General features: G+C 40.0%; 2 protein-coding genes and 1 long non-coding RNA gene across 3 annotated transcripts; 1 reads left to right on the forward strand and 2 right to left on the reverse strand.

Moving 5' to 3' along the window:
• The first annotated feature begins 589 nt into the window (after nucleotides 1–589).
• LOC133266894 (uncharacterized) lies at nucleotides 590–3,984 on the forward strand. Its single transcript, XR_009742559.1, has 2 exons — nucleotides 590–938; nucleotides 3,708–3,984. It is a non-coding gene; the product is annotated as an uncharacterized LOC133266894 (long non-coding RNA).
• A 3,339-nt stretch (nucleotides 3,985–7,323) lies between these two features.
• DSG2 (desmoglein 2) lies at nucleotides 7,324–30,382 on the reverse strand. The gene is made up of 15 exons (XM_061448600.1): nucleotides 30,123–30,382; nucleotides 23,436–23,471; nucleotides 22,414–22,548; nucleotides 21,010–21,168; nucleotides 20,612–20,756; nucleotides 19,239–19,399; nucleotides 18,292–18,426; nucleotides 17,961–18,146; nucleotides 16,745–17,004; nucleotides 15,597–15,739; nucleotides 14,737–14,964; nucleotides 13,655–13,885; nucleotides 12,514–12,642; nucleotides 11,094–11,434; nucleotides 7,324–9,009 (listed from the first exon to the last, which is right to left on the reverse strand). Exons 1-15 carry the CDS (start codon nucleotides 30,165–30,167, stop codon nucleotides 7,999–8,001), a joined length of 3,345 nt encoding a protein of 1,114 aa, XP_061304584.1. The 5' UTR covers nucleotides 30,168–30,382; the 3' UTR covers nucleotides 7,324–7,998.
• Nucleotides 30,383–45,206: 14,824 nt separating this feature from the next.
• On the reverse strand, nucleotides 45,207–66,487 carry LOC133266363 (desmoglein-1-like). Its single transcript, XM_061447560.1, has 16 exons — nucleotides 66,440–66,487; nucleotides 59,741–59,776; nucleotides 59,234–59,362; nucleotides 58,387–58,542; nucleotides 58,093–58,240; nucleotides 57,066–57,229; nucleotides 56,664–56,798; nucleotides 55,951–56,136; nucleotides 55,514–55,773; nucleotides 54,469–54,611; nucleotides 54,097–54,315; nucleotides 52,234–52,713; nucleotides 50,223–50,371; nucleotides 49,678–49,738; nucleotides 47,855–48,063; nucleotides 45,207–46,408 (listed from the first exon to the last, which is right to left on the reverse strand). Exons 1-16 carry the CDS (start codon nucleotides 66,485–66,487, stop codon nucleotides 45,452–45,454), a joined length of 3,480 nt encoding a protein of 1,159 aa, XP_061303544.1. The 3' UTR covers nucleotides 45,207–45,451.
• Nucleotides 66,488–72,089: the final 5,602 nt, after the last annotated feature.

Consider the following 72,089-nt stretch of genomic DNA (forward strand, 5'->3'; position numbering starts at 1 on the left):
ATTCTCTTCCAGAAACGATTTTAAGAACAGCTTCTCTCCTTCTTCCATGCCTCCACATACTGTGTCACATTGTCCTTTTCTGTTAATCCAAAACTTCAGATGATGCAATAAATAAGCTTCCAGGAGCCTAAAACCGTGTTTACAGCAGAACCTCACTGCCTGTAGCTTTCTACCTCAAATCATTTTCTTGCTCCTCACATGAGATCACATCACAAATGTTTCTGTTCTAGTCACGTGCTTCAGAAGTATTCTTTTTCTTTTTGTTTTGTCATAGGCCACAATATTCCTTCTCAGTGGAAAACCTGCATAGGATGTTTGAAAAGCATGGGACAGCACCATGTACTGCTCTTCCTTTTGGGTTTTGCACTGTGGCTGTAGTGTCCTGGCTGTGCCCATCCCAACCCTTTGTGCACACCCAGCCTACTCACTGGCACGACAATGTGAGAAGCAGAAATGGCCTTGACACTTATGCTTAGCGATGACCAAAACATCCCTCTGTTATCAACACTGTTTTGGTCACCAGGAAGAAAATTATACCAGAGAAACCCCGCAGAGTGGGATGCCAGACTGCGCTATGGGAAAAGGGTCACAATACAGTGGTGAGATCTTTGGTGAATTATACTCTGAAATCTCTCTTATAAATGGGTTAGTGGGGGCCTTGAATGTTCAGGGTTTTTTTTTTAGCAGAATGCTTGCTTAAATATCTTCTTTAAAAGACTTCCTTAATCCTTGAACAGTTAATTATGCTTCTATAACTGACCTGGATTAATTTATGAGTCCAATTTTACTTTGTTTGCTTTCCCAGCTGCTAATCCTGTGTTATGCTTACCATGTGCAAGATATTTATGTGTTGTCTTAATTTTAAACAAGTTTGCAGGAATTTTGTTGGATTTGACAGGAGGAGAACACAATGGGAAGGGGTGAGGATTTAAAGGCAGGTAAGATTTGGCTTTTTTTTTTAAAAAAAAGAAAAGAAAAGATTCTGAATGTCTTTCAAGTATTCTGAACTAATCTCATGGAGTAACATGAGCAGAGCGAGACAGGAAATTAAGCAGAGTTTGTAGTGGTGGTTGCCTTTCTTCAAGTTGTAAGAGAAGTTTTAATGGGAGAGAAGATCAGTTTCACCCTGTTTATCTGCCCTGTCTTTGGTAAGAGCATTCTAACAGCTTCAAAGATGCTGTAAGGTCACTTGTTAATTAATGCTTATTAATTCAAAGAACAGGGGTGTGAGAATGGTTCTCCACCCCTCTTTTAGGACATGTCCTTGGGATCTACTCTGGCTGCAGTCTGGGCTTTATCTGCCCCAGCTGACAGCCCTTTAGCCAAAGTGCTATAAACTCAGCTATTAATTCCACTAGCACCACCCATTAGGATGTTATTTAATGTGGGAAAGGTTATTTGTGCACAACCACACTTTTACACTTCTGACAGTCTAATTTGCTTGTTTGTTTTAAGAGATGCCTGAAACCCCTCACACAGAACTCTGCATGGATATGGTTTGGTTGGTCTGTGTTAGGGAAAAATATTTTATCCCAGTGAGGTAGAGTGTAGGAAGTAGGAATAGCTCCTCTGCAAGTTACCAGGACTATGGAAAAGTAAATATTTGTATGGGTCTGTATTTCAGCTCTCCTATATCTTACAGGAACAAAACAAATGTAGAACAGATGACAAGGAAGCTTTTCTTTAACAGGTCCTTTATTTTAACAGTACTTCTCTGGGGTCCCAATTCAAAAGGGGAGTGAGAGGCTGTCTTTCCTGCTATTGCAAAAGTCAAGCATGCTGGCTGCAGGACAAAAGTGTTCTGTGTACCATAGGATGATAAATGGTAAAACAGCGAGTGCCCTTGCACACAGAGCAAATCACCTGTCAACACTAGCTGTGTTGTTAGATGTGAGTTACATCAGGTGCAATGCATCATCTGGGAGACGTGATTTGGCTTCATCTAAAAGCTGATGCCGTAAGTACATAATTCCTTCTACTTGGAAGCTCTGCTTTTGGTTTTCTTCTCAAGGAAGGACGAAAGGAGTGACTGGTAATGCTTGCAGATTAAAAAAAAAAAAAAAGGAAAAAACTATTTGCCTTACATTAGAGAAGCAATGCTGGGAGTTCTTCATGAGGCGAAGGAAGCAAGGGAAGCAAGGAAGGCACCAGCTTGAACAGCATGGGTAGCAAGAGAAGTCAGCAAAGACAACCAGCTGTGCTGGAGGTCACCCAGGGGGGAATTGCAGTGCTGCCCCTGGTACTCAGCCTAGGGGCCTCCTGCTGCCCACTGCCACCAAGCCACTCCCAGCAGCTCAGTGTCTGCCACCATTCTATGTCCTACAGCTGCTCCTAGATGCCCCATCCCCAGCAGGAGAAGGGTAGTTGGCTCCTTCGGGAGCCTGGATTCAAGGCCTGAGGGATACCCATCAGTTGGTATCAGCACTGTCCTCTCAAGCTTCTGTCCTGCCCCAGGGTATAAACTTTAGCCATGCTCCAAAGATCTTGGCTAATGATTAGCCAGGGAATCAATGTAGTTTGTTGCTTAATCACTGGAAGGTGATATTTCATCTCTGAGCTTTATTTACTAGAGATAACAGATCTGAGAGAAATAATCTGATGAAACATTTGAATAGTAGGTCAGAAACCAGCTTAGAGCTGAAGCAGGAGGGCTATAAACACTCCCACCCCCAGTGCCCTGCAGAACAAACTGCCATGCAGTATTCCACAAGCATGTCCACAGCACCTTCTGGAGGCATTCCCACTGCTTGGCTGAAGACACTTTAGGTTGTATATTTCACTGAAAGGAGTTTCAAGGCGATTTGAAAACCAGTGCTCTAACTTTACACATATTCCAGCAACTAGGAGAAAATAAGGAAGTAGAGGGAACATCTGCACAGTATGAGTCCCTCTCACTTTGGGCTTCCCCACCTAATACACGGGAATGATGGAAGTCTTCTTCAGCAGTTGGCTGCTTAGTATTGAATAAAAATACAATTTTCAGCTATGCCTCCTACCCTCATGCCCCATTTCATTACAGCCTCAGTGGCTCCATGAATAGGGAGCTGTAAAAATGAGGGTCACCTCCCCAAGTTTCACACCCAGCAACAGGGAAACAGCCCTGCTCTGCCTCAAAATTATATCTGCAGCTTTGCCTACTTTGGTGGGTTTTCCAGCTGTGGAAATGAAGATGCGGTGCAGTGAAGAGGTTGTCATGGCCTACTATTGCTAACTACTGGTGCAACTATTTTGGCTGTATCCTCTTTGATTGCAAAACCCAAGACCCTCCAGCACTCGGTACTGCCCAGGCGGTTATCTGTTGTGGCAGGCAGGCAGCAGAAAGTCATGGACATGGCAATGCTCCATGTGGCAGCATCTGCAGTTAAGGTGCCCATTTTTGGAGCAGCTTTCAGCATCTATTCTGCATAGACTGTGTTGCCATCTATACCCCTCTTAGGGTATCAGTCCTGAGTCTGATTTTCAGCAGCCAGGGTGCTGAGCAGCAGGATGTGTCAGGGAACTCGATCACCTGCAGTGCTGGCTCCTGAGGGGAGGACACCCAGAAAACATGGGAGCTTCAGACTGCAACTACTTTGTGTGGTTCAAGGGTCACTACAGCTGTTTCTGGCAGACTCTCACTAGAGGGTTGGGGCATGGAGCATGGCTTTGCTGACAGTCATGGCCCTGCCCCGTATCAGTTTTTTATTCAGTGGTTGCCTTCTCTACAGGGAAAACAAAACATCCTGTTTCTCCTCATCCAGTGACCTCCCTAATCTACCATCCTTTTGCCTCAGGTGACTACTGTCCTGTTCTCAATATTGAGCCTCTCCTGGATCACACCAAGGATCCTTCTTGTCCAGTATCCCATCACCATCATCAGTCACCATAGGGGGATGCCTATGGAAGAGGGTCTTCACACCAGAACTCTCAGCTATCAGCCTTTCCCAGAGCTGAAAGCCACTTCTGTGTATTCAGTAACCCCAATAGCTTGCTTTTCCATGCACTTATGCCTTGAATCCATGCAAAGGCTATTATTTGCAGCAGCTTTTGCAACGTGTGCTTCAGCTTCAGAAGTGTGGACTGTGTGGCAGAAGACATTCCCACGTGGAGCATCCTGGGCTGGGAGAGCAGTGGGTTCAAACCCCTTGAGGAAAGGCCCAAAATCCTGAGTCCTTGGCCATGCTGTGCCCCTCTATGATCACACACAACACATTTCTGGCCCCACCACCAGCCTGCAGTCCAGGTTGGTGTGTGCAGGGCAGGGGTATGTGTGCTAGCCAGCTGTGGTCCCCCTGCCATCTCCATGCATGGCCCCTGGAAGAAAGCCCACACACACCCAGGAGCACAGGAGCCAACAAAACCAAGTCCCATCGTGGTCTGCCCTGCAGCTCAGGGTGAGCTGGCAGATTCTGCACGATGAGCTGAGCACCTACAGGACCTCAGCCATCTGGGGACTGAGCTTCCTAGCTTGTGTGTGAGGATGGGCTCAAAAACTACACCTGACTGGCACTCTGAGCATCCCTGGGGACCCTGTTCAGCCCAGCCTTGTGCCTTCACACATGAAAGGAGCTTGATTCCTCCCCCCTCCCAGTTTTTACCCAAATTGGTTCAGCTGGACAAATGTGTTTGAAAACGTGCACTGGTACAAGGCAGAGGCCAGCTTTCCTACCCACAAGGCAGGAAAAGCAAATGGCTGTCACTGTGTTTTGAGTTTACAAGGAGATCAAAGGCCACCAGGTGGGAGAAGAGGCCAGTAGAGGAGAGAGCCAGAGCCACTAGCTCCCTACAGCAACACATTGATGCATTTTTGGGATGCCTCAAAGCCATAAACACTTACCATCACTCTCCTGGGAAGAGCAGCTGATTTATTTAACATTAAAACCCCCTGATTTACAGCTGATAAACCCTGACAAGCTTTAAGCCTTTCATGATGGATGATAAACTTCTAGGAAAGAACAGACCCTGGAGGAGATGATCCCATCTTGCTAAGTCTAGCCTGGCTCCAAGTATACTTTGGGGCATGACAAAGGAAATGCTTTCTCATGGGGGCTTGCGCCAGTCACTCCACTTGCCCTGCTGCTGGGGATGGCCATGTCCTTAGTGCAGCAGGCTGGTTCCTACTTGTGGAGTCTGACGCACTTAATAAGGATTCACAGGAAACATAAATCACAGATGAGCAGTATGGTTACAGTCCCTGTCCTGATGGTACTTCAACATAACCATGCTCTGTTATTTTTAGATAAGAAAATGACAGACTTTATTTTTACTTTTGAAGTCAGAATGGGGTATCTCTCGCAAAGATAAGTGACTAGGGCTAGTCCTGGTCTCAGGGTTATCTACTGGTCAGATGCTAACCAGGCGTTTCCATTAGTTCGGGTCTGTACATTCTTCCCACCAGCCACCATCATTTACAAAAGAGAGCTCCATTAGAAGTGATTTATTTAATCTGATGGATGTTCTGCCAGCATTAGCACACACTGATAGCATTTGAAGTCTTGGTAGGAGACTGAGCCAAATAATGGAGATCCACTCTTAACAAATCTAGTCAAATACTCTTTACAGCCCTCTCAAATCCGATAAGAGTTTGCATATAAACAATATGCAGTGAACACCGGATTTGTCACACAGCCCTGACTCTCACATCTTCTTCTAGATGTTAACGCTGTGTTTTAACAACTGAAAACCTCAGACAATAGTTTATGCCATGTTTTTTGAATGTATAAACTGATTAGAAGAGGTTAAGTTAAAGCACAGTAAATCTGTGGATGGGATGCTGTTGTCTTGCATCAAGTTCTACCAGAATTTAATGTACTTAACCAGCAGGCAGAATTTACTATTTTCAGAATCTCCAAGTTAGTAGTACACCAACTTTCATTGCATCTGCATCTTCCAAATATTGCTTCAGACTGTTTGGGAAATCCCAGTCCTCATTCTATCTTTTTACCTTTTAGTTGCACTAGAAAAGTTGATGCTTTCTCCAGGGTAGCTGGCTTAAAGCTGAATGAAGACTAAAAAAAATTAAAAAATACAGCAGAGTTCTTTATTTTAAGACTGCATAAAACCATAAAAATATTCCATTAAAAATTCAGAGATAAGTTCACTCCCTGTAAAAGCAGGAAAAAGTGGTGACCGCTTAAAACTGCACGTTTGCTTAAAAATTAAATAAACATACTTTAAAAATGAAGTTTAAGAGATAAATAACCAACCGGTCCATGCAAGGGTAGTGTGATTTGCTTGGAAGTACTTATCCATTTAATGTAATGGTGTAATGGTCCACCTGCCAAGATGCACCCTGTTAAGTATAGCCACGGTTCCTACTTTGAATGTTTGTGTTTTTGAATCAACTTTTACAACTTTATCAGTAAAATCAAATACTCTGAAAGCACTTCCAGTCAAAGGCAAAACACATCAGTGAAAAACAACACTGCAGCTGCAGAAAAATTCCAGGAGAGATGGAGAAAGCCAGGAAGTTCTGCAGGTACAAGGGCTTTGCAGTACCATATGACCAGCTTGCTGATTTTACAGGTATAAGATAAACACAGTACCAATACCTGGTCTAAAGTACTTCCTACTCTGCAAAAACATGAGGAGTGTATGACAGTTTTTCCTTAACAAAATACACTTTAAAATGTTTCAGGCTGCATATCAATATTTACATGTGCATATATACATATACTGCCAAACAGTGCAGTACTGTCTTCAGTTTTTATCACATAAAGGACATGGAAACAAAAGTGATCTTAAGTGTTGCAGACATAGGGGGGCTTTATCTTGCCTTGTCAGAGCTAAGGAAAGCTGCCATTATATGGCACTACAGAGGTCACTTGAGCTCTGGTACTGGAGCCAGCAGAACCTCACACACGCACACACATCACACTGTATTTCTGTTCTTGTATCTGTGAGATCACAGACAGAATTCAAGTCACTTAGTTAACTCCACTTGTAAATCAGATCCTACACGTGTCTAAGAGCCATAAACTTTGATAGCAAAGCCACCAGGTGAATGTTTAGTTCTAAAGCTAATGTAAGGTTTGGCTGTTTCTCATACCTTGTTAATAGGCCAAAAGAACCAGTGAAAAACTAGACAATGCAAATGCTTACTTGTCATATCAGCCTAGAGCAAAGTAATGGAATTTTTACATCGAGGTACCAAAAAATTTGCATTCTCAGCTTTTTTACTACTTGCTCTTTTTAATCCCTGTGCTAATATGCAAGTACTGATTGCTTAAGGTACACTGATAACCCAAGGTTGTGACATCCAGGAAAGCAACTGAGGATGTACAGGCTTTGCTGGCCTGTGCTTCTAATGAAGGAGCGGCTTCTTAGCAGCTGTAGCTCAGGAGCTTCCCTGGCCCACAAGGTAATAGATGGCAAAATTCAATGAGAAACTGATGCCCCTTAGGGGTGACTTCAGCACATACAGAATCACAGAGCAGTCAGGGTTGGAAAGAACCGTAAGTTCATCTAGTTCTAACCCCCTGCTATGGGAACGGATGCCTCACACTAGACCATGTCATCCAAGGCTCTGTCCAACCTGGCCTTGAACACAGCTGCACATAGAGCATTTATCATTTCTTTGGGCAGCCAGTTCCAGTGCCTCACCACCCTCACAGTAAAGAACTTCCTTACACACTAAACGACAGTTCAGAAGCCTAGCTTGTGCTTTGCACGCTACTGTCCATCACTAGATTTTAGACTTCTGTTCTCCCCTAATTATGCAGCTGTGGTTATGTGTTATTGTTACACTGAGTAATAAAAAAAAATTACAAAAATAGCGAAGGGGAAAACAAATGTATTTCCCCCATCTTTCCGCTTCAAAAGCATTGCTGCCAATCTTGCATAACAGCAGGAGACTTCCTTACTAACTTCCTGGTCATAAACTTTATTCATATGAATTACTGCAAGTGAGTCTGTGTCATTCTGAAAGCGCCAGTAAATTCAGGTCTCAAGAAAACACCTGAGGCAAGACACGTGTGGACACAAGAGTGCCAGACACAGACGCCCCTGCAAGGGTCCAAGCTAGGAGCGAGTGTACTGCACTGTGCTGTACTTGGTGACCCTGGAAGACTTGCTCAGTATGGCGCTGGCAGAAGGGGGCCCTTCTGCATTGGAGCCCACCTGGTTAAGCGAGGAGTCTGTGATCAAGACGTGGTCTTGCCTTTCTGGGCCGGCACCTGCTGCCTGTTCGGCTCTGCTCTGCATCCCCGAGGCTGTTACCACCCTTTCATTCACGACCACACTGCAGCCCCCTTCCCCAGCAGGGAATGTGAGCGAGCCCTGCTCTGCAGCAGGCACGAGCACCCTCTCCCGCTCCCTCACCACAACATACTTTGAGTCAGGGAGATCCTGAACTGTCAGCGGTCCTGGCCCAGCACCCTCGGATTTCACCATCCTCTCTGTAACCGCCACATTACTTTCATGTGGCAAATTGGGGATTTCCACCATACCCTTCAAGCTTGACGCAGGTGCCAGCACTCTCTCTGTCACCACTATGTTCTCCTTAAACTGAGGGTCTAGAAAGACAGTGGTCGAGCGGGCAGGAGCCCCTACAGAATAGGACATTTCTGTCATGGTGAAATTGGTCTCAGAGTGGGCAGTGGGAAAGGGCTGGGCATCGTGCTGCTCAGAGCAGGATGCAAAGGTTGTTTCTGTGACCACCTCCTTGGACAGGGTGTCTTCTCCTGCATGCACTGGTGGGGCAGGCTGGAAGCAGCTGCCTGAAGCAAAGGCTTGTTCCAAGCTGGAAGCATTCTGCTGATCTAAGAACTGTGACTTTGAGTCATTAAGACTGAAACCTGACTCATTCCTGGAGCTACTGTCTTTCATGTTGATGTGTCTGCCTATGCATATTTCTGCTAGAGTCTTAAATTTGTCTCCTAAATCATCAAGGAAGTGGTCGTCAAGATCGCCCTCAATAAAGCTGCAGCAGCCGATGGAGCCATGGGGGGAGCCTGACTCTCCCTGGGAATAAACCAGGAGACAGTCATTTGCAGCTTGGGTTTCATCTTCATCCGCAAAAGAGACAGCTTTCTACAGACAGAAAACAAAAGCAAGCAGAAGTTGATTAATGTCAGCTCGAGACTTAATAAATTTGAAGATCAGGAATGCTTGGTCAAAGAGGTTACAAAAAAAGGAAATTTAACTGAACTCGCAGAACCCATCAACCAAGTAAAGGCAGTACCTAAAAGTGCTTTTGGCTTTTCTGAAGTTAGTCTGAACTTGACAGTACATTTGATGAGAAGAAAAATCTGAGATTAAATGGAAAACTTATGTTACTGTCACCATCTGCTGCTATTCTTACCAGGAACTGTGCCATTTGTGATACTGCTCCATCTTCACAAAGAGATGGCTTTTTTTTGGTTCAGTAAGTGAACTTCACCTCTAACTAGGTGTTTGTGGGAGAGTGCCAAAACCATGCCCAAGAGTATCTTAACATTTAAACGCACACATAATGAGTACATGCTGACATGCTATCACCTGCCATGGCCCTTTTCACTAGCATAATCTGCTAGGATCACACCCAAGGAGCTCAAAAGCAAACAAACCACAAAGTTAAATGGCTCGATAAGTATGGGAACATAAATTTTTAGGCTCTATGCAGGCCACGCTGGAATAATGAGGGCTTACAGGTTCACACTATAGCTCTCCCAGGGCCAGCTCAGCCTGACAGCAGCATTCACAATGGAGCTGCTGCCAGCACTAGCCCAAGTATTTGTGTACATGCTTGCACAGCTCTAGTTTCAGGAGTGAAGACAGACAAATCCCCTGGGCCTGCTGAACCAGGTCTACCTAATATGGTTGCTGGCTTGTGCTGAGAACCACTTTTCTGCCACATCTGAGGTTTTAGAGTGCACATTAGCTCAGGCATCTGTAAAATGTGGTATATACCTAGACCCAAATTGACTCTGTATGTTTCTCTGCATTCGATCCCGGAAGAAGACACATTACCCAAGATGCTCCTACAAAGATCAGCACACATCTGAAACTACCTGGTTTGGTTACTTGTCTGGGCTCCCCCTGAGAATCACAACCTGAGATATTTTAGTCTCCAGAAGTTTTAAAGACTGCAGTAGTATGACCTTTACTAAGCTCTGCTTCAGGACTTCAGCACGCAGCTATGCTTAAAGCATGCCTTAGTATCAGGAAACAGAAAGAGCAGAAGGAAAGTGGAACTGCTACTGTTGCATCTGTTCACCCAGAAAACCAATACCTAGAGCACTCAGGAGATATACAAGCGTCTTCAGCTCAAATCCTTCCTTGGCCTGAGGTGGTGATTCAAACCTACCTACCTCCCTGCAGAACCCCATCATAAGCCAGCTATGCTTATGGGTGTGAAGATGCTTTGTTTGTACAGGTGATGGACAATCTGTATGCTCCCTGGCACACGGAAATGAAACTTTCACTATAAGGGACTCACTGGCATAAAGACTAATGATGTGGTTATGCAAATAGGAATAGCTGCAGTGAGTACGAATAGCCTACTGGTGGTCAATGGTTAGGTCACCAGAAAAAAAAAACAGAAGAAAGGGGACTGCACCATGTGCCTCATATGCTTCTGATGAATGGCCCTTCACACAGGCTGTTGGGCAAAGAGACAAGTCCAGCATCACTTACTTCATCAGCTGCTTTGAAAATGCAGACCCACCCTCTCCTGTATGACATCTATGGTTTATCTTTCAAAAACCTGCCTCATGGTGAAGTTTGTAGCTGTGACTCATCATGAGTCACAGACGCCTCCCAACAGGCCCGTTTAACACACTTAAATCCCTGAGTTTTAGATCACGTAGTCTCTCTCATGGCTTCTTCCTGGGCAAGGGGCTGCTTGGTCATTGCTGAATACTCTGGATCCCATTCCCAAGTACCTCCCTCAGGAAGCTGTGAGAGACCTTATAAGCACCCAGTGCTACAAGACTGAGCATTATCATGCTCCAAGTCCCACACGTCAGCCTAATCCAAAAATCCTTAATGCCCCCAACTCCACATGCACACAATATTGGCCACTGTATCAGGACTGCTTATATATATATATATATACACAAATACCCACTTAATCTGTGTTTCACAATGGTAAGTGTAAATATCAAAATACTGTTATTTTTGGCTCATATGCTTACGTCATTGAAGTAGTCTCTTAAAAATTCTTCTTTCATGGCTCCTGTTGCTCCCACTGCAACTCCTCCTCCAGCCATCACCGTCTTGCCTTCTACACCTGCCATGCCTTCAGCCCCTCCAGCTGCCATGGCTCCATACTCAGCACCAGAAAGGAGATGTCTTTGCTCTTCCCATCTTTCCTTGGTAATAGTGGTGCAGTGCTCTCTTACATGAGAAGCAGAGCTGCCTCCTCCTGCTGCACTTCCCTCTCCACTCATTCCTGCTGCTGCTGTCGCTGCTGTTACTGCTCCGCCGGTTGCTCCTCTGGAGTTCCCCAGTCCAGTGGGTGGGATGAAGCTTAGCACTGGCTACATAAATAACACAAATTAGAATGCGACATGAAAGCTGTGCTGTCAAGTGAGCACATGGAACTCACCAAACCAGCAGCGGGGCTGGGTGGAACCTGGGAGGATGCAGTTTTATGACTTGTTTGAATTCGCACTTAATACATGTTGCTGCAAAGAGTAAAAGGCTTCCTGAACCAGGGTGCAGCTTCCACAACTGCGTTCCCAAGGAGGATCATGGAAGTATTTCTATAGATCATTGTTTTCTTGAAAGGGTTGGGAATGAAAGCAGGGAAAAAAACTCAAAACACTAAAAACGACTTGCAAAATTCCAGGGAGCTCAGCTTTTCCAAGAAAGACTCTGCCCAGCTTTCCTCAGACACAAACTGGGGGAATGTGAGCTGCCTGCTGCCTCTATGGTGCTGCCAGGCCCTTCTTTTCTACCAGTTTGGCTTCCCTGTTGTCTTTAACAAGAATTTGGTGTGAGCACTGACCCCAGGTCTTTTACCTTCCGTTTCTTTATTATTGTGCAGAAGCACGCCAGTGTCATGCCCTTTTTTTGAAAACAGGATTTTGTAGCATAAAAACAAAGGGCAAACTTCTCTCGGCGTTCCCTGTTCCCTCTAATGATCTGCACTTTTTTCTGCCTTTTTCTTTTTTTCTTTTTAATTGAGAATTTCCTCTGTTTAAGAAGGCAAATACATAGGGAAATAATTTAAAATGCAGCCCAAAACTTTAAACTGCTGCTTTACCATGCTCCCAAAGGAGTCCAGAACATTCCATGCTTCCAAATACAAATGCTTCACTCTTTACAGCATCGATGCTTTTCTCACACTCTTATCTCCTATTAGGATACCAACAAGATTTGCTTGGTTGCTTTCGCTTTACTATTTAAAAGCTATGGTGTTTTTTTTCTGCTGGTGGAATTCACTTTCCACCCACCCTTCACTGAGGCTCACAGGGTTAATTTTAATTAATGTTCATGTGTGGTTAAAATCTGCTGTACAGCTTTGAAACAGCAGCCCATTACGTGAAAGAGGTGCTAGGAGCTGAACTGAACACTTGGATAGAAATCAAAGAAAAATGCTATTAGGGATACATGCCTTCTCCTCGGGAGCTGCTCCTTCACTGTTCCACTGACGCAACATTGCCTCACTGTAGTCTGGAATTGCAGCAAATCCCTTTGCTCCTGAGCCACAGGGACACAGGAGCAGTAACAGTGGAACAACTATGGGGAAACAGAAGTTTGCCATTAACTATGTGATTACAGGATCAAAGCATACTAATAGCCAGTACCAAAGTTTGGCCAGCTCCCATACCTAAATGTAATGAGCTAGTGATCAGTATGAGGGCAGATAAAGACTGAAGACAGGTTATCAGATATTCAAGGTATTTCCTAGAAACATATGTCAGGCTGGTTTCCTAAAGGGTAAACTGACAATTAACCTGTCAGGGCCTCAATCCTGCAGATGATCACGCATGTGCACAGCTACACTTCTATAGATAATCTCATATACCAAGCCCTAAATATCACTGTACAACCTCAGCACTTCTAACTCCTCCTGTTCTTTTACTGCTAGATAACGACATGGTGTCATGTAAATTCCACCTCACCACTCCTATGACATGTCTGGAATGTTGCCTGGGAAACTCAAAACAATCCAGTTTCAAGAACAGAGCGTATTTGTGTGGCATGAACTTTGTTTTGCCACAGAGAGACTGCTACCAGTACAAGCAATATATTACTGCCATTTTAAATATATCATTGGTATACATGGCCATACCCTGACTACAAGCATTCTTCTCTTACTTTCAAGCTTCAATTTTGCCTCAAAGAGCAATGTCACATGCTGCCCAGAGCAAGGCACCAGACCGGGGTCTGCAGTGAGGAAGAGTAGAGAGAGTGCTGCGGTTTGAGTGGGAAGAGATAGGCTTCACATGGAGATGTGTAGGAACACTGACAGGACTCCTTACTGCTTCCCCAATTGTTATTTACAGCGCCACAGACAAACATTAAAGTTGTACATATTAATTTTAAAATGCCCAGCTTGTAATCCTTTGAGGGCGAAATGCTGATGTTACCAAAATTGGTTGGGCCTCTGCCATGACTTCACACAGACTATGAGTTTACACAGAGTAGATATCAAGATGATGAAACCCAGGGGCTGGACTGTTTCTTTCCTGATGCCTTGCAGACCATAATTACAGCGCTTGCGAGATAGTAAGAAAGGATTACTTACGCAGCAAAAGTAAAAATGCCAAGATGATCAGTGCAACCGCTCCTGGTCCCAGACCCACTGACTGAGCGCCAATAAACTTCTCCCTGCATACGCCGTCGTCCGCACATTTACAAACAGTCAGTTGCAGAGACTGTGTCTGAGCACAGCTCAACCCTTGGTAATCCTTTATTAGGATGGGAACTTTAGTTCTGCCCAGCTTCAGGTTTTGTGGTACCAGCTGTATGCTGGTGCCTGAGGAAGAAGGGGGAGTTAAAGAAGAAAAGACAAGAAATGAGTGGAGAAAAAGTTGATTCCTGTAAACTAAGGGAAATAAAACCTCCACAGCCTCCCAACAAACCCACTCTAGGTAAGTCCAGCTAATGCAATGGAATTAAGTTTGATCAGCTGCTGCTACAGCATATGTGCTCTTATCAACTAATTCATGCTGGCAACAAAGAAGCCGTCCTCACTTACAGTCTCAGAAAATTGTGAAGAGTTTCAGACCACCAGAGTATTTATCATGGAAGGCAGCCTTATTGCCTATATATGTCATGTCATCTGGATAGGTAGAGGCTGAATTCTCAAAAACACAGCTTCAGTCTTCAGGTTAATCTGTTGAGGCCACAGCCAGAAACCAGGGAGCCAACACACTACCTGCTCCTGTGGCCAAGTCATGTCAAGGACACAACTAAGCAAGAGATGCCCACATGAATGAAAATAATAATCAAAAGTTAGGGCAACTGCAGCCAGCAACACAACCCTATTGCCAAGCTTAACAAAAATCATCCTCAGTCACTGCATGATTTTTGTGGAATGGCTTGAGCCCAGCACTACTCCTGAAATCCTGGTTACCACATATGGGTCATCAAGCTAGGCAAAGATGGTCCAACTGAGGGAAGGCATCAAGCTCTGGAAGACATGACTGTGCTTTTACAGCCATTAGAAAGAAGGAAGCAGAACACCAAGTTATGTGTTTTCATGCCTGACTCTATATATAGGTCTTTTTGGTCTGGATCAGCCAAACTGTCAGTTTGACTGAAATTAACAAACTACAACAGTAGGACTCTAAAGAGCTAAAAGTAATTAAAAATATATTTGCTTACCATTGCCGAATCCAATTATCCAGTTATCTGCTGTCCCTTCTGGCTCATCAATGACAGTAAAGCTGAAGGGATCACTGTTTGGGTAACCATCCAAATCATTAGCTGTAACACCAACTGATTTTGCATCTGAACACACAGTTTGCACAGGGTTCACAATAACAGGGCAGTTATCATTCTCATCTTTAACTTGAATAACGACTGTGCCGGTGACTGTTTTCTTGGGAAGATCTAAGATTTTAAAATATGAAAAATTTATATTGATTTGAAAGTCCAAAAACTTCAACTGAGACAGCCTTCGTATTTTCACACAAACACTGCTTAAGTAAGTTGAAAGAGTTCTCCCTGGAGCTTATGTATTTCATTCCTAATATTAATAAACATATTGACAAAGTTTTTCTGAAGGCAAGCGAGTTTACTATTTTAACTTAAAAGAAAGTATTTCCTGTGCAGGGTTACACAGCAACATGCAGAGAATTCTGATTAGATACACAAGAAGTTCGGGGAATCCTTACTTAGCATTCAAGAAAACTCAGGACTCTGAAGTCTGCTCATTAGTACATAGAGATACCGGTAATTTCCACCTTGACAAGGGATGCTCCTATCAGACTTGGTCTCTGCAAAACTTGTTGCAAAAGTTCACCTCCATGTAGTCAAAGAAGAGAAACAGATACCTTGGGAACCCATTCCAAGGTTCATTCTGCTTCAGGGAGTTGCCCATGTCTCTCCTCCAAATATAGAGCACTAGGCACCTAACTTTTAGGTAATTAAAGATAGGGAGGTTACACACACTACAGTTGTAGAAAGGCAAACTAAAGCCTAAACAAACTGATTATCATGAAAACAAAACCCTCTCAACTTACCAGTAGTTACACCCAACATGGTGATAGTGTAGGTACCATTCACTACATGAGGCGATTCATAATCAAGTTCTTTAGCAAGCCGGATTTCACCTGTCACTGAGTCTACTGTGATCCAGTTTGCTGTATCTCTTCCCTTCATGTATCTGATTAAAATCACATATAAAGATGTACACATTTATAATGAGGATAACAACCATCAGTGTGAAAAGCAGCTTCACAGTACACTTACTCTTTGTTTACAGCAGAGACCAAATCCCTAGGTTTGAGGTCTGATGCTCCTGCCACTGAAATTGGTTTCAACTATAAACCTAAGGTTATAAACCTATCCTAAATGTTGAAACTTGCTTTTCTCTCTAGAGCCAGGATTTAGGTGTGGAGGCATTATAAAAAGTAGACTCAAGGAGCAAGAATGGAGCAGGGGAAGGGAGCTGCACTGCTGGTCATCATCCTCTCGCCCTTCATCCCTGCTCTCAGCAAAAGCTGAGCAGCAGCTGTCTGAGAGAGACTGTATTACAGTCATGGGGGAGAGGGGACCAGTGTTGGGTATGAACCTCTGCTGGTGTGCACCACTTGTAAAAGCCATGGTGGTGGGTCAACTACCACAGTTGAAGAGCTATGATTCAAAATCTAAGCACACACACACAGACTGGTGGACTTTACACCCTTTCTGTCTGATTGCTAGATGCTTCTGCTTATTTCTTCCTAATGTTTCTGCAGATGATGAAATCAGATGAGTAAATCTACTCTCAAAAGTAGATAGGCACAGCAAACAGCATGGAAGCACAGACAACTTCAGCCCAAACACTCATGTCCCACCATGTGCAAGAAAAAAAGTAGGATTTTCACATCAGCTATTTTCTGCATAACTGAATACTGAAGATGATTATAATACTGTTCTAGATGTGAATTACACATAATAGAAAACAACTGCCCTGGAGACATTGAAAGCCAGGCTGGATGTGGTTTTAGCTGAAGATGTCCCTGCTCATTACATAAGGGGTTGGACTAGGTGACATTTGAAGGTCCCTTCCAACCCAAACTGTTCTGATTCTATGACTGCCTTTGAAATTATCACAGTTCAATATACATGTTCTTACAGTAAGATATGTTTTCTGACACAGTTATGACGATTATAAAAAGATTCTTACATAATTTGCTTGCTTGGTTTTCCAGTGTCTTCATCATAGGCTTGATACTGTCCGATAACCTGTTTTATCTGCAGTTTCTCACTTGCTTCAATAATTTTTGTGCCACCAGGGAATACAGGGCCTTCCCGCACATTAATCACATTGATTTTGATTGGAATTGTTTGTGCTTTATAATTGTGTTTAATCGATTTGTGGAATTCTGCTTTGTTTGTAACAACAATGCCCAAGTTCAGGCTCTGCATGGTTTCATAATCCAGCTCCTAAAGCAGTAAGAAAACCAAAAAACAACACACTCTAAATCTGACAGAATGTGATATCTAGACAACATTCAGACATTTAATATTTAAATAATGCTATTTAAGTAATACTGATGGCTAACATGTTACTCTTAATAGATAATGCTTCAAAGTACTATAGTAGGAAGGTTACTCTTGTTTTTAATGGATAGCACCATAGGTATGTCTTTAGATTATTTTAATTTAAACTAATTTATGGAAGGTGCGATGAGTCTTACCCACATATTCTGTCTTTACTTCCAGCGCTCCATATTACCTGTCTTTTCCAATTTTAAATTTTGGGGATTTTTTTCCTTGTTTTTTTGTTCTGTGGGCTGTTTGGTTTTGGTTTTTAACCAATTAATTTACTTAATAATGCATATAAATTTTTTTTTTACAATTACCAGGTTTCAGATAACAGAACAGAGTGAAAAAAAAAGGGCACTATGCTTCAATGCTTGTGGACTAAAGAGGAGTGAAACTCATAAAATGGAAATTTTGATGTATAGAAAATACTTTCATAATTTCAATTTATGGAAATCCATAAAATAATCTGTAGCCCATGACACGGCATAGGTGTTGCCTGCAACATTATCTGTGGCCATTGGAAATAAAGAAGTTGAAACTGAGATCATCAAGGAGAGAAAATACATGGGAAAGTTTACAGCATAATCGTTAGCACCGTTGCCCAAACAACACAGAAAGTTTGGGGACTTCTACCCCACTAGATGTATTTATTTGAGATCACACACAATGCTGGACAAAATCATTATTTTGCACACAATTACTTAATACACCAACACAGAACATGCCAAAGGAGGAGTGTCTACTGTGTAAATTTACAGTTTACGTACCGACGGAATATAAATAATTTGTATGTCAACTTAAAGAGAATAAATGGTTCTACTAGTTAAAGAAGACTCTCTAAAGAATATACTAACCTTCACAACAGTCAAAACTCCTTCATTTGTTTGGGTATCTGTTACTATACGAAAAAAACCACCTTCATTGCCAGAAACAAATGAAAAGTTTGCCAGCCAGTTATCAGAAAACTCTTCATCTTTGTCAAATACTTTTATTCGCAGAATTTCCACATTTGCTCTGTTTTCTTCAATGCTTCCTTCAAACTGCAAATGAAAACCACTCTACTTTAAGAAGATGTCATTATTTACCTCATTCTACTAGTGCAAGAAAGTCTGCACAGCCTTGTATTAAGCAATGGGATACTGGCAAGTATAGCAACATGCCAAATACTGTGATAAATCTACTTACTGTGCTGCTTTCAACCACAGGCAGGTTGTCATTGACATCCAAAATCTTGATTTCTAAAGAACACGTTGCAGCATTCCCACCTACTTCACCACCACGGTCTTTTGCTTCCACCACCAATGAATAGCTACTTTGTGTCTGCCACAATAAGAAAACTTGTTTAAAGAGGGCAAAAAAAAAAATCCTTAGCTGTATTATCACTATCACATTTTCATAATCCCTCTCATGGTCAATTATAACTCCTTTCTAGCCAGTAGTAAATCTCAAGCTCAACTACCTTGGCAGGCTCTGCTGAGGCTTTGAAAAGGATTTCAGACTACTGCATATTCCCCACATGCAAGACTTTACTTAGGTGACAAATGAAAGAAATTCAGGAACAGGACCAATGATACCTGCAGTCAGGGCTAGAGGCAGAGACGTTGTCCTCAGCTGCAGAGCTAACGTCCAGATCACCATCTGCTGGCCAGTCAAAATTCATGCAAGCTCAGATGAAGTTGCTCATAATATGTGGCTTTCAATGCTGTCTCACAGCAGTGACCATCATAATTATTTGTACCTCAATTTGCACAGCAGGCTACAAAAACTCTAGATACAATCAGCAGTTTTGCAGATAGTGATCTGGACTGTCTTTGCCAGGAGCTCTCCAGCAGGAAGAAACAACCCCTTGCTTCATGTAACTGCTGCCCTGGCTGTATGGGAAACAGAAAGCAATGGCCATTGGGTCTGGCAATATGCTAGGGAGGTGACAGAGGGAATACAACCTTCATTCCATCACACACACTACTCCCCAGTTCCTGAAAAACACAAATCAGCCAGACAAGGCTTTAATCCAAGGGAGGTGAAAGAAGGCAAGAGGGCCAGTCCTTCACTTCAGCAGGCAGCGCTGAAGGTGGCAACAGAGCCATTTGAAGACTGCTGTTCACAGATTAAAACTGGGAGGGTTTTTTTACCTCTCTGTCAAGGTTTATTTTTGCTACTCGAACCACGCCAGTATCCTTATCCATACTGAATGCAGCACTAGGGCTTTGGGAAACAATCCTGAAAGCAATTTTGGAATTTAGGTTATTTGGCTCATCTGCATCTGTGGCGTTTATCCTTAGTACAATTGTACCTGGAAAAAAACAAACAAAACACAGTATTTGTTTATACTGCCATGCACTGTGAAGTATTTTTTTTTTCAAGGTGTCCAATTACAAGATTGTCAGGATGCACTGCATGATTTTCTGATGCTCTTGCCTTTACTTATTTAATGAATAGAAGTGTTCCGAAAATCCAAACAGTACATATGTTAAAAGTATACCCTTCTAAGCAAACAAAAGGATTGTATCCACACATCTGTAATTCACAGAATTCAGCGCACGAGATTTAAACAGGCTGAATTCTCTCAAAAATTCTGACAGAAAACTGTAGATATACAGAGAAGAAAGAAAATGGTTTTGAACAAGTGGTTACATTTCCCTCGCACACTGTTCTGAAGGGAGCATTACTGAATCCTCTACCTGAGTTTTATTAAAACAATTGCTCCATATTGATGCCTTCCAGTAACTTCATTCAAAATACACAGTGGCTCCACAATGCAATCCTTTGGGAAAGGGTGTACCTTAGTGTCCAGTGCCCAAGTTTGAACAGTAGCTGGAATTCAGATAAAGGGCAATTACTTTATGGCTGCTACTGACTTGAAGAACGCTGAGGGAACTCAATACCTCAGCCAAGTGTATGGTCAAGAATTTGATTTTTTTTTCAGATTACCATGTCACTGTGTCCATTTCAATGTCAGCTATATATTAAATTGGTTTATTCTGTTTTTTCTTGTCTCCTGGGAAGCGATCTGTTGCTCTTATATCTATTGACATCAACAGGAAAACAGCCACTAACTCATTCTTTGAAAGTTAGGTCACAGCCATATGCACTTAACAGTGAAGTACCTCCCCAGACAATAGATAAAGCAGGGCTTTCCAGGAGCATGTCAGAGTAGAGTCCCTCTCAAATCAGCTGCAATTGCTATGCCAAAGGGTAGACTACATTTCTCATGAAACTGCCGATGAAGGACTCTGGTTCCTGGATTTGCAGTAACTTTGATACCAAACCAAAGACATCATAAGAGGACATCTTCTCTGTTGTCTTTATGTGAATGCTTTCCCCTAGTCACACCATATAGCTTAGCCCTGAATAAAAACTTGCATTCATACATGGATAACCTGGCCTATGCAAGCATGAGAATATATCCTTGTCACTGCAGATGTGCTGCTGAAAACAGCAACTTGCACCCTTGTATGTGTTGGAAAAAGCTGAATGAAAAAAACAATTCTTAAAATATTGTCACCTGTTTCACTTAATTCTTCAACTGAACCAACAAAAACTTCATGGGAAAACACTGGAAAATTGTCATTTATATCCACAATTTTAATTGGGAGGTCTATTGGCTCTTCTAGTTTTGCTCCAGTTTTATCCAGTGCGTGACCTCTGAGCTGAAATAATACAGACAGAAACAATAAGAAAATCCAGTAGGTGACTGTAGTATATATAAATACACATGTGAAATAAATATATATAAATCTAAGCATTATGTAAGCATATGTAATATGTTTATAAATATCAACATGTGTACAGAGACAAATATCCAGGAACATTAAAAATAAATGAAGCAAACACGTCCAAACAAAACAAATAAAAATGGATAGGAGGACACTTATAAGGAAAAAAAGTTACTACTCAACTTACAAGCAGCATTGGAGTCTTTTCTCTGTCAACCCTTCCTGTTATGTTCAAGTCTCCAGTCTTCCCATTAATAACAAATAATCCGTAAGGGGGTTCTGTTACTCCTTGACCAGATATAGTATAAGTTACCACTATCCCTGTATCTTCAAGATCAGAATGTATCTAGCAGGAATATAATAGATTAAATAGCATAAGTAAATAAAACCACATTTAAAAATTCAAAGAAAATACTGTTGGTATTTTTGTAAAGGACAAACAATAATAAACATTAAACACATTTCCCTGCACATCTTTGAATGTGAAGATGTTGAGATGAATGCAGGAAGAGCTGCATGTTCTGTTTGAGGATCTGCTGCAGGGAGATGAGGAAGATGATAGCTAGTGCAGCAGTTGGGTACCATGGCGTGGAGAGGTTTGTGGGACAAGAAAAATGTAACTGCTTGTACACAGAGAGCGGGATAGGATGCAAGTGCAAGGAAAGGCTGGAAAACCACTGTGATAAGATGAAAATCTGAAGTCAAGGAAAAAGAAGGAAACTGACCAAGCAGATGGGAGTAAACAAAATGTGGAGAAAGACTAAGGGGAAAAAAAGAGTCTTGAACAATAAGCTGAGCAAGAGAAATTGAAGTTACTTGAGCAAAACCTGAAAATAATATATAACAACTTTTAAAGGCAGGTTGGACCTAAGCTAATGAGTGTACCCAGCACTGGAGGAAGTGATGGTGTAGAGCATGAAAGGTGAGACCTGGAGAGGAACAGGTAGAAGAGGCTGCATAGACTAGAGATTATAGCCTTCCTCTCTTCTGCTGTCAGCAAGTACCTGAAACATCTGGAAAAGGAGTACCAGCATCACCATCAAGGGGCAGCCCAAGCAGCGGGTAACAGCCTGCTACCATCAGCAGTTACTTTATATGCTGAAGGTGTGGTACTTCATAACAAGTGCGGTGAATTCAGCTTCCAACACTAGTGCTGAACCAAATGAATATCACTCTTGTACAAAGGATAACACATTGGTTATATTTACCTCTGTTCCCTAAAAAAACTAGGCATGCATAACCATGCTCCATTCTGCCCAATCACTTCCAGCAGTTTTGGGACCCATTTGCCAAGTTCAACTATTGGGGTGATGGAGTAAAATACCTCAAAGATATTGCATTCCCCAAAGTCTGATAAAAACTGGTAATTAGGAAAGATGAGAGACTGAGCCAAACTGGGCTGCAAGAGTAACCCATTTGCTGAAGGAAGGAAACAGAAGGAAATAAGCCAATCTTCAACTGCCGTTCAACAGACCTTTAAAATTAAATAAACATGTGTGCATATGCTTATGGAAGCCACACCCTTATTTTACTTTTTTTTGTGGTCTCTATTTTTATGTGTATTCTGCATCTATTTATTTTCTGGGCTTACTCTAGCAATCGGATTCTTATAGGAATTGTCTTCCTCTTCCCGTATGAAAGCCGGAGGGACTGTCCATTCTCGTTTCTGTCTGACTAGGCTGTTGTGATGAGACAACATGCCACTCCTGCCATTTTGATTATAAACCTGTGAAGAAACAAGGTTGAATGTCAGCATTACACTTAGCCATTTCAGGTGAATGCTTTATTGCTGCTGTAGCCTAGACTTCTGAATAACTTTTGCTCTTTCAATAGCTAGTAACTTCAAAATCATGGAGCAGCATTAGCTTTCTGAGCCACAATCTAAGAGCTATACACTCCTCGAGCTGTTTGAAGAGGAAAACTATATTAGTCTTTTCATCAAGGCACAATTAGGTAAGACAGGCTTTAAATACATCAGCAAGTTCCCATGACTAGGGGTTGGTGAAAATATACCTGCTCTGGAAGACTTAAATGCTTGTCATCAGATGTGGGAAGATGTTTGGCACTAAGGCTGTTTTGAACCACCATTTCTGCCTTATTACCCCGTTTACCATCCCACCAATACTGCTTCTTACTCAATCTTCTCTCCAAAACAGAATATATGAAACATTCACTCAACCCATCCACTGTCTGCTTTCTGCTTTCCTCGCTCAACTACTCCTCATTCTTACTCTGTATTACACCCTTCATCCTTCTGTCCAGCTTAGTCCCTACTGTGCCTGTTGACTTCCAGATTAACATCTGGAAATGTTTCCCCTCAACATCTTCCATAAAATAGTAGTTGATTTACACAGAGTTAAAAAGAGATATCTGCAAACTTTATGTTAGGGGAAGTTTCTCAAAGTTGAAGACCACCCAGTTTGATGGATGTAGGAATCTATTCACTTACATTTTGCCTTTAATTTCATTATTTATTACACAGCTTTCATAGTTTCGGAAAATGGTAAAAATCAATATATTTATCAACTGAAGTAAGTTACACCTTTGACACTTTGCTCAGAGAACCATTTTTCAGGCACTGATAAAGAAAAGCAGTTTTCTATTATTTCCTACCTTCACATAGAGTCCATTTCCGTAATTCAAACAGATCTGCAATGGAAGTTATGATAATCATGATTAATTCTATGTCACTTTAGCAATATTAAAACTTACCTGACGTGACCTTCCTCATAAGAAAAGCAAAGCCATAAGGAAAGGGGCATCTGACCGAGACAAATTTTTACTATTTACCCATAATAGCTTCCAAAATTCACCCATAATCATTCACATTAAAAATATACACTATAATTATAAAATTAAAGTTTTCCCTTTTTTTTTTCCCGGCAGGAAAAGGTTAATAAGCAATTAATAGCAGGAAACATATAATAAGTAATTAATAACTGTTTTTCCAATAAATTCAGACTTTACAATAATTTTTAAACAACCATTTTTAGTGCTGAATAGTGTTTCACTATTCCAAAACGTCACGAATTTTTGACCGAGTTAAGCACTGGTTGCCAGAAAGACTCTAGAGAAGCTCCCTCTTCTGGGCAAACTCTGGATTAGACCCGCTGTGGTGGGCTAGAAGAAGAACAAAACTGCTTAAATAATGTTTAAAAGCAAGGACTAATTAAACCATCTGCTGACGCATACATGACAGAAGCAGCTCTCTGCTTTGCCCCTTGCTGAAAGGATAAATACATACATACATCCCTTACTTAAAGATGGGCATCTGGCAAGCAAATCACGCTTGCTCTGACAAAAATCTTACATACCAGCATTCAGTATTGGCACTGTCAATCTCTTGGTGCACCAGGATAGATCAGGACAGCTATGCACGCCCTTAAACACCCCAGCTAGGTGCCTTATCCTGGCTGGAAGGAACTGAAGCCTCAGTTAAATTACCAGACACCCTGTGTTTACCTCTGCTCTCCAGGAGCCTAAGATTGTGCAAGTAACAAAACTGAGGGCAAAACTTAAAGTGCAAAACCAAGCCCTGGGAAACAATAACATCAAAAATTAGGTTATTACAACACTTGAAACCAACAAATAATAAGCTTTGTATAGATACAGAATACAGTTATCCTTCTCCACAACTATCACATCTACCTACATTTCACTACTTCACTGATTGGTTCTTTTTTAACACTAATGCCTATGGCAAAGCAAGCTCAGAAAAGGTGAATTCCTACTGAAAAGTAAGGGATTATCTCTGTATATTCTCTTTAACTGGTTTCTGGACTGTTGACTGGGTTCTCTCCCTATTCACCCCTCTGACTCAGCCTTGATTGCTGAATTGATGATGGCTTCTTTTTTCTCCTGAGATGTTATCTCTTTCCCACACAAACAAGCAATGCGGTGGACAGGATTGAGCAATGTAGCAGGCTGTTTCAACTTGCACAACACAACTCTTTTCCAAAGGGTTATTTTCCCAATATGCATATTCTGAAGACAAAAATCAGCAAGCCCTAAATCCCTCACAGATATGCACTGTGAGGGCTACAGGTTCTTACACCTCAGACCAAGTTGTTTTCATGAATATTGGTAGTCTTAGTTGGTTTTATTAGTTATAATAAATTTTAAAAACTTACTTCTATGATTAATGAGATTGTACCAGCAAGAGTGACAGCAGAATTTTGTTTCCTAGAAAAGGTTTTCCAACAGAAGCTGCATCTCTTTCAGAAAGTGAATAGTTGGCAAGATGTTATTGTGACCATCCTTTCTTGCTTGTTCTTACTGATAAACTGAAGGGAAAAGTGTTTCTGACTCAATACCAAATGGAAACAAGAGGCACAAAGTGAGAATTTTCCTGGTATTGGAATCCTGAGAACCGCAGTATAATCAAAAGTGTCTGAAATTAAGGAATAAGCAGGTCTTCCACTGAGATGCGTATGAAGCATAGAAAATCCCATTAGTCATTATAAACAGAAAAGTTTTTGATTAAGATAACTAAAAGTAAAAATCACTTTGCTTAGTAGCAAAGCAGCTGCAAAACATTGTTTTATTGCTAAGACAGTAAAAAATACTTTTGCTCTTGTACTTTTTTCATCTATAGTCCACAAGTAATCTCATACGGGACTTCTAAGGTATCTACAAAAGGTGTTTAAGAACGGCAATTTTATTTGAGAAGCATAAATACATGTGAAACAAAGATATAAAGGAATCATGCATTTATAGTGAAAATTTGTAAAGGTTCCAAAAATTAAAAAGGGGAAAAGCACTTTTCAATGATATTTTCTTCAAGGAGAAGTGAAAAGTCACGTATCCAACAGGTGTTGAATTCTGAATTTTCCCTTTTTTTAATATCCTAGAGCTGCCTTCTCTAACTGGCTTAATAAGAAAGCCCTGTCATCTGATGTGGATCATAGCCTTGGCACAAAAATTAGGCATCTGTTGATGACATTCACTGATGACACAGAACTGAGAAGGCATTGTCAGAAGTGTCTGGGTGGTTACAGAAAACAAGGTGGAAAACCTAAGGCCTGAAGTAATAAAAATGGAATGAGACACTACAGGAAAGCAACAGGAGTAGGCAAGAGAGAGGAGAAAGAAGGGAGTGACTGCCACATATATCAACGCTGCTCTTGCCCAAATCCATGTCCATGTATAGTCAGGACATGACTAAAGGACAAACTCTGAACACACAGCTTAGTTTTATACTTTAAAGATAACGACTGAGTAAGCAAGAAGGTATGTGTCTGTATTTGCTACACTATGTACAGCATAGTGTATGATATCCCTGCCCATGGCAGGTTAGTTGGAACTAGATGATCTTAAGGTCCTTTCCAACCCCAACCATTCTATGATTCTATGAACAGTAAGTCCTATAAACATGGTCATTCACATATGCTGTGTCAGGAAATTTGGATCTCACACCTCCTCTGAGTCAGTTTTGTGCTGAACACAGTGGGCAAGTGAAGATCTTTCACACTTACAGGAAAAAGGCTGAAAGGACAATCCAAGGTTATCGACTAGACCATCTTCTGGCCCTGAGGCAGGTGAACTACACCTAAGTGCTTCCTGACAACTGTTTATAACCTGTTCTTAAAACAGAGGGATGGAGGCCCCAAGCCTCACTAGCTAACCTAAGGCAGTGCCTAGATTGTCTTACAGATGGAAAGTGTTTTTCAATTTTTACCCTCATTTTATTATCCTAATTTTTAGCTCTTTACAATTTGATCATATTGCTGTTTGGATGAGATCCAATTTCAGATTAAGGCATTGTCGTGGTTTAAACCCAGTCAGGTAATTCGTTCGCTCACTTCCCCCCCCTTTCTTGCCCTCCCCCTGCTCTCGGAGGGACGGAGAGGAGAATCAAAAGAATGCAACTCCCACGGGTTGAGATAAGAACAGTTTAGTAACTAAGGTATAACACAAATCACTACTGCTACCACCAATGATAATAATGATAAAGGAAATAACAAGGGAACAGAATACAACACCTCACCACCCGCTGACCGATAACTCGCCCCCCAAGCCCGACCAAGCTCCGACCGATACCTCCTCCAACCCTGCAGTCTCCCAGCCCTTCCGGCTCACTCCCAGTTACATCCTGGGCATGACGTGCTGTGGTAATGGAATACCTCTTTGGTCAGTTTGGGTCAGGTATCCTGTCTCTGCTTCCTCCCAGCTTCCCCTCCTCCCTGGCAGAGCATGAGGCTCACAAAGTCCTTGGCCAAACCAAAACATCTCTATCAGCTCTGTTCCCGAGCCGAAAGTCAAAACACTGCACTACACCAGCTACCAAGGAGGAGAAACATGACTGCTACTGCTGAACCCAGGACAGGCATACCAATCTGCACGTCTAAAGGAACACTAAGTGCCCAAACTTCTGTTATAATTACCAGGAATATAGCCAATGCAGACAAACAGCAGTTCAACTTGCCCCAAAGACAGCTCACATCTATTTCTCTGTAGGCTCCACTGACTGTAGCTATATCTAGTTTGTAAACCAAACACAAGAGGATTTGTAGAGCAAAGCAGTTGCTGCTGAGAACGCAATACTACATGACCTGTGTTTTGTGGTATTTACCTCGGATTAGAATTAGCCTGGTCCCACAGACCAAACACCCACGAGCAGGCGGATGCATCTCTCAGCAGTTTCACCCAGGAGGGATCAGGTCCACACACTGAAGATCTGCTTCGAAAGCACAATTCGATCCAACCACACAGGTGCATTCTGCATCCACTGCACCTCCATTTACCATAAAAGAAATTCAAACACCTGTACTGAAATGTCTTAGCCTCAAACCACACTTCCCTCTTTGCCACATTAATAATGCCCTCATTGAACAGTGTAGTTCCATTTTCTTCACAATTACTGTTCATATATCTGAAAACTTACCATGCATCTTACCCACTTTCTTGTCTCAGTACTCAGTTCATTAATCTCACTTTAGGAATCATAAAACAGGATTACCTAAACTTAGATCCCATTTTTTGCCTTCCTCTAGTCTCCCCTGGGTGGATTCACTTTATTCTGAAGTCCTGTGTCCAAAATAACACACCATTTTAGTTCAACAGGATCGATAAAATACTAGACCTTATGTATTTCTAACCTGATTTCATATCTCACTATAGTGCTGGTTTCCCCTTCCTCCCCCCTGCTTTTGGAACAATATTAAGTTGTTGAATCAGTGCATAGATGCTTGTAAATATTTTTACCATGTGTCAACACGTTACTGGCGATAGAAGTGAGGCTGCTTGGAATCATCTCACCTTTGTTCTAACACTGAGGTTCATGTTGGCTTCTTTGTTTTTGGTGGTTTTTTTTTTTTAATTTAACTTGTTTCTATGAATTTTGAAAGTAAATTGCTACTGGCTCTGACATTACAATAGTGATTTAATGGATTCTGGACTGAATTTCATCATACCCTGTCTGATATTCCAAACATCAAGGAAGTACAATCTAAGAAGACATTCAGAGAATTAAAATCAGTTTTGTTATTCGCATAGTAAGATTCATAAATCTCTGTCAACTGTTCACTGAAGTGTTCTAACATTTCCTCTCTAGAAGACGTGACGTCCACCCCCTTCAGAAATGATCGAGAAGCCTCCCAGTCTAATAATCCTCAATAGCCATGCCCATGGCACTGAGAGCACACCTGGACACATGCCAGGTAGAGCCCAACCCTACGGGTGCACTATCGTCCGGCACGCCCAGACACACCTGGAAAAGGGTTGAAGGCAGGGACCTCGGGAAAGCAGTTCTCGATGATTCTAAGGCAGAACATGCCTGGGGAAGACGGTACCTCCTGAGGCTAGCTTTGTCTTTCAGTAGTTCCTTAAGGTTTTGAAGTTATCAGTGCTATCTCTGCATGTCGTAAGATATAAATGACCCTAATTTGATGCTCTCAAACGGGCAACCAGACCTTCTGCCACAAGAATGTCTTTGTCCCGATTAAGGAAAAAAAAAACCAAGCAAACCAAAAAGGCAAAGTCCATAAGCACCTTTCTCCTGACATCAACCAAGGCTGCTTGATTTGCTCTAATATTCTACCCAACAATGAGGCATTTAAGCACCAAAACAACTTCATTCTTAGTATACTGTACCCTGTCCCAGCTTTAGCTGAGACTGAGCATGATGAGGATTCAGGAAAACGATTTTCCTCTTCAGCCAAAACCAACAGCATCCTGAGCGAGTGCAAGCCCACCAGAACAGGCAATGGTGTGGCTTCAGGTATTACAGAAAGAATTAGTGGTACGTTCTGTACAAGTAGCACTCTGCATGCTTGCCACTGGTCTTTTGGGCAAAACGAGGGTAAAACATTTTTCAACCAATTCATAACTCCCAGTGTTCTGCAAAGACCAGGGTTAACTGTTGCTGGACAGCTTGTGGCCAATTGCTAGTCTACATCAGTTATGGGTCAGCTGGGACAACAGGTCTCCAGCTAGCAACTCTGATTTTGCAGGGTATCAAGCTCCAGAAGCAAGGTCCTGATGCACAGCAGCTGCCAGCCTGACCATACAGTATGCCATTCCTGAAACCTGCCCAGGTTCCCAGTGCAGCCTGTGCCCTGGCCTCCACCCTCACCTTCATCAGAGCCGCGGCAGCCTGACTTCTGCAGGCATTCTGCCAGCCTGGAAAAGTGAAGAACTAAGGAACGCCACAGATGTGAAGGAGAGCTCCCTGAAAAGCATCTAGAATCAGATAGAAGCCATCAGTCCAAATCAAACAAATCAGGAGTTTTGCTCTTAGTTTGTTATGAATTGCAGCTTGCTTTTAGCATGAAAAAGTATTTCATAGAATGGAAAGCCTGAAGGCTGACGGCTAAAGAGTGAGGACAGGGAAGGACAAGGCCTGCAGTGTCTTGGATTATTAATAATTTGTGTAATTTCTCTAAAGCAACAAGGTATTCTACTAAATTCACCTTTACGACCCATTTTGCCTTATGGTACTATTTCTTCACTAAGGTAATGCAATCTATTAACACAGATAATATGTTGAGCACGAAGACGGAAACAATACAAACTCCTCACTGCGTTTCCGTTCCTCCTGGTGTCTCGAAAAACCCCACCTATTCCTGACACCGTTCGCACCGGGTTTTTCTGCCTTTGCCTGCTTTCGGACAGCAAACAACCATCACTTTTCTCTACTTTCCAAAGCAACGGAGAAAACCTGTTCCCAGCCCCAAGCAGCCGGCGGCGGGACGGCTGACCACCCCCTACGGGCAGAGCTCTGCTCCGCGGCGCCGGGGCCGGGTGGCGCCGGTGCCGCTCCCTGCGCAGCACCTCCCTTGTGCCCCCGGTCCCCGGACTCACCAGCAGCGCCAGCAGCCGCGCCGCCGCGGCGGGGTCCCGCGACATGGCCGCCGTGCCCTCCGCGTTCTGTCCGGGAAGGGGTCAGCTCTGCGGGCGCCCCACGAGTGGAAATGGAGGCGGCCTGTCGTGGGGCGAACAAGTAGCCACGGGTGGGCGGAGTGTATCGAGCAGCGCCGAGCCGGGAGGGGGCAGGTGATGCCTGGCCCGCCCCAGCCGCGCCCGCCTCGTCCTGACCGCGGCGGGAGCCCCCATCCACCGCCCCGCCGAGCTCCGCCCGCGGGTGCCTTCTGGGGGTGCTAAGGGCAGCGGCGGTGCTGCCGGAGCAGCCCGTCGGGGACCGGCCGCGGTTCCGGCAGGGCTCTCAAAGTTTGGGGTTTATTTCCCCTCCCCCAAGAAAAGCGAGCTGCAGCCAGTAGGAAGCAGTCAAAGTAGCTCTGATACCCGACCGATGTAAGGAGTTATTGATGGGGGAGGGGGAGAGGGAATCAAACGGTGAGGTTTTTATCGTAACCTTCCCTGTAATCTTTATAATACTCCGAGCCATATCCTTCCTATCTCTACTTGGCAGAGATCTTTCCTGGATACACCTGATTAATTGGTGCTTATGCTGGCATAACTGTTTCTTCATGATGGTGAAACAATTAAGTATACTTCCCATACATCCTCTCTTCTTTGAGGCAGTTACCTAATGAATCTTTATAACATTACACTCAATTGGTGTAAATAATTTCTGAAGCGGCTGGTTATGACTATGTGTGATACTATTAAGGCTTGGAGAGGGAACCAGCTGTATGGGAATCTTTCCAATTACATTATTATAGCATCATAGAATAGTTTGGGTTGGAAAGGACCTTAAGATCCTCTTGTTGCACTCCCACTGCCATAGACAGGGATCCTACGCTAGACCATGTCAGCCAAGGCCTTGTCCAACCTGGCCTTGAACAATTATGTCCCCTTATTACATGTTGTAACAGTGTATGATAAATAATGTCACATTCCACGTGATGTCAGTTGGAACAATTGTCATTTACATGGGGGTCACAAAGGGAAAAAGCTTTACTTTACAGTTATATGTATCTATTTGTATTACTGACTTAGAATATCACAATTTACAGAGTTCGCTGATACGCTTGCGTAAGTATAGTTTTCTTAATTTAAATAAAAGCCAGAAATAAAGCTGCAAGCGTACATGAAATGCACAGTATTAAGGGTTTCTGTATTCTTTCTTGTTTTCATCACTGAGTCACTGTGCTGGGCTGATCACTGTGTAAGTGAACAAAAGCACAATAATACACCCCGAGATCCTCTGAGGATCTTCAGGATCTCAAGGACAGGATTGTGGTTTGGTACAGGTTTAACAGATAATGCTGCTAGTGCAGCTATGTTCCTAAAAGTACTGTGAAATTTGCTTTTAGTAATTCCTATTTGAGATAAAGGAAGCAGAGCTTGTCTCAGGGAGCCTTTATATTACACTACTTTTAATTTGGTGATTTGATGATCAGAAGTAGATTCTGATTCTATCTGTATATTACCTTTCCAAGCCTAGTGGTTAAGCATAACTTGAAAGGATTTCTTTACATCAGAAGGCTGTAAGAGAACAACCTTAATTGTCAACTTTCTTCTCAATGTGTACATTGCTTTGTGGAATTCTAAAAGAGTTTTTGGTTGCCTATCCAATGAGATGGTAGTAAATATATATATTTACAACTATTAACCAATTTTTATTGCTGATACGATAGAGTAAGAATATATTTTATTTTCATTTGAAAAATTGTTAGCATGATGTCCCTTCAAAGTTACCTATGTATTTAAAGGGGAATGAGTAGAATAAACTCTTTTTCACAGAGCTCAGTAGCTGCAAAGAGGCAGAAGCTCTTCTGCAGATTATTTTGCCAGAACTTAGACATCTGTTCTCACATGGCTTATAACTATGATGTGGGTCAGCTACATGTCCTGAGCATCCTACAAGACCCTCAGCCATTACAAAAAGGTTTGGGTCTTTTTTTTACTTAGTTCTGTTGTATGGAAAGCTTCATTGTTCATACTTTACAGAAATAGTGTGCCTTATGAAATAAATATCAAACAGGATCAATTTGTTTATAACATAATTGCATCACTGACCACTGAAGTTGAATATCTTTCTGTCTATCTCTGAATATCTTTCTATCTCTCTGCTTTAACCCGGCAGCTGCTAAACACTCCTCGTCCCACAGCCAAGCTGCAGTTCTGCCACTACAGTCAGTTTGCACAGGAGGATCCATGAAGCATTGTATCTTTGTTTTCCCCCTTGAGACAGCAGCAGTTCAGAGTTCACCAAACAGAACAAAGAGGAAGTTCATCTTTGCTTTTCAAACCATAAAAGGAGCTGAACCCTTCTTTGGTGCCTGGTGAGGAAAGGGGCTTTGTCAGGTGGGAGGCATGCTCCAGATTGCGCTTTTCTCAAACATCTATGTCTAAATTCTTTTGATAAGCTTTTAAGAGCAAATACATCATCATATAAACCAACCTGACTATTCTCAGCAGGGAGAGTGTTTACTTTCAGGGTTAATAGTTTTCAGCAGGGGTGTTCTAGTGAGATGCCATTGCACAGAGTGACCTTGGCTGAAGGGACAGTGACTTGGTGACTCTGAAACCTTTCTTTCGCTCAGCTCTGCCTGCCACTCCCTCCTCATGCCAAGTAATGCTTTATAGCAGGGCCAAGCAACTGCAGGCTTCCCTGGGGTGGAGACAAGGACGTGCTTTAGATCAGGCCAGCAGAATCCATCTCCACTTCTGACAAAAGCAAAGGTAACTTTACTGCAGCTGTGAGTTTTGTTTTTTGTTGCCGGAAAAGTACAGTTTCTTCCATTAGACAAGTGACTAAATCAACCGAGACAAGTGCAGTACCTAGCAAACAGTGCTAAGGTGGAAAATCCAGTGCACATATTTAGTAATGAAATGTTGAAATTAATGGATTTGTATGAGGCTATCATGCAAATATTTCACATTTTTTGAAATTACGTCATTGGTCTTTTCTGCATTGTTTAAAGATTCTTTACTGCAATGTGTCCCCAGCTGCCACTTGATTTTGGGTAAAAGTTCCCAGTAGGAAGTCACGTATCAAGGCTGAGCATGAATATATCAAAATTACATTTAGTTATTCAAAATATATAATGTTTAATGCATATGCTGTGAAAAAATATGCACATCACAGAGAGGGTTCCTAACCCTCGGACAGCCCTTATTACCAGAGCGGCTGTGTTAGGTGCAGTTGCCAGCTTTACGTGCGTGCAGGACCAGGGCCCTTGGGAGCAGAAATGAACAGACCGAGTAGTACATTTAGCGACAGGCTTTGATTCTTTAAGTAAACAGTTGGCACTTTTAGAATGGAGAAGTTGTTTTCCCCCTGCACGTTCACTGTGTTTTTGATTCTCTGTGCCTCCTGTCACGCTCCTTAGACAAATTCAAGCTGTTTAGGCCCTTATAACTACCAGGAGCAACTCTTCCCTGCCCTTTATTTTGCTTTACTACCTCCTCTCACTCATTCAGCTGCTTTCTCCTTATCTGTCTCTCTCCAGCTCTTTCCCCTGTATCCACTCTCCTGTCTGCTATCTGCCTGCTTTTTATTTTCTGGAGCGCCTGGATTGTTTAACTTTCTAGGTGTCAGCTGCAGCTGTAGAAATGAGTAAGCCTGCCGAGCTGCGACCAGTGGGATTGGCAGAGCTGTAAAAAAGCCAGACCGGATTCTTGCCCTGAACACAGGCGTTTTGTTACTGCCTGACAGCATGAAATACTGACTTTTATGTGTATGTAACAAGGAGTGGCCGAGCAACTCTTGTTATGTTCCTCTGCATAGCAACTGAGGCTGCTCTGAAGTTGTCTGTAGGCCTTTTTTCAGGGCAGGGTGACTGTTTCTGAAAACTTACATGTCAGAGGGTGTTCAGGTGGGTACAAACAAATGACTGCTCTGTTGTGCAGCTGGTGGAATAGAACAGAGCAGAATAGACTATTTCAGTTGGAAGGGGCCTGCAATAATCGTCTAGTCCAGCTGCCTGACCACCCCAGGGCTGACCAAAAGTTAAAGCAAGTTTTTAAGGGCATTGTGCAAATGTCTCTTGAATACTGACAATCTTGGCACATCGACCACCTTTCTAGAAAGCCTGTTCCAGTGTTTGGCCACCTTCTTGGTAGAGAAATGTACATCCCCTGGAGCAGCTTTGAGCCATTCCCGTGTGTCTTGTCACTGGATCCCAGAGAGAAGAGATCAACACCTCCCTCTCCACTTCGTCCCTAAGGAAGCCATAGAAAGCAATGGGGTCACCCCTCTTTTCTCCAAACTAGAGAAGCCCAGTCTTTAGCCACTCTTCACAACGACGTTCCTTCCAGCTTTGTTCCCTTCCTTCTCTGGAGTCAGTCAAGGACCTTCACACACATCTTCCTTGAACTGGGGGGGCCCAGAACGGCACAGTACTCAGCGGGATAATCACCTCATTCGACTGACCAGATCTGCTGTGTTTGATGCACCCCAGGGTGTGGTTTGCCCTCTTGGCTGACAGAGCCCACTGCTGGCTCACATGGAGCCTGCTGTCCGCCAGCAACCCCAGATCCCTTTCTGCAGCGCTTCTCTCTAGCCACTCCTCTCCTTGTTTACAGTTGTGTCTGGCAGAAGCATAAATATTAGCAGTTTTTTCATCCACGAGTCTTCATCAGTGCTGGACAACTGAACTGTGTTCAAAAGGAAGATTATTTTGAAAAGCCACAGCTTGGGCTATGGAATGAATCTGTGCTGTTCTTACTGTAGTTTGTCAAGTCCAGTGTCAGCTGCAATGCTACAGTCCAGTGTAACTTTTCAGGGGTAGTAGAATAAGGAATATGACATTTCCTGTCTCAGAAAAAAAAAAAAAAGTATTATTCTGTGATTTTATTTTCTTTTTTTCTGTCACAATTTAGGTCCATGAGCTAATATGCTTAAAATTATTTTGTATGCCTCTATGCAAAGTCAGTAGGTTGGCTGAGCAAGAAAAAGAGATCTCTGTTGACGCGGGAGTCATGGACAATGCAGAGACGATCAATGTGATCAAGTGATTGCCAAATTTATTACAAAGCCTTAACTCCTTATATACTATTTCTTACGTGCACTTACAGTGAGTTGGCATATTATGATTGGATACATGTCTTGAAGACCCTTAGTGACTAACATATAATTGGTTAAACACAGGTGTGAGAACTTGACCTTGAAAGCTTGCCGACAGTCCACAGTTCTCATTAACTCAGTGAATTCCAGCTTCTTCTTATCTTGCTTGCTTAAGCTTCTTCGGGCCTCTCATGGCCTTGCTGTATCTTTCAGGATTATTCAGAGTTTATGTACCAATTATGCATTCTCCTGTGAGAACACTGTCTCCACAGATCTCCATTTTAAGGGAGAAGAAAATGCAGGCACAAAGCCAGATATCAGCTGCTCTGAAGTTCAGGCTGGAAATCATAACAGTGAACTCAGATTGGTGGGATTTGGGGTGATTATCAGCTGGAAATGCAGCAACAGGAACTTAACTGTTTTTTTGGGCAGATTACAGTCATCTTATAAAAGATGACCTTGGGTGATATGGTTTAGTGTGAGGTGTCCCTGCACATGACAGGGGGGCTGGAAGTAGATGATCTTAAGGTCCTTTCCAACCCTAACTATTCTATGATTCTATGATTCTATGTTCTATTTTTGCCAGTTATTAATGGACTGGACGTGGCTACAGGGAAAGTTCCTTCAAATTTTCATAGAATCATAGAATTATGGAATCATTGAATGGTTTGGGTTGATTGGACCTTTAAAGATTATTGTTCTGGTTTCAGCTGGGATAATTTTCTTCGTAGTAGCTGGTGCACTGCTGTGTTCTGGCTTTAGTCTGAGAACAGTGCTGATAAGGCACGATGTTTTAGTTATTGCTAAGTAATGCTTGCCCTAATCAAGGACTTTCCAGTATCTCATGATCTGCCAGTGAGGAGGGGCACAAGAAGCTGGGAGGAAGAAGAGACAGGACACCTGATCCAAACTAGCCAAAGGGGTATTCCATACCACAGCACGTCATGCCCAGTATAGAAGCTGGGGGGGAGTTACCTGGAAGGCCCAGGTCACTGCTTGGGTCGGGCTGGGTATCAATCAGCAGGTGGTGAGCAATTGTATTGTGCATCACTTGTGTTTATTGTTGGTTTTCTTTTCCCTTTCCTTCTCTGATTTTATATTTTCTCCCCGTGTTATTTCCCTTAACATTATTATTATTATTAGTAGTAGTAGTAGCACTAGTAGTATACTGTACTTTAGTTATTAAACTGTTCTTATCTCAGCCTGCAGGTTTTACACTCTTTCGATTCTCCCCATCCTGCCTCGGAAGGGGTAAAGGGCAGGGGATGAGCGAGGGGCTGCATAATACTTGGTTGGCTGGGTTTAAACCAAATAAGCAGGGATATCTTCAACTACATCAGGTTGTTCAGGGCCCCATCCATCCTGACCTTTAATGTTTCCAGGGGTGGGCATCCTCAACCTTTCTGGGCAACTTGTGCCAATGTTTCACCACCCTCATTTTCTAACAATTCTTCCTTGTATCTAGACTGAATCTGCCTTCTTCTATCCCTTGTCCTATTGCTAAAGACCCTGTTTGATTTCTTGAAGGGCTATTTGAAAGTTACCTGTGCAACATATACATCTGAACGTTAACTAAAACCTCACCCTTGGTAGGTTTCACCGCAGAGTACCTTGTTGAAAAACATGCTCTTTGCAAGTGTTGGCTAACTTGTTAGAGAGTGCATGTCTGTCATATCAATAAGTGTATAAGCTGGCTGTTAGGTTATGTTTTCACTGCATTTAACTCATGTTCTTAGTTGAGAGTTGCCACAGTACCATCCATGCATTAAATTAATGACAGTATAGCACAAAATTTGGCCTCTGGCTCTGCTTTTAATTGTCCTGGTAATATATCTGCACTACAGTGAGGTTACAGACAAACCATTTGGAGCTGGTACTCTGGAAATGCCTACCCTAAGTTCATTATATGAGCCCACAAGTCAACTCAAGCTCCCCCCAAGAAGAAGTCCTAAAATAACTCAGCTTATGCCAGCTGCAAAGAGCCATCTAGGACCACCTGAAAAGCCTTGGAGCAGAAATAACTGCTGTTGCCTTACACATGGACATTACCTCACATATATCTAGGGTGGTATACATCATAAAAAAATAAAATATTTATGAGAGAAAAATCTATTAAAGTGGTACAAAATACCCAAGACTGAAAAAAAAATATGAAATTGAAATTTGTTCTATTATTACTTGTAAGATTTCCTAAAAGACTGTTGTTGTGGAACTCTGTGAATTGGCTTTTATATTAATCATCCTTGTGAAGTTAGCTGGGTTGTTCTTTTCACTGAGGTACTTTGCATAGCTGAACTACGAAAAGAATGAAATAGAATGCTATTAGCTGTGTTTACACTAAGAAATTACTAGTGTTCTCTAAAAGTTCTATGCAGGATAAGTGAGAATGTGTATTGGGCCAAGCAAATACAAGCAGACAACAAGAAAAAGAGCAACAGTAAATATAATAATATAAATAATTTGAAGTTAACTGCAAAAGCAAAAGAACAGCAAGGTAGAGTCTTTATTCATACTCTTAAATTTTCTACGTCTTTGATTTATAGAGTGAGAAGGGCAATCAGGAGGACTCACATGATTCCAGCTAATAAAGATAAACCAGTCACTCTGAAAATAAAAGGAATCATAGAATCATAGAATAGATTGGGTTGGAAGGGACCTTCAAAGTATGTCTACTCCTATCCCCTGCAATGAGCAGGAACATTTTAAACAAATCAGGTTGCTCACAACCTCATCCAACCTGGCCTTGAATGTCACCAGGAATGGCACATCTAGCATCTCTCTGGGCAACCTGTGCCAGTATTTTACTACCTTCATTGTGAAGAATTTGTTCCTCATTTCCAGCCTGAATCTCTCCTCTTTTAGTTTAAAACTATTACTCCTTTCTGTGTCGCAGCCGGCCCTGCTAAAACCTCTCTCCCCATCTTTATTATAGGCCCCTTTTAAGAACTGAAAGGCAACAATACAGTCTTCCCAGTCTTCTCCAGGCTGAACAAACCCTCATAGGAGAGATGCTCCATCCATCTGATCATTTTTGTGGCAGTCCTCTGGACCCTCTCCAACAGGTCCATATCTTTCCTGTACTAAGGACTCCAGAGCTAGGTGCAGTACTCAAAGCGGGGTCTCACCAAAGTAGAGTGGAAGAAATTTTGGTTCCCATGTCCTCACAGAGTCCAAGAAATTTCAGTAAAACAAGGGATTAGATTAGGTAATCCCAGGGGGTTAGATTAGGAAATATTTGAAAGGCCTTTCCAACTCAACCCATTCTATGATATTTAAAAGGTACATTAAAAGGGCTTGTGTGCTCTGCATTTGCGAAAGATGAGAAAATGCAAAAAAATTAAGAAAACTGTAATTTCAACTTTCTAGTAGTAATTAAAGAACTTGTATCAGCTGGGAGGCTGTTGAATCCTCATTACTGAGAGGTGTTAGGGTTAGAATGGCCATTTGTCAGGAAAGATCCCAGTAGAGTTGATCCTGTGTTGAGCCCCTTCTGCTCCCTTTTTCATTAACAGAAGCAATGTGATTGGATAATACACAAGTTAGATGAGACTGCAATGTCCAGTCCTTTAAACCACTGGGCTTTCCTTTTCGATGTCTCCTGGTGATCTGAGAGGGGCTGCTGATGTAGTCAGGTACTGTTCATTTATCACTGGGGATGTAGAATCTGACTCTATAACTTTGTGTGCACTTGATTTTTCTTGTAATGCCTTGAATGGATGATCCTTAAGTCTAAAACACTTTCCAGAGTTAGACTTTTCTTTCTTTCCTCTCTTTTTCCCCTCTCATCTCCTCATACCACACCCCCTCTCCACACTTCAAAGAAAAGGTCTAGTTGCAGTTTAACCTTCTCTTTCTCTTTTCACCTGCAAATCAAAGCATGGCAAAATATATTGCCAAGAATTTGCCATATTGCCTAGTTTTACATGAACTTTTCACCTCAGCCCTGTTCTCTTGAATATTGCTCGTGGGCTTTACTGTGAATCCTAGACTCACTCCTCACTTCTTCATGTTCGTACTCCAGGGGTTCCACATGGGCGACTCTCTTTAAAAGTACTTACTGAGGACAAAAGAAGAAAGAAGTAATGCTGTAAAGAAAATTCATGCCTGTCATCAAATATTAGGTGTCAAAGGCCTGTTCCAACTGAAAATACATTAACTCTAGCTAAATTTAATCATGGAAATAATTTTAAGGAAAAATGGCGAAGTAACGAGCTATAGTTTCAGGAGCTTAAAATATCCAGTGAGTCAATCTAGTCACAGATAATTTCAACAGAGAGCTCAATTGAATGCAAAATTAAAAATCAACATAGTTAACTTTTTTTGTACTTCAGAATAAAGGAAATCAGGGCACATTGTGTTTAGATGTTTCATTATATATGCTAACTTTGTCCTGAAAGCTCTTAGCTCATGGTGTCCATTATGAAGCTAGTGGAACTTTTGAGGTGAAACTTTTGTGGATGATTTTGTCTGCAACATTTATGGTATCTGGTATGGCACAGCTTGTGATATATTATGCTGAAATGCACACATATAATGTACTGTAAGGTGCTGCAAGTCTGTCACATAGAACTGTCATTTTTATTCTCCACTGGACTTATGCACCTGTTAAAAATGTCTCCACAGGCTTTTCTTACAGAAATGAAATGTTAAGGATGATGCCAAAGTAGTTTTCACACACGCTAGTGATATTTTCCTTATGAAGAAATTGTATTGATAAAAACAATTACAGAGATACTCTGTGAATCACAAACGGTGATAGAACGAAATAAGAGCTGAGTCTGGTGAGACTTCTGTCAGAGTGGGCCGTGGACATGCATGTTTCATTGTGGGATGGTTACAAGATGTGTATCCCGTCACCTTGAGACTACTGGTACTCTGTTGAATTGAAATACATTCTGATTTTGATGGCAAAAAGCAAAAATCCCCAATGACCCAAGGGCTGCGTTAATTTTTTTCCTAATGGTTACGCAGCTATGAATGTAAGAAAGTGCAAACCATAATGGTTAACATAGTGTTAAGGCTGACTACTTTCCATTAAGACTTGCTTATTTCAGATGCTTTCAGACTTTTCCTCTGTAAAAAGTGCAAATCCCATACAATCTCCTAGAAATGAGACTAGGCAACTTCTTGAAGGTGATAGAGAAAGCTATTTGCAATCACTGGCAATACTCTTGCTCAGTTTTCAGATCTGGGCATAATAAAATTGAAAGCACCTGTTGCATGGCAGTAGAGCATAACTGAGAAGACTTAAAAGGAAAATAGGTGTATTTCTTTTCATTCTGCCTCTGACAGTGGCAATGGGAGATGCCATTAGAAAGTGTGTTCAAGCCTGGCCATTGTTTGCTGTCCATCCCCTAGTACTCACCCAGTTGAGGCTACTTTGCAGTTATAAAACTGTTACACATGAATTTCTCTGGTTCCTTGATCAGCCTGTTGATGGTGCACCTAGAGCCTACCATGGTAATTTTTATTCAGTAATATATTAACTAAAGAAAACAAGTCAGATATACAAACCCAGAAACAACACAAGAAAAACATTACTTTGCTACTATTTTAAATAACTTTGCATGTCCAATAGCAGTTATTTATATATGAATAATTGATCTAGAGTGGATTTTACAGTCAAAAGACTTTTATTTTAATACACATTCAGCATCAGAGACTTGAGAGCTGTCCTCTGTATGCATGCTACAGGCACATTGCCCACAGTGTATTTGTATGTATTTCCAAAGCACCTTAACACCTCAGCATCTTACAAACATGGATGAATTTATCATCATATTCCTAAGAGGAAGAGATTAAATTGCCATTCCACTTTTCAAAGACAATTTTTATTGAAAACAGGAAGATAAAACAATTTACCAAGGTCTTATAATGTGTACTGAGGAGATCTTTGTTTCTTGAGTCATAAGGTGATTCACCTCCCTGACAACCTGAGCCTGCACTGACTGGCACATGGACAAACCCTTGCCCAGATCTTTGGTACTGGATCACTGTAAGATCAGAGCCTGCAAATACAAAATTACCATTTAGCTTACCTATATTTTGACTCATTCATTAAAGATTTGAGTCAAATACTTACTCTTTTACTGAGTTCGGATAAACCTTTTTGGAAAATATCTGTGCAAAAAAAAAAAAAAAAAAAATTGTAATCAATACTGGCCTGGAATATAAGAAGGAAATTTGATTCAGAAAAATCAAAATGTTCAGTTTTTAGTTTTAGGACCAAAGTGGTTTTCCTTGGTTTAACTCATCTTTACCTGTATGCACTGAATGTACCTGCAATGCCTGTGCTGCCCAAACACTGTAATTCAAGTGTCATATCTTCTCTTTCTTCTCTATGGCTTGTGCTCCAGCATTAATCTATAGCTCCTCTGAAGCAATTTGGAGATGTAGGATACAACTGTATCACAGAAAAGAGTGTCTAAAGAGAGAGAACAACGCAGAGAATGATGGCTTGAGGAAATTGTACCAGAATTCTTGTGAGTCCTGACACAAGTTTCAGCTTCACAACCTGAACCAAAGTATCTTAGTCAGTTTGACACATGAAATAATTTCACCCTGGAATGCCCTAACTTTCTAAATCAAGACCTTTTGTTTAATGATTTTTTTCTTTACAAAAGAAAATTAAACCCAGAAATTTCTTGTACAAACCAGCAGTTTTTATGCAAACTAGGTTTTCCTACTGATAAATGGGGAAAAAAAATAATCCTGAGCCACTCTACTTAAAACATGACTTCCAAATGATTATTTATTGTATTTTTTCAGTGCCATTCAGAAATTATTACAAACAAAGCTCTAATATTTTTATTTATGAAAGCACAATAGCACTATAATATTAGTGATATTTTAAAGAGAATTAAAAATGAAAATAATGCATTTGGTTACTCAATAGTGAGGAGCATTTGAATTACACTGTTATGTCAATTCAAGCAAAATAATAGTCTTGTTTTTGTTTACTGTTGCTTAAATTATGTGTTCTTTTGATAGTGCACATAGTAGGTGCTGCTCACAACAATTTAAATGTTCTATTTAGTACCACTAAATCAGGAAAGTGTAAAAAGTATCGAAACCTGCAGTTCAAGTTCAGACAGTGTTCCCAAGATAGAAATCTAATGAGACCCTCACCTTGTGGCTCTGTTTTTTTTCCATGGCAGTATACTTTTCATGATGTCACGATCTCAATGAGCCTGTGTAAAACTGCATGAGCCTGTGTAAAACTGCATGAGCCTGTGTAAAACTGCAGGACCCTGCTCCACAAAAGCCAAGTAAAAAACAAGGAAGCTGTAGACTTAGTATTGCATGCTGCCGACACTTTAATAAAAGCATTTTGCTTGAATGGTTTAGAGCAGGATTGATAATCACTACTCAGAGTTGTCTTTCTTCCCTGAAAATCACTCATTCTTCCTTATTAAATGATATAATTAAAGGTAGACAGCAGGCGGACTTCTAACTTACAACTGAAGGAAAAGAAACAAAACTAATATCTACTAGTCAGGATAAAACTATTTGCTAACTTTTAATAATAAAGCTAGAAAAGAATTCACACAGAATTTTTAATGAATCAAATATTTGTTCACATCCTCATATACATTTTTCATCCAGAATTTGTAGTAACCTAAAGTTACCCACATGTCACTAAGAAAGAAATTTCAAGAAAGTTTGTAAAAATTACACAGCAGTAGAAATTAATATGCAGAGATGCACTGGAAATGTGCTGAGGGGTGATGTGATTGCTGTTCGATGTGAGAAACCAATATTAAAAAATGTTAGAAATATTTCAAGACATTGCATTAAATAATAAGCTATTGATCTTTAATAAGTTGGTAGAAGATAGTACTAGATGTAGACAATCACTAAATAACCAAAATCTGTCCTTTGAAACAACTTTTTTTCTCTATTAGTTTCTACCCTTTGTATTTCTAGACATACAAGAGACCAGTTAGTTCACTCATACTTCACACAGCATCCCTGTTCAAGAGGGCCACAAAGAATTCAGCATGTGATCCCAAAGACTACTTTTATTACTTTTGAATCACAATTAGGAAAAGTATTTCTGATTTGCATAGATGATTATGGAAATATTTACACAAGACTTAGTATTTTTTTTTTACATTAAAAAATATCTCTAGTGGGCTTTGACTATATTGCATAATCTTTCTAAATGTTCAGAGGGTCATAGTTATCTCAAATATTTGCTTTTCTATGTAAATAAGTGGCTAGCAAAACAAAATAGAGCTTGTCAGCATTTTAGTGAATTTCAGCACAAATTCTCCAGGATGCAGATTAGTACCTATTTTCTTTAACAAATAGTTCCAGAAACCAAACTTACAGTTGGTGAATAACAACATAACGTATGGGAGAGACTAATACCACTGAAGTCAATGCAATTTTAGTGATACCTAAGATAATCAGGCTACAGGATGAAATAAAAATAGCAATACTTCAGATATGGGAAGAGCATCTAGCACAACTGACTTATGAAGAACTTGAAACCCTGGAAGGGACCCTTTCTCGAGGTAGCATTGGATTTGATCATGACTCCTGGGGATTACTAGTGTTAATAGCAGTGGCATTGACTCAAAGGGCACTGCAGGTTGTCTTTGACAGTGGATCTAGTCATATTTCTGAAAGTATCTTTCAAAAAGCCTTTTCCTGGTATCTGACTCAGAAACTTGTCCCCTAGTTCTTCTTAGATAAAGTAAGCTGGATATGCAACCCAAAGTTTCTTTTCCACTTTATAGAGTGGGACGTTCACAGACAAGCCTTAACCTTTTCATTAACCCATCCATCAAAGCTGAAGAAGCAAAATTTGAGGGGAAACTATGGCTTTGTTGGGCTAGCAAAAAAAGCTAGTCCATCTGTATAGCTCTATTATATTCACACCTAAGCGATGTTATGGTTACTTTACATATGATAATTATGATGATAACTATGGTTACTTTACATATGATACATAAGTAAAATGAGATAGATACTATATTTCAGTACTCCTTCAGATCATATTCTAAGACAGTTAAAATAACAGAATCCAGTAGAGCTGTTTTTGTGGGAAAATAAAAGCCAGATTTAATTAAGATTATATTATCATAAAGACTTTTTCAATTAACACATTCAAATAAAGTTTCAAAATATCAATGTAAAATACATTGACATATGAAATAAAAATTGTCCACATTGCTTATTAGCAAATTTATATTGCTCCTAAGTGATTTTTCTTTTCCTGAAGGACTTTAGCTACCAGTGTCAGTGATACAATACTTGCTCTTTCCTTCCCCACATCACAAAGCTTCTAAGACTTTATTGTCAGTATTTCAAAAGAGGATTGGCACAGTATATTATAGCCCTCTTAATATGACCTGACATTGGAGATTTAAATGGTAGTCGGAGTTTGGCACAAAAATCTGACTAAGAGCTCCTGGTTGTCACTGAAGTCCTTTTAGATTTAAGTAAAGCTGTAACAGTAAGGGAGAAGAGGTGAAGCCAACATCTTTTTGGGTGACAGTGTCAACACAGCAGTGCCAGCTGCAGTGATTTGCTGGTCACACTCCTTTCCATGAGAACAACATCATGGCAGGCCATGGCAGAGTGTTCGTTTTACTGAGAACTTCAGAAAGCAATGAAAATACATTGTGTTTATATGATTATTATTTATAACTGTTGTTGATGATGGGAGAAATGATTGTAAGTGCCATTTTACACCACTTCTTGAATAACATGCAATGTAAAATGGTGCAATTGAAAGTGCTTATTTAGTCTTGAGCTGACTAATTATCAATTACATTCTTTTCCTGTCTTGTCAGTGAGGGGCTATTAACCCAAATCTGCTTATTGTGGGAGATCACTCAGCCGTACAATATGTTAACATTCTTTTATATGACATAAATTCATACTGATACTGTATGCATACAAGGAACCCCTCTCACTGCTCCACTCAGTAATCAAATCTCCCTCCAAAACCGGAAGTATTTGTTCATACACTTGTAGTCTATGTGGAGAGAGAGAAGTAAATTTAAAGCTAACTTTGACTTTCCCTTCACTGACAAAGTTTGATCTTGAGATGGGTCACCCTTCAGAGATCCTTACACAGGTAGGAATCCCTGAAATTTTAGCGCTATTTCCTGGTTATAAACAGTAATAATATTTTTGGTGGGTGGCAGCTAATGAGTGTCGGTGCAAATGGTGATTTCAGCAGGAAGGGGTGCTGGCAGAGGCTTTACTGACTGGAGTATTGCATGCTGCTGTACTTTGTCACTCTTCTCCGGGAGGTGCTGGGGGATGCTGTGCCCATTGCTTGGCCAAGGTGACAGTCAGCACTGAGCATCTGACTCGTGCTACTCATGCTCCCCAGATTTGCTCCCCCCATGCTGCTCATCCCAGACCCTGATACTACCCTCTCGGTGACCATCATGTTGTGGGCATTTGTTAATTCTGAGGGAATATTTATTAAGCTGCCTGGCATGCCAGAGGCAGGCCTGAACACTCTTTCTGTCACTACCACATTTGATCCGTCTACCAAATCAGGAATGCTCAGAGAGGTCGGGAGGCGGGAGTTAGGTGCAATTAATCTTTCTGTGACTATAACGTTGGACCCATCTGTGAGATCGGGGATATCTAGCATGCCGCGCAAATCAGAAGCAGATGCAGGACCGACAACCCTTTCTGTTACAACAACATTGGATGCACGCAGAGGGTCAATGCAAATTGAGGGGGAGCCGGAGGTGTAGGTCTCAGTCACCGTCATATTGCCGTGGAGCAAAGGATCTGGCATCGGCCTTGAGTGCTGTATGGTTGACCCGGATGTGTAGGTGTTTTCAGTAACAACTGTTGTAGTGCCAACCGGGGGAGGCATAGGTGCAGCTCCGTTGACAATGATGGTGGTTCCAGGTGGCGGGAGGTTTATATCACTTTCAGGGTTGGGAAAGGTGACGTTAACGCATGGCCAGGGTGGATTGACATCAGGGAAAGGTTCGATCTCTTTGCCCAGACAGATTTCTGCCAAGGTCTTGAATTTTGGTCCTAATGTATCCAAATACGTTTCATCTGTATCTTCTCCAATAAAGCTGCAGCAACCTACAGAGCCAACGGGAGTACCGACTCCTTCATGATCATATATTAGTAGACAGTCATTTGCCGGCCGACCTTCATCTTCATCTGCATACACAAATGCTTTCTGTAGTTTGAAAACAAATAAAGAAACAAAAAAGAAGAGAGCAGCTTTTCATCAGGTTTTTAACCACGGAGTCTCAGACTGTGATAAGGTTTCCCTAAACACAGTATAGCCCAGCTGACTTGAAAAATGGGGCATCCACAGAACCAATTATATAATCAACGTCTTTGTAACCTTGAAATAAGTTCTATTCAAAAGTTACTGATGCTTTATTTCTGTTTCTGCACACAGTTGGCATCTCAAATTTGGTCTGTTTTCAGTGAGCTTGACTGTGGGGTGAAGGGAAAGATTGAAGGAGACAGGGGAACAAATCTGCTGTTTGGGCAGCAGTATCTGAGTGAAGTGGTAGGCAACAGAACAAAGCAGGATGGCAAGAGGAGCAGTGGAGAGGCCAGAACAAAGGGAATGAGATGGAGGTTTGGCCACAGTGGAGAAAGTTTTGTGAACCTAGAGAGGAAATCCATTTTGAGAGGGATGGGGATCACTGATTTGGGATGGCATTGGGGATGGTGGGGTGGTCAGTACAGAGGGATCAGGCAGGAAAGAAGAGAACTTAAAATGAGTGTGGGGTCAAGTTATAGAAAGCAGGGAAGGACAGAAGGGGTGGCCTGTGAGGGAAAGACAGTGTTTGGAGGTTGAGATAGCAGGAATAATCTGTAGAGGCTTATGGCTGGCAGACAATTTATATGTAGGGCTTCCAGGCTAGGCAGGTAGACTGTGGTCTGGAAGAAGTCCATGCTCGAGATGTTGAGACAGCAATCCTTATATATTAATCGATATTTTGGTGACATATGCAATCATAGTATTTATGCATTTTTATGATAATTATGAAAATATATCCCATTAATTAATCATGAAAATATATCCCATTAATTAATCAATCTTGTAAACATCATAGCATTTTTTAATCCCATATTTAAAGGATAATTATTTTGTTGCCAATTACAAAGCTTCATGTTTGTGCCACTTGCAGTTAATAAATATTTTAGGGAACAGAAATGCCAGTAAAAATAAGGAAGAAAGTGAAGTGGTGTTCACAGTTCTTTAATGATTAAAGTGATTTTATTAAACAAGCTGTAGAGAAAACGTGAATAATTTCACAAAGTTATTATTGAACTCTACACTGAAAAAGATGACAAATATATAAATTTGGTGGTGTATTATGAAGCTGCAATAATTTACTTGCTTGCTACCCATACCTGAAGTGTGTCCATCAGTTTTACAAAAAGGCCATTGAACAATGAAACCTACCCTGGCAGCAGCTCAAAAGTGGTACTCCTAAGTATCATAATTTTGCCTACTAGTATTGTCAGCTTTGTTCTCACACCAGTCTCATATCATGGAAGTTTCAATTTGAGTGGGGTTATCTTGGATTTTCACCATGTAAATTGGAGAGGAGAATCTAAAAGTAGGCTCACAGATACACCGCTAAGAAGATCAAGCAGTTACCTCAGAGAAGTAGTTGTCTAGGAAGGCCATGTTCACCCCTCCTTCTCGATACTCTTTAATTGTTCCTCCAATTGATCCTTTTACTTCGCCTGTTCCAGAAATTCCTCCAGCTGTTCCATAACCAGTACCAGTGCCATAGCCAACCCCTGTAGTTTCTTCAACACCAGAAGCTACTACTCCTCCTCCTCCGTATGTGTTTGTATATATGTCTGAAAACAGAAGAAGTTATCCTTCCTGTGCTCTGTGAAAATTTACACAGAATTTGGCAGCTGTTTTTAAAAACAGTACACTACTGACACTACTGAGTTTCTAAAGGTATTTTAGACTAATTTTAGTCACAGATCCATGCACAGGTGCCAAACATTGAAACTGCAATTAAAAATTGAATATTAGAAGACATCTAAGACCTTGATTTTATTCCTGAGGCTAGGCAGCATGTGCATATGTGCTTTAGAAAATCAATGATTTACCTGAGTAATTGACTGGAGATTCCTGTGTCTGATGCATATATATGCCGTCTTGGAATTTGCATTAGAAAATCAGATAATGCTTGTGGATATTTATGCAAATACATAAATGTATATTTATGATCACTTTGGGGTTAAAATTGTTTTGCCTTAAACTCTGTTGCAAAAGAAATACCTTTGTAACTCTTCACATTTTCTAGTCAATAGATTGCTAAGGAGGATTTGGGAGAACAACGATAGAGCATAATAACCACCAGTGTTCATGATGAAGAATGAAAATGATCTTTACGATAAATTATAAAATCATACTTTCACAGGATTTATCTTCTCCAGATTTTTTTCATATCTGATAACCAGGAATGAGGGTCTTAAATATCATCATGTAATAAGCCAATTGCATACAGTAGTCTTAGCTGTGATTATATTAAGAAACATAGGCTAAATTTTGTTGTTTTTGTTTTTTTTTTTCATTTAATCTCATTAGTCTGAGTTTATAGAATTTAAACCAGGGGCTTTCACCATAATAGTACTGGAGAATGGAAATAAAGTAAATGAGATGTCTAAGTCTTAAACTTTTCAATGGCAGTGTAACTTCCCTGAGACGGAAGACTCTTAATTCATGTTTATGCCCCCAAATGTTCCCTTTTGATTTTACCTTAAGCATGCGAACATTTTTTAATAATCAATAGCCATTAGAGAAGGTGTTTTGCAGAGTGATATGTCTTCCTGTCAGAAGCTAGTGAAAATAGATCTGTGACAGCATCCTTTCTTCCTGTTGTGGAAGAAGGAATGGGGAAAAAAGCTTGTCTTATTCTCTATGGCCATTGAATCCCTGGGGGAACTTTATCTCAGAAGCATGAATTTATTGTGCTATATACCAGCTTTCGGTCCAGGCTAGTGCACAAATGGTCAGTGATTAACTGGCTGCTTGACAGGTCCTATTCTCCTGTTGGAAGCAGAGCCAGAAAACTGAGAGCTGAAGAGCTGAACCTTTCACCACCAAGTTATGAAAGAAAATTTCCTTCTTCTATCCTCAAAATTGATTTGTACTAAAACTGCTGCCTTGAGAAGTCCCTCCATTCACTAGCTGAAATGATAAATTGCCCAAGATTTGAAAGTCTTGGCAGATATTTCAAAATAAATGTAGTTTCCAGAAGTGAATCTGCTCAAAACTCAAACCTCGTATTCTTTATTCACACTGGAAGTCATACTAGCATCAGTTTGACTATCTGCAGATGTATGATTAGGAGGGCTGGGTTATATCTGTGAAACCAAAGTGCTCTATGAATCAGAAGATGTAAGTTCTGAGAGATAGCTTTATGACAGCTCACATAGAAAGCTTTAGGATCTGCTTACCAGAGGGCTCACCAAAATCACCTCCTGCAGCAGTTGTTGGGGCAAGAATGTGTGAGACATCCTGGAAAACAATATTTTGACTGCTTGAATGATGACTTTGAAATTTTCTTCTGAAGACCAAGACATTGTGAAACATGTTAAGAAATGTCTAAACTAAACTGTTAACAGTAGCTGTCAGTTACCATCCCCATTAAAAAAAAAAAAAGGAAAAGACGACTTCAAGTTTTTTCCATTGTTAATGTAAAAGGTGACTAGTGAAGATGGTTTCTATTACCTTGTCCTACTTTGCACTGATTAAGATTGCTAGTTATTGTGTTTCAGCTGAGGGAATAGGTATCACCAAACTGTTTGGCCAAGATGACTGAACGCAACTTAAAACACACGAACTCCATCTCCAAATTTCAATTAAGAATCACCTTTTGTATCTGTCTGACTTCTTCTAGATGACAACACAATACTCTGATCACTTTCATGCTTCTAATCAAATGCAGTCTTTTCTATAAATGCGAGCTGCTGCGGGTTTTAAAAACATGGGATGTACTGACCCTGTCTTCAGGCTGGGCTCCTTCTATTCCCCATGGATGAATTGCCCCTTCTGTGCATTCAGGTACAGGTTCAAATCCAGTTCCAACTCCACCTGCAGCACCAGGTCCACATCCACAACAGTCGCTCATTGACATCAAAATTGGAATCACTTAACATGACAGAAACAGGAAAACAGGTATTTAGGACATCTCTTCCTCACAGGAATAGCTGCTTTTCCCAGAGGGCAGGTGCTCAAGAACTTTTGAACCGTGTCTTTTAAAATGTTTCAAACCAAGCACCCTCCAAGTCTGGCTTTCAGAATCAGCTGCTTTTGGAAATGTATGTATTTGGAAATTCAGAAGAATTTGTATCTTCATTTATAGCAGAGCAACGTGGGGGTGGAGTAGGGCTGTTACTCCAAATTTATGCCTATGCACCTGGGAACAGACTTTGACCTGCCTCAGAAGAATGAATGTAAGTTGCACGCATATGAAAATTAAACAGAACAAGCTGTGCTCTGTATAGCATTCAGTGATACTCATTCTTGATATATAAGCATACAATTGTCTCTTCAGATATTGTAATTGAAAAGAAATACACATTATCTATAATAGACAGAAGAATCAATGAAGGGGGGTCCATTTGACTGCAGTGATCTTTGGCTATGGGTCCAGTTGTATTTTTTGCATCACTTACACATAATACTTGGTTTGAAAAAACAATGGAGGCAAATCTCAAATGCTAGCTTTAAGAGATGATTACATAGAGTGAGTCAGTTTTCCCATTGTGCTGTATTATGCTTAGCTGTTTCAAGGACTCTGTGCTGGAAATTGCTGAATGCTTTAAATGCCAACATTGAAAACATTGTTTATTTTAGAAAGTCACTGCAATATTAAATCTGGCTGTCTTTAGGTCCTTAACCTAGCTTAGTAACCTTGTCCTACTGTAGAGAAAGTGGAGGCAATTACCTGAACTAAATTAAGCAGAGCATCTAAAGCTCCCAGTTTAACATCAAAGTGAACTGAAAAGAGGAAAGGGCTACAGAGCGTACAAAACACTACTCCACACTGCTTGACTAAGGACGTATGTACTCCAGACTACCAACTATGAGCAATTTCCAAAAGCAGAAAGACAGACTGTCCTGTAACATTAATCACTGGGGAACTATCAAAACAGCCTTTTGCAGCTTCAAAATTTTGTGTTAGTTGATTCCTACTAATCAAAAATCAAAACTCAAACGAACCACGTTGTTCAAAAAGTCAGGGGAAAAAAGTCCTGGTTTTGTAATCAGTATTTCTGCACTGGGAAATTTTAGATGTTGATTGCTTGATGCCCAGGCCATGAAAGAAAAATGACCACATCTGGTTGTGGTGGTCTGAAAAGTAAATTTTTGCATAAAGACTAACTTGAATAATCTTATCCCTAAACTTATATTTCTTCAAAAATACCAGGACATATGAGTGAATGATCTGTTTAGAATCTGTTGTCACAAATGCTACTCGTTTTTAATAGATGCAACGTTTGGTAGCAACAGCCAAAAAGTTCAAAATGTAAGATTATTGTATTTATTGTACTACCACTGAAATGCTGGCTCTGAGTTCAGAAGAAGCTTGTTCTTTATATCTCTTCACACCCTACTTGGAGCTGATACTTGTCCATTACTTTTAGTAATGTAACTGAAGTACGAATTGCAAAGGGTAAGTTCAAAGTTGCAGGGGCAGCTCTTGCCCCAGATCTGTATCTTCTACTAAACATTTTTACCCAGTCTAATGTATCTGGATAACACCTTGGGAATAAAATCCTAACCCTTAGGAAGGAAATAGTTATGTCTGAATTAATTATGTGTATAAATATGCAGAATATAAATATGTAGAAATTATAATTTATGAGACAATTTTTTCTCTGTCAAATGGCCCATGGGAGCTAATAGGTTAGCAACCAACCAGAAAAGTCACCGTATTTTAGAAGAATTAAAAAAATACATCTTTTAGAAAATAAATACTTTTTTTTTTTTTTTAATTTTATACTTACGAACAAATATTAATCCACCAAGGAACATCAGGCCAATGGCAGCACCGCTAAGTGTGGTAGAAGATTCAAGATCTCTGCCATAGTTTCCATTTCCACCATAACCAAAATCGGTGGCGGCAGTATATCCGTCGTCTTCATCGTAGTCACCAGTGTAAGTCTCCCAGTTTGTGTGGTCCTCAGTATATCCTCCTTCAGGTCCAATCTCACCATTACCACCACCTCCTTGTCCCTGCCCTTCACCTTCCTGGCCTCTATCACTGTCACTGCTACCACCACCACCACCGGCACTGCCACCGCCACCGCCGATGATAATTATTTTTGTGGCCCCACTGGTGCAGTAATTACGACTATCACACTGACAAGCTTGCACAGGAATTACATGTGGTTTAAGGCAGCGTCGGCCTTGGCTATCTCTTACGCTGACATAGATCCTATAAATGTAAAAGTCAATGCTCTGAGTTGTTAGTTCTGCAGAGGAAGCTTTGGGGGGGGAAAAAAAAAAAGAGATAAATATTTAGATTAGTGTATTGACTGCAAATACTGTACAATTGAATAATGAATGTTTGAAGTCATATTCGTAGAACATTATGAAGTGCTGCTATTCTAAGATCTGCTGTTTCTGTGTCTACAGTACTTATTCAAAGCTGAAATTTATGATATTCACCTATGCTAGTTTTTAGTTTTTGAAAACCTGAACCAGATCAGTCTAGTCATCACTTTTTAACGTGAGAAATATAAAAGAGGCAAATGCGCCTTTTTATGTCTACTGCTGCTTTTACTGGGTTTTATTTGCATAAAGGTGAACATAAAAATTGCAATTTTGATACTTTTTTGTTTCTCTTACAAGGAATCTAAATGTGTTTTCTGAAAGTTTTTTCAGTAGTTTTAAAATATTTAAAGTTACACTTTTGCATCTGTTTAGGACAAATAGGAGACAAAAGTAGCTGTAATTGTGATATTTATGATTTAATATAGTCTATGCCTACAGTAAGTTACGCAGATTCTGTCATTTAATAATATAGTCAAGTACTATTGAAGGAAACTGGAAAAGCTTCACTGGGCACCGATTAACATGTTTTTCTTAGAAATAAAAGTAAAGTACAATTTATACAATAATTTGCAAAAACCGCTATCTTTATTTGCCATTTTCATATGCCTCATAAAAGTAAATGAATAACTTTAATAAAAAAAAATTAGAGTTTTGTCATATGCTTAGAATTTTTTTATAATCTAGAAATAAAAAGGTATCAAATTACAGAATCGTAGAATCACAGACTGTTTTGGGTTGGAATGGACCTTAAAGATCAGGTGCCCCCACCCCATCATAAGCAGGTACACCAGGTACACTAGACCAGGTGCTTGGAGCCCCATCCAACCTGGCCTTGAACACTGCCAGGGACAGGGCAGCAACAGCTTCTCTGGGCAGCCTGTGCCAGTGTCTCACCATTCTCATAGCAAAGAATTTTTTCCTAATGTCTAATCTAAATTAATCCTTTTGAATTACCTCATTACATTTAGACCATAGGCAGTGCTTGTAGCTACACTCAAGCAGAGTAGAGTTTTGCTGCTCCATTTTTATCAGTATGTTTTTAGTTTCTTTTAAAAGATGATAACCAGCTAAAACACATGTAATGATTCTGATTCTAGTGCTAATATGAGGTGTATATATGTATGTATGTATGTATATATGTATACACACACATATATGCAAATCCAGAGTAAATTTGTGAATACATATGAGCTTAAAATCACATTTAAGTGAGTTTACATATTTGTTTTTTATTAAAAGATTATCTTAATCTGTTATTTTAGGGAAGAGCTTTTACTATGGTTTATACTGTAATAAGATGTGGGTTAGCTTACCATTTATTGATCTGATAATCCATGTAGTTTGAGGTTCACCATGTATGCTGAAAGTAAAGGGGGCACCATATACCTCACCATCCATATTCTTTGCTGTGATAATCACTGATGGGGAATGCATACATACTTTCCGTAACTCAGTATTAATAATTGGGCAATTGTCATTCATGTCTTGTATTGAAAGCACAATGGTGCCAGTAGCAGTATATCGAGGAACCCCTGTAAAAAGAAGGTATTCATGGTCAGGAGGGAATACTGACACTATAAACAGTGCAGCTCAGGTGGGAAAACTAGGAAGAGAAAAAAAAAAACAGTGAGAGAAAGATGAAACAAAGAGAGTTTATTTTCAGAGAAGTTTATCTTTTTTCTTACCTCTGGTGATAGCCAGAACCTCTGCTCTGTACTGCCCATTGGTTACATAGATTGATTCCCGGTTAATAACTTTGTTCAGTGTGATTTCACCAGTGTTTTGATTGATTCTGAACCAGGCACCTGGATCACGTCCTATACTATATCTGTGTTTGGTGAAATGAAAATAGTCAACATTATGTTATGAAGATATTTATTACATATTCATTTTTCAAAGAATACTTGTCACTTGGGAATATTTTCCTTTAGGCCCTGCTAGGTGCTATTGCATTTTACCCTGTTCAAGCAGAATTCCTGTAGACTTAAAAAAATGTAGACGAGAAAAATAATTAGGAATAAAGTAAATGCATAGAAGTCCATTATATGTTGAAAGTGGTGTCATAGTCTAAAAATAAAATCTTTCTGGACACTGCAAACCTTTATTAGAACCCTGTTGATATCAGTATTTAAAGCTACAGCTTCTGCCTGAAGCTGTATGTGCTAACTTTTTTCTGTTTTAAGAAAACTTTTCAAACCTTTGTAAATTAGATGTATTTATTTCTACATACATTAAAAAGCAAATTATGGTCCTTTTAAATATTAATTTCAGGAGAAATAAATTTCCTTTTTTTAAATATAGAATGAGCTGGTAGTGACCTCTCATATCCTGATTGTATAGTATTTTCCATTCTTGGCAGGGTTTTTTTGCTTGATTTTTAGAGATGCTAGCAAATTCTGTGTTTGTGGCAAATGTTCCAAGAAAAAATATTCTTAGTTTAGGTTAGAGAAAAAAATCTGTTCTGATTTATTTAACTTACAGCCTGATAGAAAAATGATATTTTCTTTGTCTTGTATACAAGGCTAAGTAAGGAAAGTGCGTCAGGAAATAGAAACAATCATAGCATAAAAATGGGTGGAAGAATATGCTATTCCATCGCTATTATTCTACTGCTAATCTATTAACATTTTAAAAGTTGTTTTTTAAAACCACCCTTTAAAATACCAATTCCTCATCCCCCTGATATCTCAGAATTATTCCACCCAGATAGTTAAGCAGGGTAGACCTTACACAACATTTGATGCAATAGCTCCAGTGTCCTCATCGATGGCTGTGTATGTTCCCACAACATAATTTACTCTTGTTCTTTCTGATAGAGAAAACACAACTGAAGATGGATTAAATCTTGGTGGTTCAATCACATTTTTTACTTCTATTGTGAGGGGTGTTCCAGACATTTGGTATTCATGAGCAACAGAGTGGTGGAAAGCAGCCACATTCCTGACACCAATAATCAGTGAGTGAGTCTGGAGATGTTCATAATTCAGTTCCTAAAAGATAAACCACAGAGAACTAGATATAAAAGTTCCTTTAATTTTATGTAAATATTTTATATTTTAGAAGGTTGAGTGACAGTGTTTTTATTGATCATTTATTTTTTTTTTAAATGAATTAAAACTATTTAAAAATGATAATTTCAACAGTTGAATCACAATATTTATCCGTACCTTAATTACTCTAAGGATTCCTTGATTTGTAGCTCGATCTGTAACAATTTCAAACCAGTTATCTTCATTACCAGATATAAAGAAAAATTCTGCTAACCAATTGTCTGTAAACTCTTCATCAGCATCCAGAGCTTGTATTCGTAGCAGTTCTGAACTGAGTGAATTTTCTGAAATACTTGCTGAAAACTGGAATGACAGATAAATGTCTATCAGCAAACACTAAAATATATGTGAGGAAAACAAAGCTAAATGCAGAGATTCTCTAAAAGGTTGTCCTGCCCTTAGTCCATGCCAATTTAATAAAATTCATGTCTTCTGGGTGAATTATGATTCTGGTTGCAGATCTGAAGAGCTGAAGGTGGAGGTGGCTTAAAGGAAAGGGATTTGTGCTTTCTGTAAGAAAACACATACAAAGATTGTATTAATGTATGTAATCCGTATTGCAAGGATCTGGACATCTGAATGACTGGATTCATTCAGAGAAGTGTCTGTCAGGACTGACTTCTCTGAATACAAGAACAATGTGTATGTATGTTATCAGAATTGGTGTGCAAGCAGTGAGTTGGATTTTGAGCACATTTCAAGGAAACAACCACGTTAATCCAGTGGAGCATTCAAACATGAATGAATTCTATGGGTTGGTAAGGGCTCTGTTATCAACTTTTGAACAGGGTTTTTAAACAGTGATGTTGCTTTTGGTATTAAAAACTTACAGAGCTTTGAGCAAGAGTTGGGAAATTGTCATTGACATCAATAACTTTAACGTTACAGCTACAGAGGGATGATATTCCATCGGCAGCTCCATCCCGGTCTGATGCTTTCACAACAAGGGTGTAGCTACTATGTTGCTGTCGCAGAAAGAGAAATGAGTGTATTAGAAGGACCGCGTGTGCATGTTAAATGTTATAAATATTCATGTCTTGCTACTATTTCCTAATGCAGAATTTGCCTTAGACATTTTATTGTAACATACAGAAAAAAATGCATTTCTTCCTTAATTTTTGTAAAACCGCACAACCTTTCTCTTTTTTTTTCTGCCCTCCCCCTTCTTTCCCTCCCCCAACATATATACACCACAACATCATATTATTTAACTTTGGAACAGGAAATGTTACCTCTCTGTCAAGATAATTTGCAAGATGGAGTTCTCCAGTATATTTATTCATAATGAACATGGGTGGACCTGCAGGTTCCTGACTCTCTATCTTGAAGGCAATTTTAGAATTCAAGTGATTAGGTTCATCTGCATCTGTTGCAATTATTTTCATCACCAGTGTGTCTAAAAAGAAAAAACAATAATTAGAAAAACAAATCTATTTTGTTCCTGCAAAAATCCCATCAAAACAATGCTATAACTTGATGTATAAAAATGATTGAATGCTATCTATTCACTGAAATTTACAGAAAAACCCCAAAGTTTCATTTTGCAGTACTGATTCTGACTGAATTCTGACTTTCAAAGGCATCAAAAATTAAGGTCAGATGGAGCAATGCAGGCTTTCACTGAACTTGAGTCAATATAGTGGCTGTGTAAAAATTGTAAGTACTGAGCTTGTGGATATTCATGTAAGGAATCTCCCCCGTTTTAAATAAGGATTTCTGCAAAGCAGAAAATGAGTGTTAGGCACCATTGCCTCAGTGCTATTTGCATGTCTAATGTGGATTGCTGTACTTTCTACAAAAAGAACCATTTTAGAGTTTAAGTAAGGGTTTATTTAGTAATTTACTTCAACTGCAATAGTCAGGCTGCAAATACAAGTATTTGAAATAGAAAAAGTTGGGAAAAAACATATTTTATATACCCTTAAAGGAAATAAGTGTAGGTGTAATGCTAATTTTTTGTAATGAGAAGGAATGAACTGATATATTTTAAATTTTCACATGTGAAAAAATTTGCATGGTGGTATGGTTAGAAACTGGTGCATTCAGTGTTTGTGTGTGGGAGAAAAGGAAGCATCACTGATTAATTTTAAGGTATAAGCTTGGGCCCCAGCTCAAACAGCATACGGAGAAGTGTATGCTGCTCCTTCCTCTGCGGTAGCCTTGGCCATTTTATGTCATTACCTAAGAAGTAGGTTTGTATTAACTGTATTCTGGGAGCATCACTACCTATACTGTAATAGGCATAACATAGTTACTTACTGTCCATACTGCATTCTTCAATAGATCCTGTAAAAACAGTTTGTGCAAATATTGGAGGGTTATCATTTATATCCAGAACTCTGACTCGAAGTTCAAGAGGTGGTTCCAAATCTACACCCGTCACTGAGTGTTTAGCAAAGCAGCGTATCTAGGTAAAGAGATTTAGTCATTTTAAAACCAAAAGTGAAGTAAGCAAAGTAACAACCTGAAACAAATGAATTTGTCTGCTTCTGCTCTCCCTGCCCCACCCTGGATCTGTCATTATAAAGGTAAAAGAAAAAGGGGAGTACTCACAACAAATACTGGGGTTACTTCCCTATCCACTATTGATGTTATATTAATTTCTCCTGTTCTTGGGTTAACAACAAATATTCCATAGGGGGCACGATCAATTCCAACTCCAGAGATGCTGTATGTGATTGGATGGTTTTCTTCACAGTCCGATCGGATCTACAATAATAGATAATAATAATTTATTTCAGTTTACTGAGGACACCTGCAGGGCTTTTTATCCTATTGCTAGTTCCTGTAAAAAGTGCTATATAATTTCAGTTTTTCAACCACTTATCACAAGGTTCCATTGAGAGGACCAATGGAAAGTTCTACGAAACAGTCAGCCTAGAGATCCATCTCCCCTTAAGTGCTGAACAGGATTTCTATTTCTCTTAAATCTTCTGGCAGGGAAGTGAAGAGAGAAACTTCAAAAAGTATCCCCCTGTGGCTGGACCTCAGTAAGGGTATGGTCATGTTGAGAGGTCATAATCTTTGCTCTGTTGCCCACAGAAGTCATGTGCTATCCTTGAACTTCTGCTCAGGGGTTTCTTAGGATCAGAGAGAAAAGGAAAATATTGTGATCTAGTACACAGATGCTGCACATGAAGAGACAGTGATTGGAGCAGTCCAGGAAGTAGACTGATAGCAATATTCTAGAAAGCCTTTGGTCACTCCTCAGCAGCCACATGGGTTCACCTTGTGAGACTGTCTCAGCAGAGCTGGAAATATTGCATCACCTTTCTTTTATTCTATGTTCCTTGCTTTGACTAATCTAAGCAAATACATTTTTAAATCTCTCTGCTTTTATCAGCCTGTCTTTAGAAAAACTTCCTTGCCAGCGAAAACTTCTTTTGCACTATCTACTTACTTTGGCAATTGGATTCCTCTTAGAATTATCTTCTCCTTCTCTACAAGCTGCAGCAAATTTGATCCATTCACGTTTTTGTCTTCTGAAGGTTTTCCATCTTGCCATTCCATTTTCATCCCATTCTTTTACCTTTGGCAGAGAGTTCCAGTATCATATGACCAGTAACCTCAATCCATTTTAAATTAATACAGACATTTAGAATTTCCAGCAATAAGGAGAAAAGGAATTTTTATAGATCATATGCTTTTTTGTATGTCTGTGAGTCCCAGACTCTTAAGACTGTACATCTTTACTTTAAAAGTATTCTTGTGTATGAGATACTCATTTAGGCTCAGGGGAACTCCTCTTCACAGGGTAAGAAGGTTATTGCCTGCAACTGTTTAATATTTAAATACATTTTCAGTCTTCAAGTTCAGAAACGTTTTAGTTCAGTATTTTCCCCTTAGTTTTTGCATTGACTAGAATCCCTTTGATCAGATAAACAGTTTCTACATAAATATGTATTACCTCTACATGAAATCCCGTGCTGAAATCCACGAGTACCTGCAAGAACAATAAGAAGATTGGCATATGAAAATGCAGGGCAAAATGCAGTAAGCAAACCCAACTGCTGTATATTGCTATACTGCAGTACTAAATCAGTACTTCTTAAGTCTGTTGCAATAACTCATCTAGGCCAGGTACAGGGCTTTATAAATTACTTTGTGCAATTAATTTTTTTTTATACCTATCAATTCAATTCTTCAACAGTTAACACCTTCAAAATCAATTCTGTCTTTCAAGGCAGAACTTTGAGTTTGAATGGATGTGCCATAGCAAATTTCCAGTTTACGTACATCAAAAGGCCTTTCACCAGATTTGCAGGTCATAACACTTCATCTGAAGACAGATGTGGTTGCAAGAGTTGATATTAAAAAGTAATTCTAGGAAACTAGAGAAAGAGCAAAAAAATCTGTATTTTTCTTGTTTAGAAAGTCCACAAACCTGAAGTACTTTACTATGTAGTTTAACCAAAAAGAACAAAAGCGTTTTATTGAAACTTCCCACTGGGGTTGAATAGATTCAGTGTAAGATAGAAAGCCAGCTGCAGTCATAAGGCCGATTTCTCTGGAGTGCAGACGGCTTTGATTTGAGATCTAACTATGCAACCAAAGTCTTGAGTAAATAAAGGTGTCAGGATCCTATATAATATGTAATTACTTTAAAATTAAAATAATAGAGAATCCTTAGTTCCCTGATTAGCATAATTTAAAAGAAGGTGCAGTTTTAATTAACCTAATTTCTAAACAAGGTGTGAAAATGAAGTTCATTTGGTGGATATACCTCTTCATTGCATCTCTTCTGGGTTTAGGACCTGCATCTGCTCTGCTCAGATGATAAAGGGTGAAGAATATAGGATTTGCAGGACTGGATGTTTGCTTCATTCATCAATAGGAGAAATAAAATATACAAGTGGCTCAAAAAGTGTTGCAGAATTTCTCTTTTTTTTTCACCACATGCTGTTTCTAGCTAAAGTTATCAAATTTTCAGTTTCCTTATAATTTTCCAGTACTGTTCAATAGTTGGTTGTTTGGTTTGTTGTTTTTTTTTTTTTTCATCTGACATGTTTTGTCTAGTGTGGGTTTTTTCGGGGGTTTGGGTTTGTTTTGTTTTTTTTTCAGTTTTGCTTGGATAAACTCTGTGATCATCTTTTTCTCTATGACAGTTTTACCTCATGGGACTTTCCTCACTTCAGATTTATGGCATTGTTCTGTCAAGGCTGAAAGATTGGCACAGACTTTTTTTCCACTTACTTGATATTAAAACAACCTCTTACATGCAACAGATTAATAAACAGCAGCTTCACACTCCTTTTTCTCTCTTCCCCCTTTTCCCCACCATATGTCATTTACAAAGCAATGTCTCTAATGATCTGATCTTGCCCAGAACATTCCCTGAGACCTCGTCACATAATGGCTGCCCTAATCTGCTTCTGCATGAGGGAATTTAGACTGTGGGTTTGCTCATTTGCTGTTCATATACCTTGAAATTTATAGGACTGTTCATGGGTTAAGTGTATTTTTCTTGTTTAATTGAGCAAGCTGTTGACATATTTGGTTAAGAAAAGTACTCTGCAGGAAAATTATTACAATATCTTTGTGTTGTGCTAAAAGCATCAATATAACTTTTAATCTGAGTTTATGTCTTGGTCACTAAATCTTCAGTTGAAGAATGGGTCTTAAATTCATGTACAGCCATTACTCATCTGAGATAAGGGAGAGTATCAGACTTAATTTAAATTGTGGTTTTTTTTTTCACCCAGTAGGAGCTCAGGCCTGTCCTTTTAAATCTCTCTTGGAGCTTGGGGAAACATGGGGTGTAGAAGGGACAGATTACCCTAACCAGAGAACCTGAGTGATGAAGTCTGCCAGAAATAGCCCTGGTTTACATCTCTTATCAGCTGACCCTACCAGCAGAGCAGAACCTCATTTGGTGAGTACAGTGAAATCCTCTCCACCCTTAGGCTGAAATCCCTTCTGGCATGCAAGCAATTTTCTTGATCCAAGAAAGTATGGGTATACACCTCCCAGTGCAATGTTAGTGAATCTTGTCTGCTGTCTACATCCTGTGGCCTGTTCTGTTATTTAACAGTGAAACTAAGATCTCACATCCAGCCACACTGCTCTCTCACTCAGCAAGCCTAACTGAAAAACTGTGTTGAATATCAGTAAAATAAGTATTATGCCTGTAAAGCATTCTGTTCTTTAAGGACACAAATATTCAAACCCCACTTGGTTACAGCCTATAGGGGGTTCTGTTTTAAAGCAGTGAAGAATATACATTTTACACTGGAGTTTCATCCTTTGTTTTTGAGCACCAGTAATAGTTATGTCAGGAATTTCTTCATCAGTAATACTGGGGATTGTAAATTTAGGACCCGTATTTCCACATTTGTCCTATGCTAACTGGGGAAAAACCCATTCTGCTATGTGCTGCTAATGGAAGATCTTGAAAGAAGTCTTGATGGTTTTGAATCCAGAGTCCTTAGTACAGTTTGTGATATTATTTGAAAAGGCTGATCCTATGAATTTGATGTCTGCATTTGGTATATCTCTCTCTCAATTGCTGCTGTGTTATAAGAAGGAAGGCAGGCAGACACCAGACAAAGTTGTCTAGTTCACCAGCTAGACCTCATAAATCCTGAAATTACATCCATCCAACTACACCTCAATGGTGTCTTTACCCCTCCAAGTAATGTTTTCCAGTTCTCCACTATCACCAACAGTTAGGCTCCCCACACCTCAGTTATCTATTGCTAATGTCTCTCTGCAATACAAACCCTTTTTTTTCTAGTGCAGTTTATAGGAGAGAATTACTATCTCCTAGTAGCGAACTCCTGCATACTTCTAGGTAGTGAATAAATTTTCCTTGCAAACTAGTATCTGAGTACAATACTTTCCACAGATTTAAGTGACTAATGATAATTAAAGCAATAGGAGCCACTGGAATGTGTGGGATGCATTCTGAGAACCTTGGGATAAGCAAGCTGATCAAAATGATACTGAGGTTTGTTGTCCTGTTAGTTTCTGAGAGACTGTGAAAAAAAGGAAACTCTGCAGAGGAGCTAGAGACTTATTGCACAAGCTGTTTCTGGTTTGTGTTGGGACAGGTGCAGGCAGGAAACGTCTTTATGGTGACTGTCATTTGCACAGTGGCCTGTCTGAAAACTTGTCTTTTATTGTAATGATGTAGAACTTCAATCTTGTGCCCAAAATGATGCCGTAGAAGCACACTGGCGTTATTCTGGATTTATTCTGATGTAACTGGGAACAGAATTAGTCCCATAGGATGTGTATAGTTTTCTGCACCTTCAAAGCAATTTACAAACAAGAATTAACTAATCATTAATTGACTGCCAAACAATATTATACGCAATTATGGAATCCTCCCTCCTCCACCTACTGAAATCTAAATGACTGAACACGCCTTTAACATCTTCCCAGCATTATTCATACTGGATCTTCTTCTCTCTCTTTGAAGTCGACAGTGGTATTGTTACTGGCCTGTATGGGAGGAGTGCTGAGAACTAACACATATTATATTAGTCATGAGGGTGCCATGGTAGCTCTGGTTGTGTCAGCGTTTTGGGACTTTTACGTCTGTCTTAGTCAGCCAAAGCTCCGACTACTAAATTGTTGAAATAATGAACCCTTCCCTTTATTCATTCTGCATCTCTTTAAAAAATGAGAAAACAATGCACATGAAATAATGAGTAGCATAGACAAAATAACCTCATATTTTTAAAAGTATGCATTTTATCACTTTTAAATCAAAACATGAATGTGTTTTTGTCTATACTTTTCATTTCTGTAGGTTACTCATGAAGGTGCTTGTAAAAGGGGAAGTTTTTCAGGATTTTTCTGGCATTTTGTTTTCTAATTCTGAGGAAGTCAGGTGCCTCTGTTACTTCCTGTGTTAGCAACTGACGTCAATAGTTTGTACTGCACCCATGATGGAAAATCCATTGCTATTGCTATGGTGATGTTCATCTCAATCAGAAGAATATATTCCAAAGTTTTATTTATTTTAAAACATGTTTATTTGAGGAACTGACCACTTTGGGAGACTGACCACTGAGACTGTTTCTGTTCTGCTGAATCATACAGATATAAAGAATTTCCATAACGTAACTGAGCCTAACCACTAAGGAATTGAACAGAAAAGTGATTACAGTACAGGGTCTACGCTATTATCATTCAAATTTGAGTTTTTCAGATTAGTCATGCTATGTCTTCTCAGTAAATATCCTCAATAAAACCTGAATTCTATTATGGGTTAGCTGCAAATGCACATTTGTTTTGGGAACATTTTTGCTTAGGAATGTAAAACTGGAGACTTAAGAACTGAATCGCAGGTGATAATTCCTGGATGCAGAGTTGCTTTAGTTCCTATTTCAACGACAAAATTCTTTGGCAGATCAGCCTGCAAGTTCCTGGCTACGTCCTGACAGATGTTTTGTTGCATATGCAAGGAGAAGATTTGGCCCCTTAATATTTTTATGTGCAACCAAGTTATGAGTAGGAGGTGTAACCACAGCCTAAATGGAAAAAAAACCTGAAGTGTAGATAGCACATGGGAAAATGTAGCCAGACAAAAGTGCATATAAGAGATGCGGTGAATTTAAAATTATTAACTGTCACATGATAGCTGGCAGGAGAAGAGTCATACCTGATCAAACAGGTTATTTCCATAAAACGTGTCTGTGCAAGTATCACAAACAGAACTCCCTTACTCATGAGAATAACGCCTTTGAAGTCACGTGAACAAGGGTTGCAGAATCAGTCCCACCAATGGTGAAATGCATATAGAAAATTATTACTTTCATGGCTGGTAAGTTTTCTTTTTATGAAAGTGCACTAGTGTACTAAAATATGTATAACTCCACAACAATTTTATTTCATAGAGATTAATAATAGTATACTAACCAGACACACCATTCAGACAGGTAATTTTCATGAAAGATTAATCAAGCTTAAAACCAAGACTGTTTCTCAAAATACACTAAAATTGGATACATAATTTACAATTTATTTAATCTCTACAGTTTGTCCATCAGCTTTCTTTTAGGCGCTGAAAGATGCTGTTAAGCTGTGCAGGCCACCATGAACACGGCTGTGCAGGGTGCATAATAAGAATAATAATTGCTTCCTCTGGGTAATAAAATTTCAAATATTTGATAGTCATTGAAACATAATAATGGCATAATGGCAGTTTTCACAGTTGCTTCTTTTCCTGGCCCAACACATCAGTTGCAATTGTAACGATAATATACTGAAAGAATGAAAATGGCTCCAGAGTTGCCATGAGAAGCAGTAAAATCTCTTTTGAATGGACAGATATTAGATACTGTATAGTCAACATCTGGTTTTGAACTTTGACAAATCACTACTGTGCATCACCAGGTAACTGAGTAAAATGAATCGTCGCTACATGAAAAACCAGAAGTGTTAGTGTGATGTAAAACAGGCCAATCTCAGAGACCTCTGTGCTGTGTTAAAACAAGCAGAAACTCATCCGCACCTTAACTTGCTTTTGCCAAGTTTTGTCACTGTTTGCTTTGCAGCTGCCCTGTGTTGGTTAGTTCTACTTTGACTGCAGAGCTGTCACCTAAAGTTATTTGACTACCTTTTCAAAGTAAGTATTTCATATTCTATAACAATAAATACCTTTTCCCTGACTACAACATTTCTAGAGGTGTCAGTAATGAGAAGTTATCAAAATTTTACCCTTACTAATACATTGTGTAAAATGTAAAATTGTGTCAAAGCCACAGAAGAACATAACAGAAATCCTACTCTTTTCAATTTTCAGGGCCTTAAACCTCTACCTAATTTCAGAAGATCAGCATTGACAAGTAAAAATAATCTAAACAAAAATCAGATTGCAGGAGCAAAAGTGCCTCCATAAGTCTTTTAAGTCCTTTCTGGGTAATTTCTGTGCCTTGATGAACACATTCTACAGCCATGCTGCTTGACCATAACCACAACTTTCCTTCTACAGTGGGAAAAACAAGCCCAAAGAACAACAATTCCGTCATTCATTCACTTGCTCAGCACATGGCGGCTCGGACGCTAATGCACTACAAGGCAGAAACTATTTGCAATGTGAAATAATAGGCCAAGTCTTTGGTTTTTTTTTTTTTACTCAGCTAAGGTCTTTGATATATTTCATATTTTTCTGTTGAATACAGCTGTACTACATGGTCAGCTCTGAAGCCCTCTTGCTAATCCATAGAAATGAGATTTGCTTTCCATATTCACTCAACTTAAAAAAAAATAGACATAGAACTAAATAATATCCAGTCAAGTTATTAGGATTTTTATAATTATAATAATTTTATTAATAACAGTGACACTTTAAATAGTACCCAGGACAACATTGACCTAAAAAGTCATGCATTAAATATAGAAAGTCACAAATTACACATCAACGGACTGCAAAAAGTCAAAGTCAAAAGAAACATTTGTCAGCATGCAAAGAAAACCTAAATTACTGTATGGAATTTTCAGAAATGCAGTTTAAAATAAGCACAGCTTGGTTTTTTTCTGCTAAAATTCACAAGTGTTTTTGGGGGTAGTTTACACTGTCAAATGTCATGGTCTGCTGAGGAAGACTCAACTGACATAATCACAGAGTTTACAAATTTTGTTTTAAAATCTGACTTACCAATAAAAGGAACAGAAAAGCAGCCATTCGGTGAGGGAGCCAGTCCATGGCATCTGACTTCTCGGGTACAAGTCCAACTGAGTTATGGTTACAAGCCTGTTCCTTTTCCCCTCCCCCCCCCCAACCTCTGGTGTCTACTTAAAAAGACACTCGGTAGATGTCCTTATACTCAGCCCTTCAAGGTGTCTCTGCCTCCCTCTGAGGGAAGCACTGAAGATGCTGTATAACAGAGTGTCTTTCCCCACCCCAAAATCCTGGGCTGGTCTCACCTGAAACGCTTGACAACATCATTATTGCTGCAGGTAAAAGCTAAGAGACACACCTTAATTCTTATTGCACTGAAACCCTTTGTTGGATACGAAAGGGTACGTTTTAAAAACAGAAGGCAAGCTTCGCTGAGAAGATACTGAGTGATTTATAAATTACTCACAACATAAGGAATCATTAAAATGGTAACTTATCATTTCTTTCAATGCAATTACCAGTTTTCTCCTTGCGCTAAGTATAATAAAAAAGCTTAATGAATATTACCATAAAGAATATGGACTTCAAGAAATGATTAGTTTTCATTAAAATATGTCGATTTGTTTACTTCCAGGTGTGAAGAACTCAGTTCCATGCACATTGTTCACAGAAGGGCAGCACTCAGAGCAGAATGGGGTTGTCATTAAAGAGGTAACACATTAACTTGGGGAAAAATACGGTAGTTTATTCATTAAGGCTACGAGAATATCTGAAGCAGAGGAAGGAGATTTTCTGCTTTCACCAACTGCAGAGCTTCCTCATGCCGTACCTTTCCCTTCCTATGGGTTGTGCTCTCGCTGACATGGTGGAGGGAGAGATGTACACATGTCCCGTGCCAGAAAAACTGGGGAGCTGCTCAAAACAACATGTAGTGGAGGAAAAGGGGGATGTGCCACACAGCTCACTTTTGGCCTCATTTTGGATGGCACGAGCACAGACATGTGAGAGATGGAGAAATCGAAGAGGATTCTTCACTTTGCTCAGCAGCAGGTCCCTCCATCCTGCAGCTTAGGCTTTGTAAGCCCCTCCTTGTGTTCTTGGGACAACTGAACCGCCCTTAATGGGCAAGAAAAAGGTAGAGTGAGCTTTTGCTCTGCCACGGAACCCAGGAGAAGGGGGTATGCTTCATCCCTGAAAGTGCAAAATGACTGGTGTGCTTCTGAGCCTGCCAAGCCCACCACGGTGCTGGGTGTCTGCCAGGATGGAACTTGAGCTGGGAAAAGAGGGCTTAGCACCTCTAGGGTAACTCAGCACCTCCTGGGATGAGGCCCCATGCTCCTGCTACATAAGCAGCTTTGCAGCATGCCACACACCTCATAGCAAGGATGATGTGCTGCCTTGCAGCTGGCTGGGGTTGCCAAAGCCAGTCGTGCACGTCCCTGCTGTCACTCAGATTTTGGTACTGAGGTCAACGTGCCCATCAATGAGTCAGTGAGGCAAACTGGGTCAGGCAATGTTAAATGGATCACATCTAGATTTTCCCTTTTCTGGGAAATTGTCAACAATCTGAAATTTGCTTTTGGATTAAGGAAAAATAAAGTTGTGCATATAAAATCTCCATGTTCTTTTATGAACCAAAGTACTTTATTTCAGAACTTTAATCAAATTTTCCAGAAGATGCCAATAGTAATTTTTGTGTTTTTTAATGTTGCATACCATACTGATACCATTATTGCACTATGTAAAATATCCATATTACTAATGCAATAGTCAGCGGTTGAAGTGGGTCATTATTCTGGCATTTCAGAGTTAGTACTATACTTTCTATGCCGTGGAAATACATAGGATAAGGGAAAATAGGCTTCAGAGTGAGTTTTTAAACATCTCTACAGAGCTTCAAAGAGTTGTGTCAGTAAACTATTTTTGGAGTACCCTTGAAAGAAGTTTGATAACACTTATTTAGGTTATTGAGAAATCACTTCATGTGAATCCTATATAACAGCCTTGATAAGAAACCAATAAAGGGTGAAAATGTGTATCACTCAAAACTGCTCCCAGTTCTGAATTTCCATTTTGATCACTGGATAGGAGTTATTTCTTGCAAATATAAAGTATGCATGTTCTTTAACAGACCAAAAGATTTCAGCTTTGTTCTATTTTTTTTTATAACAGAAGATAGTTTGATCTACAGAAGATTATAAAATGCCATAAACAACAATAATAGTCCCAAAAAAGTGAAACCAAAAGCTACAGCTGTGACAATATATCCTTCTGTGCCATACCTCATTAGGAAGAAGAGTGCAGGTGGACTCTTCAGAAAAGATAAATCAGAACAATTTCAAATGGGATTTCAAAACAAATATTCAAACTTTCAAAAATAATATTTTCATATTAATAATTAAAAAATAGTCTAAACAAAAATGAGTGGAAAAGATACAGGAGTTTGATCTAGCTCGAAGAGGAAATCCTAAACCACTGGCTATTACCCTTTGGGAATACTGGAGTTAATAAGACAGAATTAGTGGCATCTACCTAATAGTAATTCTGTGCTCTTGGAGCTTTTTTCTCCATTACATTTTGTATTAAGATTTTTGTGTTTTTTTTATTTTACTCCTGTTAGCACCTTACAGGGCAGCAGAGGAAAGCATCATTGAAAAAAGAGCTGTACAATTCAAAATATGATTGCATATAAGGCAATTCATCAAAATTTCATTTTCGTGGAAAGGCTAAAGCAGTCACCTACTGATATTGCAAAGCCAGCTGAGTCCAGTTCCTAGTGACTTCCATTTGCATGAGGTAACCACCATACTTGAGTGCTTCAGAAATCACCCTTTTCCTGTTGCAGTGGTGCAGTGGTCTCATTACTTTTAAAACACTGTTCTTGAGGTGTGTGTTCTTAAGCCTCCGTCATCAGTCCAAGCTCAAACCTGCTTCATCCGTATTTGATGCAGCCTACTTTCACACAATATATATACATATATACACACACTTCAGCCAACTTTCTGGGCACCTCACAGGAAGGAGTTTGGTCCTGCACCCCTTGTGACATAGGCCCCTGTATGACTGTTGTGTGGCTTGGAGTGGGGGGGTCTTTTGCCCCTGGTCAGTCTCTGGACAAGCAAGTTCCCCACATGAGTGTCAGTTGCTGTCTTCACTGGTCAGTTCCTTTTCAGTGCCTTTCTGAATTTCAAATAAACAAATCTGCACCACACTCAGAAAGGCTGCTTTACTTCCTGCCCATATTATTTTTCTACTCAAAGACATTGGAGATGTATTATTTTTAAATACACCCCATGGTGCACAATATACAGGAGCAAAAACGAGTGTCACAGGACCCAGTAAAAAAGACCAGGAAATCACAAAGAATGACACAATGAAGCAATAATAAATACCTTAATTACAGAAAAGCTAGGGATATTTGTGTATTGTGATAAAATTTTGATACTCTTCATATTTTGATTTCTGAGAACAATTTAAGTAATGTGCTAGGGAAGCCCTTCTATAAAGTGGCCAGGTCTCATAGACACAAAGGTTGCTTTTTTTTCTCAGTACCTGTAAGATATCCAGTGATAGGGAGATATGCAGAAAAGTTAGTGGTGTAAGATATATATCTATTCTAACATATAGAAGCAGTAATAATAATACAATTCTGCTCTGTGTACTTAGTTTCAACAGTAATTATCTTAATGTTTAGAGGGTTAAGTACAACTTTTGTGTCTCATCTAGATGGCAAAACATGATAAAATTTTTCACTTGACAGAATTTCTGGCAATACTCTGTCATTGTTAATTGCACCTCTAAATTAGTGTCCTTCAGTAAACAAAACTGACCAGGACATCATCTGTCATTTGCAAAATGCATGAAAATGAAATCAATACCATCTGAAGTTACCCATAAGCTTGTTCTTCCTACAGGTTGAAGAATCAGTATCATTCTATAGTGTGATATGACTACAAAAAGAAATTCTATGTGGTTTCTTTGTCTTGTTTGTGCCACAGGTGAAGGAGGAGGTCCTCAGTGATGATGAAGAGATAACTGAGTTGTGGGTAAGAAATTCCTACTTTCATAAATCCATCTCCAGCACTTGCTTCATTATGGAGGCTGTTGAAAAGCCTTGCTCAAAGAGAGCTAATCCTTGAGAGCAAGAGCAAACTGCCAAGGCACCTTCCCTTCAGAATGAGTGATGAGGTTACCAAGTGGGAATGCTAAAGGACTCATGGAAATGGGGTGTTAGACCATGTATCTCAATCAGATGTATGTTGCATGTATATTCATACATGGTTAACATTAACATTCTTGTAGGTTAAAGCTCCCAACCTTAACTCAAGAGTTGTACCGTACGGCAAAAGCACATGAAATAAACTACATGTTCCTTTAAAAGTAAGCATGGCACAGTCTGGGATGATAAACCCAGAACTTATTCTTAAAGTCATCATGATTGTATTACACTGTTATGGAGCAGGCTAATGTGGATGTCTTAATTGATTTTTTAAGTCAAAGGATCTATCACTTCTAATGTATTCCCTTTAGTTATTAATTTTCATATTATCAGTCACATCTTATGAAGTTCTTTTTTAGTAATAATTAATAATTAATTTTTCAGTGTAGCTTTTTTTTCTTTGCTTTGCTTCAGGTTTTTTGTTTTTTTTTTATTCTGTTTTTTTTTTTTCCTGGAATTTCATGTTAAATATTTTCACAGTTTTTCTTTCTTAACTAAGCACACATTTTTATACACTTTTATATTACCCACAGCTGCAAAGAACATGCATATACTTGACTGTGTGAAAGGCTGCATATAATTTTCAGATTTCCCTGCATTTTTTAAAGATGCTAAATGTCCAGAGCAGCTGATAGCAGGGATGCAGAGCTCAGGGTGCCAAGCCGGGACAGAGGATGGGTAGGACAGCCCCTTTGGGCGGTAGCAAGGGCTTGGATCTACAGGAGATAATCACAAACACACCCCCTAACAGTGCAGTCTCAGACTTAGCCTTGAGTGAAAGTCTCCTGTGTGGGAAATGAAAAAGCCCAACGACTTAAATAATTAAAATTTTCTGCTCTAGCTTTATCTTTTTGATTAAAGGAAGCATGTTCCCCAGCAGTCACCTGGAGGATCTGTAATTCCTAAGTTAATACACACCTCCATTCTGAAACAGGAAGCCAGTCTAAGACTTTCCTAAACAATCTGCTTTCTGGCAAGCACCCAGGAACCTAGATTTAAATTATTTTACCAATGCTATATTCAGACCTACATGGAAGGCTAAAAAAGGAGTTTCTGTACTAGCAAGAAAAGGCAAATAGTAAATACCATTAGGTCTACCAATGCAGTGGATGATGAAGTCAGCACCATTCATTCTATTTTAGTTTGAGAAACGTAAGGCTGAGCAAGATGAAGTGACTTGTCAGGAATAACTCAGCAAAGCACGGACATGACTGTCTCACCTGCTGCACTTTAAGATATCTTACAAGTGGCATATGGCAATGCACTCATCTCTGATTTATCTTACAGCCCAGAAAACCAACTGTATCCCAGGCTACATCAAAAGGAGCATGACCAGGAGGTCAAAGAAGGTGATTCTCCCTCTCTGCTTCAGGGCTGGAGTACCTCTCCTATGAAGACAGGCTGAGAGAGTTTTGCTTGTTCAGATTGGAGAAGATAAGGCTCAGGGGAGACCACATAGCTGTCTTC

This window comes from Pezoporus flaviventris, unplaced genomic scaffold (genome assembly GCF_033815535.1).
Source record: "Pezoporus flaviventris isolate CSIRO_AGI_PZ_B2104156 unplaced genomic scaffold, CSIRO_AGI_Pfla_v1 ptg000007l, whole genome shotgun sequence".
Lineage (NCBI taxonomy): Eukaryota > Metazoa > Chordata > Aves > Psittaciformes > Psittacidae > Pezoporus > Pezoporus flaviventris.

Bases quoted from the DNA above. Each gene is read 5' to 3' on its own strand.
- DSG2 (XM_061448600.1), bottom strand. From the start codon at position 30,167: ATGTCGCGGGACCCCGCCGCGGCGGCGCGGCTGCTGGCGCTGCTG. The intron at 12,643-13,654 runs GTAAGTAATCCT...GTTTCCCCATAG, and splicing joins GGCATTTTTACTTTTGCTGC to TTGTTCCACTGTTACTGCTC. The intron at 11,435-12,513 runs GTATCCCTAATA...TTATGTAGCCAG, and splicing joins AGCTCCCGAGGAGAAGGCAT to TGCTAAGCTTCATCCCACCC.
- LOC133266363 (XM_061447560.1), bottom strand. From the start codon at position 66,487: ATGGACTGGCTCCCTCACCGAATGGCTGCTTTTCTGTTCCTTTTATTG. The intron at 59,777-66,439 runs GTAAGTCAGATT...TTGTTCTTGCAG, and splicing joins CTTTTCTGTTCCTTTTATTG to GTACTCGTGGATTTCAGCAC. The intron at 48,064-49,677 runs GTAAGCAGATCC...TTCTGTTTTCAG, and splicing joins TGATTTTGGTGAGCCCTCTG to ACATATATACAAACACATAC.